Source organism: Coregonus lavaretus (genome assembly GCF_964263955.1).
Source record: "Coregonus lavaretus genome assembly, chromosome: 19".
NCBI classification, from domain to species: domain Eukaryota; kingdom Metazoa; phylum Chordata; class Actinopteri; order Salmoniformes; family Salmonidae; genus Coregonus; species Coregonus lavaretus.
Genome location: NC_140006.1, coordinates 6,853,138 through 6,921,258, shown reverse-complemented (window position 1 = coordinate 6,921,258; position 68,121 = coordinate 6,853,138). Strand labels below are relative to the sequence as shown.

General features: G+C 42.5%; 1 protein-coding gene across 1 annotated transcript; it reads right to left on the bottom strand.

Moving 5' to 3' along the window:
- Positions 1 to 7,472: 7,472 nt before the first annotated feature.
- Positions 7,473 to 65,034, bottom strand: LOC311146888 (unconventional myosin-IXb-like). The gene is made up of 41 exons (XM_084183505.1): positions 64,710 to 65,034; positions 55,725 to 56,617; positions 38,754 to 38,848; positions 38,232 to 38,294; positions 36,312 to 36,411; positions 35,162 to 35,262; positions 34,368 to 34,491; positions 34,136 to 34,225; positions 33,177 to 33,293; positions 32,747 to 32,881; positions 32,446 to 32,567; positions 32,093 to 32,234; positions 31,619 to 31,808; positions 31,300 to 31,378; positions 30,067 to 30,159; positions 29,825 to 29,864; positions 29,494 to 29,616; positions 28,796 to 28,876; positions 27,911 to 28,144; positions 27,621 to 27,770; positions 27,216 to 27,373; positions 26,786 to 27,103; positions 26,275 to 26,457; positions 25,774 to 25,861; positions 24,269 to 24,475; positions 22,338 to 22,450; positions 22,094 to 22,197; positions 20,464 to 20,645; positions 19,840 to 19,947; positions 19,268 to 19,438; positions 19,013 to 19,051; positions 17,225 to 17,336; positions 16,253 to 16,326; positions 15,961 to 16,153; positions 15,578 to 15,706; positions 15,182 to 15,287; positions 14,702 to 14,833; positions 14,304 to 14,427; positions 11,387 to 11,496; positions 10,558 to 10,686; positions 7,473 to 8,936 (listed from the first exon to the last, which is right to left on the bottom strand). Exons 2-40 carry the CDS (start codon positions 56,541 to 56,543, stop codon positions 10,581 to 10,583), a joined length of 5,655 nt encoding a protein of 1,884 aa, XP_084039631.1. The 5' UTR covers positions 56,544 to 56,617; positions 64,710 to 65,034; the 3' UTR covers positions 7,473 to 8,936; positions 10,558 to 10,580.
- Positions 65,035 to 68,121: the final 3,087 nt, after the last annotated feature.

Below are 68,121 nucleotides of genomic sequence, written 5' to 3'. Positions count from 1 at the left end.
TCGGAATGAAATTAACTAAACATCTGGGAAAGCGAGAGAGCGGGGCCTCCCTCACTTACGTTTCACTGAAACACTCAAATATAACTCTCCCAACTTCCACTTTAGAAATTATAATTGTTGTAAACTACAGCGGTTCAATGTTTTCTAGGAATAGACTAACTTAGTTTATTCAGCTAGCTAACTTGGTACAGTATTCTTCCGTGAAAACCGTCCAGGGCACCGAATCCTATGACGCCATAGCCAACTAGCATGCCAGCCTCCAATAACACGGTTTAGCACCAATACTCGGTTACAACAAACCACCAGTGTGTTAACACGCCAAGCAGATCATTCGTGTCCGTGTCTAACGTTGTGTAAAGTTTTGGGTTAGTTTTGACAGTTTGAGTGAGTCCGTCGTCAACTTATTCAGCCAGTTAGTTAGCTAGAATAGTTATCATACTAGCTAGCCATTGCTCTCTGCCAACGAAAAACCCCTCCTCCCACGGCACGAACACACAGAGAGAGCCAAGCTAACGTTAACTAGTCACCCATGTCCCGAATTCCCTTGAACGACTCTGGTTACCAGTATGTAAAAACAAAACAAAAATGTAGGTTATAACTTACCCTTAGTAGCTACTGTTAGCCAGTTAAGTGCAAAGCTAGCCACTGAATCGATTCAGCCAGTTCGCGTCTGTTCGCTAGGTCGTTCCAGCTATTGTTTAGTTAGCTATCCAGGTAGCAACAAGCTAGCAACATATCGATTACAGTAGCTACTAACTACCTAACGTTAATGCTTCAGATAATGAGGTTAGAAAAACAGCTGAATGGTAGGCAGCTAGCTGGCATAATTACAGGTACTCTTAAGCGTGAAATAACATTGGAAACAACTATCCACATGGTTTCCATTCAGCCACAAGCGCATTAGTGAGGTCGGGCACTGATGTTGGGCGATTAGGCCTGGCTCGCAGTCGGCGTTCCAATTCATCCCAAAGGTGTTTGATGGGTTTGAGGTCAGGGCTCTGTGCAGGCAAGTCAAGTTCTTCCACATCGATCTCGACAAACCATTTTTGTATGGACCTCACTTTGTGCACGGGGCATTGTCATGCTGAAACAGGAAAGGGCCTTCACCAAACTGTTGCCACAAAGTTGTGAGCACAGAATTGTCTAGAATGTAATTGTATGCTGTAGAGTTTGGATTTCCTTTCACTGGAAGTAAGGGGCCTAGCCCGAACCATGAAAAACAGCCCCAGACCATTATTCTTTCTCCACCAAACTTTACAGTTGGCACTATGCGATCGGGCAGGTAGCGTTCTCCTGGCATCCGCCAAACCCAGATTTGTCAGTCGGACTGCCAGATGGTGAAGCGTGATTCATCACTCCAGAGAACACGTTTCCACTGCTCCAGAGTCCAATGGCAGCGAGCTTTACACCACTCCAGCAGACGCTTGGCATTGCGCATGGTGATCTTAGGCTTGTGTGCGGCTGCTCGACCATGGAAACCCATTTCATGAAGCTCCCGACGAACAGTTTTTGTGCTGACGTTACTTCCAGAGGCAGTTTGGAACTCAGTAGCGAGTGTTGCAACCGAGGACAGACGATTTTTATGAACTACGTGCTTCAGCACTCGGCGGTCCCATTCTGTGAGCTTGTGTGGCCTACCACTTTGTGGCTGAGCCGTTGTTGCTCCTAGATGTTTCCACTTAACAATAAGAGCACTTACAGTTGACCGGGGCAGCTCTAGCAGGGCACAAATTTGACGAACTGACTTGTTGGAAAGGTGGTATCCTATGGTGGTGCCACGGTAAAAGTCACTGAGCTCTTTGGTATGGGCCATTCTACTGCCAATGTTTGTCTATGGAGATGGCTGTGTGCAACATTTTATACACCTGTCAGCAACGGGTGTGGCTGAAATAGCCGAATCCCTAATTTGAAGGGGTGTCCACATACATTCCGGACTCTGACATTCTGATTTTTCTTAAACAATATACACAAATAGGCTGAATAGTGAGGTAATTTCCCACAGTTAAAGTTCCCTAATATGAGCTATGACGCTAATATTTGTGTAAGCTCTTCAGAATTGTATTCTGTTTGTGTCACTGAGTAGGCTGATACCACATTTTATGGACCCAAGATCCATACAGTGCATTTACTGTAAGTATGCCCCTAATGCAATTCTAAAGTCTAATACATCCACAGTGCTATTAACATATTAACTTTTTTTGGTAAAATTAACTAGATTATTGTCTTTTGTGGAATTTATATAACAACATTCCGACCTTGTTTAGCATTATCTAGTCCAAATATGGCAGGATTTCACTATTTGTATCCGTTTGAATCTTTTATTTTGAAGTCAAAACAGCAAATTCCACTATTGTGGCTAATCCTTATTGTGGCTAGCTTCACACAGGTCCCATAACTGCATTTTCTTCTTCTCTATGATATTACAGAGGTCCGCAAAAACAAACGTTAAAGGTGCATGCTGCCACAGACTGTACTGGAGTGGGTGATCAATCACAGTTTACATACTTCAGAATAAAAGAAAAACAAACATTTTAAAAACCTAAAGCCTCCTACCTAATACTGTAGTAAGAACATTTAAAACAGCCCTACTCACTTCTAATAAACCCTCCCCCATCCCCCAAATCCCTTCCAACCTCAATCTTTCCCTCTCTTCCACATACTTACAACAGCACTTACTCCACTGATTCATCAACCATACCCTCTGGTCTTTGAATCCCAGTACATTTTTATCCATCTTCCTGAATTAAAAGAAACCCGCTCCTCTGGCATTAGACCTAGCCCTGATTGGCAGGCACTAGGAGGCGGAAGAGTAACCTCTAGATTTGATAGGTTCAGTAAAACGTTTGTATTATCGATCCAAAATGCATTTTGTAGCAATATGTAGGGTTTGCCAGAACAAAGAGGACCCCCCTCTTAGTATGGGCAGTGCAGTAAACACATGCTCTGAGACTATTGTTCATTAATTGGAGGAGTCATGTGATCCATCCTTTTCTACCATAGAAAAAACAAATAATTGTAGTTACCTGTTGGCTTTTCCCCTCTGTCTTCTACCTGTATTGGTGTTTTTGGCAGGGACTGTCGTGGAAAATTATCCCTATACTTAATTAAAATCAAAGTTCTTCCAGAGTTTTTGTAGAATCAAGATAGACTTTATTACACAACGCAACAAAGCCGAGCTGGTCTGCAGAGCATCTCCATTCCCAACACTCGGCCCTCAGTTTATATACAGTTCTATTCCTGCACATTTTACATACTTTTTAGCTTAATCCCTCCCTGTTTAGGTCTTCCACCATTGTCTCCAAATCTTCATCTTTTGACCGCTCCGCCCACTCTCTTAATTTATGATAGTGGCGAAATCGGACTTCTCCACTATTGGAAACAATAGTGGCAGGACCAAGCTTTCTCATGCAAAAAATAACAGAGCCATCTCTTATCAGTCTGGAGAAGCCTTGAGATTAGGAAGAGCACACTCCTGCAGCCTGTCGCAGTCCACCAGTTTCAGAGACAGGCCCCCTCTGCACACAAAGTCTCCAAAACATATCAATCAATACTTAAATATGGTTTAAACATGGCAGGTCCATAACCCATTCTCAACCATATACATTTAAGACATTCCTCATGCATGGCTTCATGCATAGCAGTTTAATCAGTTCTCAGACATATACAGTTCTCATGCATAGTGTATATTTCCCACACATAGTAAGAATGAGCAGGCCCATTCCCAGGAGCCATGTCCTGAATTTCCTTATGTACCACTCTGTACCACACTCTGTTTCACTTAGTCTTACTGCTTGTCTTTGTGATTAACTGAAGTTTAAAGAGATTTAACTATGTTCAACCTATAGTTTTAACTTATAGTCTACTGAAAAATTGGCTTCTTTCCTGTCTATCCCCATGTCTGCTTGGTCTCCTTTTCATAACCACCTCTTTATCCAAACAGCCACCCTCTCTGGACCTTGAGCCACTATGTTATCTTCTTGTAACTATGTGTATGTGGCTATGTGTATCGGATCAGGCTATGTGTATCGGGTCATAGCGCACAAACAAGTGATAACATTTGTTCCGTTGCTACTCCTATCTCCACACAGCTGCACCCTTGGAAGATAGTAAAAGACAGGATGAACTGAAAAACGGTGGTCATTCTGCAGCACTTTGTCCAGACTGTGTGACCAGGTTACTCAAAAGCAATGAGAAACAATACAGGTCTATCTGTTCCTGATGGTTATCTCCATCCCATGTCCTTGACTACACACCCAGACCAGCTGCAGGGAGCTAGAGAGAACCATCCTTTCTCAGAAGCACAGCATTTGCACTAAAGAAATGTCTCTACTATTGTTAAATTGGTTCTTAATCCATAGGCATATAGGGCATATAGGCATTTCATTCTATAACATGCATAATTCATATAATTGGTTTGTTATGTTGTCTAAGTAGTTAACTAAAATCTCCAATAAGACTTGTCCCTCAAATATGTAAAGGAAAACCTTCATCTAAATATCAGTCTGTTTACACAGGCAGCCCAATTCTGATCTTTTTGCAACCAATAGTTTTTTTGCCAATAATTGGTCAAAAGATCAGAATTGGGCTGCCTGTGTAAACGCAGCCTTAAAGGAATATCACATTGTTTGTCCAATAAAATAACTGCAAATTCTCATATTAATATGAGAAACTCACCTGTGTTTTCATAGTGAGTGAAATTGGATACAGTATGTGTTTATTATTGGTTTTACATAATCACACGTCGGCCAGTGTAGAGATCACACACACAGAAGTCTGTATGCTTGAAGGTCCACGTAGGCATAATCAACCCCAACACTGAAACCACTGTCAGTTTATTTTGTTGAAATATAAAACACTACACAAGGATTGCAAACAAATGTATATAATTCTGAATTACCCCATTCATAATACACAGTTATGCTAAGATGGATGAATGTGTGTTACTTGGTAAAGTACTGTACAAAAAGACTTGTTCTGAGCTGGCAGTCAGTCAATCAATCTATTAGGAGGCAGCGAGGCGGGACAACCACTACCTCCTTCAAAGCTGTGTTCTTCTAGCCTACTCCAACTGTGAGGATCTTGAAACATATTTTCTTTACATCACAACTTGAGTCTATTACATATGGCATAGGTAGGGCCCTGCTTTTTTTTGCAGAAATTGAGGCACTGTGCTTTTACTGGTATGTTCAGGAATATCCACTAGTGTTGCTGCAGGTAGAAAAAACGGTTAAGGTGTTGGCTTCACAGTTGCTGGACCCAGGTTCGAGTTCGCTACAATATACTTCCATGGTTGGTTTCATTGGGTAGGTTACAGGCACACATTCATTCGATTATTGTTAATAGTCAGATTAATATAATAGTTTGATTAAATAGTTTACATGCTTTGCAAGTACGATTTGCCTAATAATCCAGTTTACATGGATACATCTGAAATCAGGCTACCTGATGGGATAAATGCAGAAAATCGCCAATCAAAAATAAACGTTCTACCACAGCAATCCTATATGATTCTGAGTTTGGACATATAAAGTTTATATGATGCATACTTTCAGTTCTTCCGAACTCACTTCACTCGTGCAAAAGAGGGAGGCTTGTGTTGCTGGTGCTAGCACATGCGCAGATTAAATACACTGCTGTAATTTAAGGTGTTAACATGATTAATGCCATACTCGACCTACTGCCATAATCAGTTTAATATCAAATTATTAGTGTGCATGTACTCATTTACTCTCCCCTTTAACTGCCCTTAATTTACCAATTTTTTTGCAACAATTTCCGAGTCCACTGGAGAGTATCTGCTTGTGCGTGTAGAATAGTATTCCCTGCCAAATAATAGTTATTTGTGCGATTAAGATTCACAGATCTACACCTCCCTTGGATCAGGTGATTCCCCCCGCCAAACACACAGGCACAACCACACATTGATTGGAGACAGCTTGTGTCAATTAGACATTTCCCAAGGATTTTCTACCTGCAGCAACACTAGTGGATAATGGTGGAAATACCGGTAATGCACAGTGGCTTCATTTCCGCACCAAAAGGCAGGGCCCTAGGCATATGACACCAAGGTGCATTCACATAGACAGCCCAATTCTGATCTTTTGCCCAATTATTGGCAAAATAGCTGATCTGATTGGTCAAAAGACCAATTATTGGGGGGAAAAAAGATTGGAAATGGGCTGCCTGTGTAAACACAGGCCAAGGTGAACATATCGATCTCACTTTTACAGAATAACTGAGAAAACCCCCCACAAATATGCCCACTAATAACCCTAAATACAATCTTGCTTTCGTTTTAGGTTAATTATTAATGATCAATACATTATATTTCACAACGTACCAGATGTGTAAAAGAAAAAGCCAAACTAAGTGCCGTATTAGTAGTCCATTGCAAACAAGGCACTTGTATAATAGATTTAAATGATTTGGTCCTCGTTACAGTATTGTCCACAGGCAAGACACATCCAAAATACTTGGCTTTAAAATAATGAGATTGTATATGGCTAAAATCAAAGGCACATCTCTTTACTTGGGCCATATTTACACAGGCAGTCCAGTTATTGGCATTAGCCCAATTAGTGAGAAGAATAATCGGAATTAGGCTGCCGGTGTAAATGCAGCCTTTGTGGTTCATGATGTATTGGTACAATAGACTGCACTGTGTCTTGTGTTATTCCATTATGTTTCCTCATTAGAGAACCACAGATGTCTTCTTAAGAGGCATTCAACATCCACAGCAGCTTTGATCATTACACACACACACACATTAACGGACATAGGAAAATGTACAGAAAGTGCTTGACTCTTGTTCTTGTTGCCATAATACAGCTCCACTGATTACTCCTGTATTTGAGAGGTATTTCCAGTTCTCAAGATGACTGATGCTGCAATTGTCTGCCCCTGAGTGTTCTGCCCATAGAGATAGTGCCTTCAGAAAGTATTCATACCCCTTGACTTATTCCACATTTTGTTGTGTTACAGCCTGAATTCAAAATGGATGAAATGGATTTCTCACCCATCTACACACAATACCCCATAATGACAAAGTGTAAACATGTTTTTAGAAATGTTTGCTAATTTATTATAAATTAAATACAGAAATATCTAATGTACATAAGTATTCACACCCCTGAGTCAATACTTTGTAGAAGCACCATTAGCAGCGATTACAGCTGTGAGTCTTTCTGGGTAAGTCTCTAAGAGCTTTCCACACATTTGCCCATTATTCTTTTCAAAATTCTTCAAGCCCTGTTAAATTGGTTGTTGATCATCGCTAGATAACCATTTTAAGGTCTTGCCATAGATTTAAGTCAAAACTAACTCGGCCACTTAGGAACATTCACTGTTTTCTTGGTAAGCGACTCCAGTGTATATTTGGCCTTGTGTTTCAGGTTATTGTCCTGCTGAAAGGTGAATTTGTCTCCCAGTGTCTGTTGGAAAGCAGACTGAACCAGGTTTTCCTCTAGGATTTTGTCTGTGCTTAGCTCTATTCTGCTTCTTTTTTATCTTGAAAACCCCCCCAGTCCTTAACGATTACAAGCATACCCATAACATGATGCAGCCACCACTATGCTTGACAATATGGAAAGTGGTACTCAGTAATGTGTTGTATTGGATTTTCCATAAACATAACTTTTTATCCTGAATACAAAGGGTTAATTGCTTTGCTACATTTTTTGCAGTATTACTTTAGTCCCTTATTGCAAACAGCATGCATGTTTTGGAATATTTGTATTCTGTACAGGCTTCCTTCTTTTCACTCTGTCAATTAGGTGAGTATTGTGGAGTAACTACAATGTTGTTGATCCATCCTCAGTTTTCGTCTATCACAGCCATTAAACTCTGTAACTGTTATAAAGTCACCATTGTCCTCATGGTGAAATCCCTGAGCGGTTTCTTCCCTCTCCGGTGACTGAGTTAGGAAGGACGGCTGTATCATTGTAGTGACTGGGTGTATTGATACACCATCCAAAGTGTAATTAATAACTTCACCATGCTCAACGGCATATTCAATGTCAGCTTCTTTTTATTTTTTTACACATCTACCAATAGGTGCCCTTCTTTGCGAGGCATTGGAAAACCTCCCTGATCTTTGTGGTTGAATCTGTGTTTGAAATTCACTGCTCGACTGAGGGACCTTACAGATAATTGAATATGTGGGGTACAGAGATGATGTAGTCATTCAAAAATCATGTTTAACACTGGTGGGCCCATGAAACGTATTATGTGACTTGTTAAGCACATTTTTACTCCTGAACTTATTTAGGCTTGCCAAAACAAAGGGGTTGAAATCTTATTGACTCAAGACATTTCAGATTTTCATTTTTAATTAATTTGTACAAATTTCAAAAAATATAACTTCACTTTATGGGGTATTGTGTGTAGGCCAGTGACAAAAAAAATCTACATTTAATCAATTTTAAATTCAGGCTGTAACAGAACAAAATGTGGAAAAAGTAAAGGTGTGTAAATACTTTCTGCAGGCACTGTACGTATAGACTGTATAATACTATTTCTATTGCTTCTGTGTTGTGCCTTGGCTCAATGTCTTACATCCGCTCTATCAGTCGAAGGACTAGGGTTGTGTAGTAGTGATGCCACCTGTCGGAGGACAATGTGGCCCCATAATAGATGTCCTCTAGCCTGGTCCCAGATCTGTTTGTGCTCTTTCCAACTCCACTGCTGTCATTGCCAAGCCATGTTTGGAATGACAATTCAATATGGAGCAAAAACAGACTGGCACCCAGGCTAGTCCTCCTCATCTATGAAGGGGCCGTCCAGGTCTGAGAAGTACCTGCTCCTTGCCTTGGTATTGGGCTGGGGGTTCTGTCCATCTGGTTGGTCTCTGGGGCCTGTAGCTGTAGTTCTTTGGGCCAGGTCAGCAGGCTTAGGAGGGCACTCCTGCCTCTGGCTCCTCCACAACAGGTTCACTCTGCCTGGTGGAGACAAGAGTCTGGATTAGTCTAATAGTAGACAGCCTGGTAGAGACACTCTGGATTAGTCAAATAGTAGCTGGTCCCAGATCTATTTGTGCTGGGCATGACAATTATAGTCAGAGGAGTTAATATAATATTATACATATAGGCGGTCCCGGGAATCGAAAACCCACTATCCTGGAGTTGCAAGCACAATGCTCTACCAACTGAGCTACAGAAGACTAGTTGGCTAAAGCGCATACAGATCTAGGACCAGATTAGTGTTATGATATGGGGGGTAATTTAGTGTTAGCACACAGTTAGGCAACACACTACCATGACACACTTCCACACTCCATCCCCAGGTGGCAGCACCAACCGGGTAGGGGCTGTGCTCTGCCAGGAAGCCTTGATAAATCCACATGTGCGAGCAATCAGTGGATTGGCTATCTGTGACCAGAGGCCTCTCGGCCTGCCAGTGTTTGGTGTTGTTTTGTGGTAGTTAACCTCTTTAGTTTAGGCATGCCTCCTTGTAGTTTTCTTTTTGTATATAGTTCATTTTTCGGTCACCCTTTCGAACAACAAACAATAATTTGCTTGGACTGGCCAACCAAAAGGTCATGACGGAGCTGGCCCATGATCCTGTTAAGTTTGTTGTCTCCTGGGCACATGTACATACAACACAGTCCTCATATGCTGATTTCTCATCGTCCTCCGGTGATTTTTGAACTTCAACTCCTGTTGAAAAGCGATATCCCAAGTATAAATATGTTTTGAGCAAAATTGTGTTTTATTATACAACTGCAAACTTCAAAGAGTTGGTCTGATGGTGCCCGCTGATGTCATCGGCCTCCCCCTTGCTTGAGGAACAATAGAGGAGCAATAGAGAACAAAAGACGAAAAGGCCCACCTCCCCACTTGTGCCATGTCATGAGGCACCTGGACCACCTATTGACCTTTTGTTAAGCAAATCAGGGGTTAAATGAGGTGAAAAGGAGATTGGAGTAGGACTTTAAATCAGGTTACAGACCAGTTAACTAGGCCTAAGACCCCTAAACTTAGCGAAAGGAACAATATTAGCAGGCTAGTTAATCGGTTTCGTAACACTTGTACAACAGGGACTGGCTGATAATCGGGCTGCTCGTGATACTAATACAAAAAGTCAGTCAGAAATGAACAAAGCAGAAAATACAGTAGATTGAGCAAGCACACACCCTGAAATACCACTGTAACCGGTAAATCACGTACCTGGTTACACAAAACTGGTGCTAAATGTATGCAGACCGACTTTACAACTAGCTACTGTAGAAGGTGGCATCTTAACAGGGAATCCACCACTTGTTTCTTCAAATCTCTCCCCTAATATAGCCAGGAGTCGCTAGCAGGAGTTGGGTAAAACACAAACGGATATGTCAACCATGCTACTTCCAGTGCACCAGTGGTAGAAAACAAGACTTTGTGTTACAGCCTGGCATAAGAATCTCATAGAAGTGCAATCACAACGCAATTATTCGGTTTTTCTTGTTTTCTTAAGTCATTTCTAAGTAACTACCTGGGCTGTAAAATAATGTGTTACCGAAAACAAACAGTTGAAAAGAATTGAAGTGAGGATGGTGAAGGCCTACTGTACCTCTCTACTGACCTTATGTGTCTAGGCTCCTCACTCTATCCTACACACAGGCTCTCTGAGCTGACAGACAACGACAATCTGGACTCTGAGTCGTCAAAGTTCTCCTGCTCCAACTCTGGCAACCTGCACGCCAGCTCCTCCCTGCAAACACACACAGGAACCCATTAACACAGGTAACAAACAGTATATGGTGCTGAGGCAAAAGCCAAGAGCATCTATTGTACCACTAAGACAGTGTCTCTGAATACATTTCTGGGACTGCTCCTTTTTGTTCTAGTCCAGCACTATAACACATCTGATTCAACTAACCAAGGGCTCAGTGATTATTTGAATCAAGTGAGTTAGTGCTGGGCTTTAACAAAATGGTGCACCCCTCAAAAGGTCCAGGAATGTATTGTGAAACACTGAGCTGAGCTGTATGGTATATGGTGCATGCACCGCTTACCCCTTGAAAGTAGGAGGATACATATGCAAATAAAAGATGACTGGTCATTCGTCAGAGTAATTAGATCAGATTGTGATGTCATGATCTGGGCAAAAAAATCCATCCCACCTGAACAGGCTGAAATTCCAGGCATAAAAATAAATAAACAGCTCTTACACAAAAAGGGCATTATCATCATTTTCCCTTTCAGATTGTTATTTCGACCTCATGTGAAAATATATATATATTTTTTTACTACACTGCCTCTAACACACTGACAGCTTCTACTGAGTTAGCGTTCCTCTTTAACACATGTGATTCATTGGTGATTAGTTCAGTCAGTTCTGTTAGTGCCGGGCTAGAACAATATTTTGCACCACATAACAGTGAACTAGAGGAGTCTGTCTCTATACTCACTTCTCCTGTTTGATGGATTTGATCCTCTCGATGAGGGTCCTCTCTGACTCCGACGGGTTAAGATTGTCCATTTGAGGTACGTCCAGCTCTGATGAAGGTTTCTCTAAGATCTGCAGATACAGTGGGGAAAAAAAGTATTTAGTCAGCCACCAATTGTGCAAGTTCTCCCACTTAAAAAGATGAGAGAGGCCTGTAATTTTCATCATATGTACACGTCAACTATGACAGACAAAATGAGAAAAAAAAATCCAGAAACTCACATTGTAGGATTTTTTATGAATTTATTTGCAAATTATGGTGGAAAATAAGTATTTGGTCAACTTCAAACAAGCAAGATTTCTGGCTCTCACAGACCTGTAACTTCTTCTTTAAGAGGCTCCTCTGTCCTCCACTCGTTACCTGTATTAATGGCACCTGTTTGAACTTGTTATCAGTATAAAAGACACCTGTCCACAACCTCAAACAGTCACACTCCAAACTCCACTATGGCCAAGACCAAAGAGCTGTCAAAGGACACCAGAAACTAAATTGTAGACCTGCACCAGGCTGGGAAGACTGAATCTGCAATAGGTAAGCAGCTTGGTTTGAAAAAATCTACTGTGGGAGCAATTATTAAGAAATGGAAGACATACAAGACCACTGATAATCTCCCTCGGTCTGGGGCTCCACGCAAGATCTCACCCAGTGGGGTCAAAATGATCACAAGAACGGTGAGCAAAAATCCCAGAACCACACGGGGGGACCTAGTGAATGACCTGCAGAGAGCTGGGACCAAAGTAACAAGCCTACCATCAGTAACACACTGCGCCGCCAGGGACTCAAATCCTGCAGTGTCAGACGTGTCCCCCTGCTTAAGCCAGTACATGTCCAGGCCCGTCTGAAGTTTGCTAGAGTGCATTTGGATGATCCAGAAGAGGATTGGGAGAATGTCATATGGTCAGATGACACCAAAATATAACTTTTTGGTAAAAACTCAACTCGTTGTGTTTGGAGGACAAAGAATGCTGAGTTGCATCCAAAGAACACCATACCTACTGTGAAGCATGGGGGTGGAAACATCATGCTTTGGGGCTGTTTTTCTGCAAAGGGACCAGGACGACTGATCCGTGTAAAGGAAAGAATGAATGGGGCCATGTATCGTGAGATTTTGAGTGAAAACCTCCTTCCATCAGCAAGGGCATTGAAGATGACACGTGGCTGGGTCTTTCAGCATGACAATAATCCCAAACACACCGCCCGGGCAACGAAGGAGTGGCTTCGTAAGAAGCATTTCAAGGTCCTGGAGTGGCCTAGCCAGTCTCCATATCTCAATCCCATAGAAAATCTTTGGAGGGAGTTGAAAGTCTGTGTTGCCCAGTGACAGCCCCAAAACATCACTGCTCTAGAGGAGATCTGCATGGAGGAATGGGCCAAAATACCAGCAACAGTGTGTGAAAACCTTGTGAAGACTTACAGAAAACGTTTGACCTGTGTCATTGCCAACAAAGGGTATATAACAAAGTATTGAGAAACTTTTGTTATTGACCAAATACTTATTTTCCACCATCATTTGCAAATAAATTCATTAAAAATCCTACAATTTGATTTTCTGGAAAAAAATTTCTCATATTGTCTGTCATAGTTGACGTGTACCTATGATGAAAATTACAGGCCTCTCTCATCTTTTTAAGTGGGAGAACTTGCACAATTGGCGGCTGACTAAAACCTTTTTTCCCCACTGTATATAGTATATGTGTCAATATAACAGGCACCAGACAAGAAGACAAACTCTTTTTGGGGAACGTGGGAACCGTATTCCCAAAGTGAAATTCCCAGTGGGAATGGAAATTGGATCCCACAGTGATCCATATTCTCAGATGTATTACACACAGAGTATACCAAACATTAGGAACACCTCCCTAATATTGAGTTGCACCCCTCCCCCTTTTGCCCTCAGAACAGCCTAAATTCTTCGGGGAATGGACTCTACAAGGTGTCGAAAGTGTTCCACAGGGATGCTGGCCCATGTTGACTCCAATGCTTCCCACAGATGTGTCAAGTTGGCTGGACTGTCCTTTGGGTGGTGGACCATTCTTGATACACACGGAAAACTGTTGAGCATGAAAAACCCAGCAGCGTTGCAGTTCCTGACACAAACCGGTGCGCCTGGCACCTACTACCATACCCCGTTCAAAGGCACTTATATATTTTGTCTTGCCCATTCACCCTCTGAATGGCACACTTACACAATCCATGTCTCAATTGTCTCAAGGCTTAAAAATCCTTCTTTAACCTGTCTCCTCCACTTCAACTACACCGATTGAAGTGGATTTAACAGGTGACATCAATAAGGGATCATAGCTTTCACTTGGATTCAACTGGTCAGTCTGTCATGGAAAGAGCGGGTGTCCTTAATGTTTTGTATACTCAGTGTATATCAAGCTTATAAAGTATGTTGTAAACATGTCATTGATCTAGGGTTGCAAAATTCCAGCTTTCCCCAAGCTCCCTTGTTTTTCCCGGACGATTTCTCAGAAACCTGGAAACGTTTTCAGAATTTTGCAACCCAATTGATCACCATACAATGTGATATCAAAGCAATGTTATGCTGGAACAACAGCGTTCTTCCAGTGTTATGTCTACAGTGTGACATGGTAGTGACAGTAATGTTCTTACAGTTTATGGCTACAGTGTGACATGGTAGTGACAGTAATGTTCTTACATTGTTATTTCTACAGTGTGAAACGGTAGTGACAGTCATTTGTTATTTTATTATTAGGATCCCTTTTAGCTGTTGCTAATGCAGCAGCTACTTTTACTGGGGACCACACAAAACATGACATAATACAGAAGATTAATAGACAAGAACAGAACTACATACATTTAAAATACGAATAATATAAATAAAAAAGGTCCTGTACTATTGTAATGTACTTACAGTGTTCTGTCTCTTGAGCTTCAGCTGGTTGACGGCCAGGGCCTCAGCGAACTCCAGCTCTGTGATCTCCTGCATCTTCTCAGTGTACCGTCTAAACTGTTCTGAGATCAGGATCTCCACACACCTGGGGGGAGAGGAAAGGACAGGGGTTAGGTCTTCTTACAACAAGAATGCTTACTAAGGACTACATCTTAACTTGAGATATGCACCTGTAACTACAACTTAAGTGCAAACATCACATCAGTGCATTGGCTGTACATTAAAGTGAGTTACAGGTGTTTCTCACATTAGGATGCCACTAACAATAAAATGTGTTAAAAAAACACCCTAAAATAACTACATCAGCCCTCTCTGATTACAATACTACATTAGTAGTAGTAGTAGTAATGTTGTCTCACGTGGTTGTCTTGGAGATGTCCTTCATGCCGAGGAAAGGGTCTGTGGTGTCAGGGGTTCGCAGGATGCAGGGGGCAAACACTATGGCCAGGGAGTTAGCGGACATCCGGTTGTGCTCTTCCTCCTTTGCCACTCTAGAGGAAGGAAATATCCATCAGTCTGACACAACAGGTCTATTATCATCCAAATACATACTGTAACATGGTTAACCTGTCATGTGGCATAATCAGGGCACAGAGTTTTTCCTGGTCAAGTGTGATTAGGAAACACTCAGGGACCTAAGGAAAAACTCAAGGCCCAAAGCATAGCATGAAAGCCTTTGTATGGAAGATGGAGGATTGCTACTATCAGTCAACATAAATCAGCCAACATGAATGGCGACGTATTGTACAGGTTATTGAGTGATGTGAAAACGAGTGATAAGTAGAAAGACCATTATACCCATAGAGATAAAACGGATCCATCTCTCTGCTGCTACCTACCTGACCAGGTGAAAGACCAGCCTCTCCAGAGTGTTGAAGTTAGCAGGGGGGAGCTCGTCCAGTTTCTGGTAGACCGCACGTAGCTGTTCAGATTGCTCTGGCAACTCTGCACATGAAATGACAGTGTCAAATACTTTGACATACTACTAAAGTACTTCAGGTGCCTAATTTAGCTTGATTGGCGTGCAGGGTGGACGAAGGACTATTCTATTGAATCCAGTGTATTTGGCAAGCTAAATCCAGTGTACTTCAAGTATTTGAAATTGATTTCTCCGGCATCTCTCTTAATGAAAAACACAAATGGAAAGATACTTCTTGAACTTCACATAACAACTCTTTTTTTTTTTTTTTTGCTACGTTGTGCCCTACTGAACACAGCCCACCAGACAGACTCACCCACAGCAAGCAGGAAGTCGTTGTAGAGGCTGAAGGTAAGGAGGGGCTCAGGCAGCTCTCTGAGCCAGCGTTTCATCAGACCTGTCACCGTGTGGATGGAGTAGTTCTCAAGAGCTACCCTCTCTGGGTCTGACAACAAATACATTTGTCTTGTGTTAGTTTTTTTTTGTGATAAACATTTTACTAATAAATTGATGAATGTAGAATTGAAAAACAAACATTACTTTGTGGTAAATGCTGCAATTACCAGTATACTACTATAGTGTGTGAATGTAGTGCCTTTATTGATTGACCAACAATTAGTACAGTTGAATACAATAAAAAAAGGTTTTGTTGATTGTACTAAACCAAAAGGACATTCAGGGTTAAGGTAGAGGTCTTACTGGTCCCCAGTAGCTGGTGCAGTTCCCTGGCGTGGCAGGCAGAGCCAGACTTGCGGTAGATGCCCTCTGTGTACAGACCGTTCAGCTCCACATGCTCCAGCATCATCTGTACCACCATTGGGATTGGGTAGGTCTTACTGGTCAGAACACACACCTGTACCCCAAAGTGCAGATGGCCAGGTACCCCATCGTTCTAACACACAGACATAGACGTACACTGGATCAAACAATAGTCCAGACAAACTTTACTTGGTAAACTTTAAAAACACTTGACCACTGTAGTGCTGCTTACCAGCCTGGCGCATCGTGTTGAGCAAGCGTTGATGATTTTGGAGAGGCATTTCTTGTGACATATCAATTTGCAAGCTAAACGACCAAACAGGGGAGACAAGAACAAAATAGTAAGAAGAAATGTGGAGTCTGTTCTGATGTTCTAATTCGGGGTGATGACAGCGAAGCTGCAAGCTAATCTATTGTTTTGACTGGAAATCTTATTTTTTCTTATATTTTTCTTCCACCTTTGTCACAATATCTCAATGCCCAATTGGTTAAAACAAAGTATACTTTGGCAATACACATGCAAGTGACACTTTCCTACGGCATAATTCCATGTTCATGTCCCTGGTCTTTTGAATGGGCTTGACGATTATATCATAAAATTCATGAAAATGCGGTCATATTGTAATGTATACGCCGGGAGTCAGGAAACAGGTGCAGAAGTTGATTTTAATATAGAACCGGGGTGATTATTGAAATACAGTTTGAAGAGGTAGGGTTTCAGATGTTTTCGGAAGATGGGCAGGGACTCTGTTGTCCTAGTTTCAGGAGGAAGCTGCTTCTACCATTGGGGTGCCAGGACAGAGAGCACGCGATCACCAACACTTGACAACTGAGGAGTGGAAAAACATTGCCTGGTCTGACGAATGCTGTTGCGTCATGCTTATAACAGAGTCAGGATTTGGCGTAAGCAGCATGAGTCCATGGACCCATTCTGCCTGGTGTCAATGGTACAGGCTGGTGGCGGTGGAGTACTGGTGTGGGGAATGTTTTCCTGGCACATGTTAGGTCCCTTGATACCAATTGAGCAACAAACGTTTCCGAAACCTTGTAATCCATGCCCCGAAGAATCCAGGCTGTTCTGGAGGCAAAGAGCGGGGTCTGACCCGGTACTAGATGGGTGTACCTAATAAACTGGTTCTTCTATGTTCTAATTTTATGTTCTAAGATGGTGAACAACAGAGAGTGTTATCTGTAGGCTACTCACCGCTGCACATGTAGGCCTTCTCCATGCCCCAGATGTAGGAACCACACAGGTCACAGGACTGCATGATGTTCACCTGGTACGTGCTGAACATGTGATCTAGAGGGCTGTTGGGCTTGAAACAGTATAACACACATCAGATAGGGAGAATAACAAGTGTGCGTATCTCCACGCAAATCTCAGACCTTGCGTACGAACAACTTCAAATGGTTGATCAACTGTATTGGAAGCAAATATTGTTCTTTGGGGGAAATTGTGGTTTTTGATGTACAGGAGTTATAATAACAGTAGGCTAATAAAAACATTAAAATGTAGCGCTAATGATAAAACAGATGAATTTGCCGTTGGTAAGATAATCGCATAGCAGCATGTCGCCTAATATATTTATTTTACTTTTATTATATAGGCCTAAATCATAATCATATTGCAATGCATGTCTCTCCTTTTCTGACATGACTGGTTTATTCCCACTCCACAATAAATATTAGGCTACCATTTATCCATTGCTCATTCAATAGCCAACCATGCTCGAAGGTAAATAGACCGTTAGCAGTATGGGTAGGCTACAGTATTGCTGTGCGATAGGAGCGTGACATAATAGCCTATTTAATCTCAGAGCCTATACTAAGGCAGGAGATAGAAACACAATCATGTATTGATTAACAAAATATTGAACAACAATTCGTATTTTTCATAGAAGTGTGAGCAGCATTTACTTTTAAATTGTTCAATAGACAATCCATCTTTCAGAATGCACTTGCTATAGGCGGCATTTATTTTTTGTTTAAAAAAGTCCCTGCAAAAGGTCAAAACATTCTGGCCACACCTCTACAGAAATGTGATCAAAATTGCCATTGCGCTTTCTTTTAAACTGTCATGGCCCTGTTCCAACATCTCCAAATCATTCAGCAAATGAGGGAGTTTTTGTTACCATAAAAGGTGAATGGAGGGCGTTTTCCAGGCAGGGTTGTAACGCTTGTTCACGAGTGTATAAATCAGTGGTGGAAAAAGTACTAAATTGTCATAATTGAGTAAGTAAAGATACCTTAATAGAAAATGACTCAAGTAAAAGTGAAAGTCACCCATTAAAATACTACTTGAGTAAAAATCTAAAAGTATTTGGTTTAAAAAATACTTAAGTATCAAAAGTAAAAGTATTAATCATTTCAAATTCATTATATTAAGCAACCAGATGGCACAATTTTCTTGTTTTTATTTATGGATAGCCAGGGGCACACTCCAACAGTCAGACGCCATTTACAAATAAAGCATTTGTGTTTAGTGAGTCCGCCAGATCAGAGGCAGTAGGGATGACCAGGGATGTTCTCTTGATAAGTGTGTGAATTTGACAATTTTCCTGTCCTGCAAGCATTGAAAATGTAATAAGCACTTTTGGGTGTCAGGGAAAATGTATGGGGTAAAAAGTAAATAATTTTCTTCAGGAATGTAGTGAAGTAAAAGTAAAAGTTGGCAAAAATATAAAAAGTAAAGTACAGATACTCAAAAAAACTACTTAAGTAGTACTTTCAAGTATTTCTACACCACTGCTAGAAATATAGTATGGCTCTGATTTATCAATGAAAACGTGTGTATATATATGGAATAAAACAACTGCGTGCGACAGTTTGCTAAATTCCAATAATTTGTTGTGCATGTAAATCCTAGAATCTCCACATGCCAGAATTTAGTGAGAAATGTATGCACGATTAATAAATGAGGCCCCTGGACCATTAATCTGGGTTTACTTAGACAGTGCTATTCAGGAGGTTATCATCAGACAATTTAACTTACACATTTGCTCTTTTTCCCTCTCTTTGTCTTTTTCAGGGTCTGCAACACATTGAAAAGTAGATCAGACGTAGAACAATTGCACATCTGTGAACCTCTTAAAATTACACATACCGCTCTTTTAAACTTTCAAAAGTGTATACTGCTCAAAAACAAATGTAAAAAACCAAACTGTGTTGCGAGCGTGTGTGTGTATATGTGTGCGCATATATCTTTCTATGTGTGTTAGTGTGCGTTTGTCTGACCATTCAGAACTACCTTGACCGGCCCAGCCTCCGCTCGTTTGATCTCTCCCCGTATGAAGCCATCCAGGACGGACTGGAACAAGTTGACCACCGACTTGACCTCAGTCTGCTGCTTGGCTTCGGCAAGACTGGACACCCGGTTCTGGTAGCCCTTCAACAAGCCCTTGTAGCTGATGTGGGGCTTCTGTTGGGAGAGGACACAGGGGAGAGGACAGGGTTAATGAAGAGTGTGGGGGTGATATGATGTACAGTACAGCACATCCCAAATCTTTACACCGGTGCTGTGCCAAGAAACACTGAGAATAAAGAAATAAAAACCTGTACACAGTATTTGCTGCTCCAAAGTGCTTTATAAAGCACTTATCGTGTGTACTCCTGGCCCTAACCAAGCCCTATATACTATTGATTTGGCATCCTTCTCAGGCAGTGAATGCCAATCTATTTTAAAACCAGTTTCAAGACACCCTTTCAAACTTGGTTAATTACCCCCATGCATAGTTCCTTATCAAAATACCTAGAGCTCCATAAAACAAATCTCTGTTCAAGGTGCCCAGGTCAGTCCGGTGGATAGACTTGTATACTCACCGAGACGGAGTACATGCCCTTGATGGTCTCTCTGAACTGCATGGTGGCTGTGAGAAAGATGCTCTCTGTCGCTGACAGCTCCTTTGCCCTTGTACGCAGCTCATTTACCTGGAGTGATGGTGGGTGTGAGAAGTTACATGTATCTCTACATTATCTCTCATTATCTATCATTCGGGGCAGACTGTGTTCAGATCCTCTGACAAGAACTGGTAACAGTCGGTATGTTCTAAAGATGCAGTGCATGAACATGCGAGTAACAAAGCACGTGAAGGAAAGAGTTAGTGCACCAACTCTGTGGATGCCTATGGCGCCATGTCTCAGTGTTATTAGTACACATGTGAGTGTGTCTATGAGTGATAGAGAGAGATGGTGAATGAATGACTGGGCGATCTTAGTCAGTCAATAACTGCTCTTGAAAAACTTTGAAGACTTTAAAGTTGACTAAAACACATCCTAATAAACCAATAGGCTATACAATACTAAGATATCCCCGGTTTGTTCCTTTGTATTTACAATACTCTCAGATTTTTTATAAAACAATATGCAGTTGCAATAGGGCTAACTCCTAAGTCTGCGGTGAATGCCAGGTGAGTGAGACAGGTGAGTGCGAGACCGGTATCCCACCTGGTTCCCCAGGAACTCGTCCAGGTGTCGGAGCTCGTTGGTGTCAGTGATCTCCCGTTCCAGAGAAGCATTCCACTGCTCAGAGACTCGAGTGGCTCTGCTGATCCCGACGGTGGGGTTACGACGCCGCCCGCTGCCCTCGCTCGACAAGGAGTAGGAGTACGGGGAGGAGGCAGAGATGGCTGTAGGTGAGGGAAGGATATGTGTGTGCTTTTAGATAGAGGGGACACGTGGTTGAGATTATACCATTGACCACTAGATGGTAGTAAAGAAGAGACACACGATTTCAAAGCACTAAAATTGTTTCATCATAGCACAGTAATAGGGCTCTATTTTAACAAAACTAACGCAATGGTAAATCTAAAAGCAGGCGGTAGCGCTATATGTTCAGGGGTGTGTCAGAAATATTTTTGCTATTTTCACTATCACAATTATCGGCGCACTTGCTGGCGTTGGCGTGAAAGGGCTGGGTTTTGATGAATAAACAAGTTGTGGGTGTGTCGAGGCTTGGCCACTCACTGGCCAATCAGAACATGCTCCATGGCGAAATATGTTCTTGCTTCAGGTTGTGTATTTACAATCTTTTATGTATTGCCTTGGAATCAACTCCAATTTCAATGTAAGTCCGTTATAGTTTGTTAAATGGCTAACAGAAACTAAATGTAGACCTATCCCATCTTTGCTAAACTTGAACCCATTTTCAGTCCACATTGTTCTAAGTAATTGCATGGCTTCAATAGCATTCACTCTGATATAGGGGCTAGGCCTACTGTAAATTGCCTTATGGCTGAGCATGGACATGCCAAAAAAAAGCAAGATTAAATTCATTATTGATAAGGCCTAAAAAGGTAACGAATAATTCTAATCAAATTCTAAACAAAACAACAACTTGTTTTAAATAGGCTATGTCACACTTACAGGTACCATCATTTCTCCCTTTGGGCATATAATATTAAAACAACACAGACTATGGAGGGTTTTACGCACATCCAAAACGGGACCTGCATGACTAAAATAATGTGGGCTTGCCTACAATGAATAGATAAAAAGGTTAATGTCAGCTCACTGTTTTACTCCTCTCAAACTTGATATTTTAATAAAGCTTTGGTGATTAAGATTTATTTCCAAGCGGTCTCAGGAGTTAAAACCTTTATCAACAGTCTTGACTACTTCGCGATTGCATTCGGCAGACAAAAAAAATCAAAAAATAATTGAGAGGGGAGGCTATGCTTGGCTTTTCATCAAATAAAACGAAATGGGAAAAAACATTAGGTTTTTGGTTCTAAATATGAACATTAGTCTACTCTTGCTCCATGCGCATATGGGCAGTGTGCGTCACAGCTGGATAGGCTGAGTTTCCGCTGTCAAAATTCATGCCATAACCAACTGCGTTACCGCTAAAACCAACTTTTGGTTGGTCTTAAATATCCCTATCAGCGCTGCCTGAAATTAGCACCTTGGATCATATTTTTAAGGACACACCTCAAATATTTCCACCCCGTCCATCTGAGCGAAAGCGAGCTGATATAAGACAGGTAAAATTGCGTTTGACACTAGCGCCACCTTTATGTTTACCGAAAATAGAGCCCTAAAGATGGAAAGCACAGTGAGCAGTTTGCGGGACTACTACCTCCTTTTTCAGATTGTATATTCTCATTAGTCAGCTTCCCATACTCAGGTGGCTGAGAGTCTTTATTGGGCCATTTCTTCATAATCTTACTGAAAAAGCCAAGCCTGTGGAACACAAAGGGTTAACATTTAACCATGACAAAGAACATAGTATCATCTCCATTCAATATACAGGAAATAACTAAAAAAACTAATCAATTATGGTTTACAGCCTCCCGTGTCCCGGTTGGCTGAATGGCCTTTACTTCTCAGGTGTGGTCGGCTGGGATTGGCTGTAGTCTTTGATGATTGAGCTCTCATTTGTCTTCATGGCTGGGAGGCTGAACCGTCCCACATCCGTGGTAATATCTGAAGATTTCTGAAACAGAGATAAAACAATTACTGAACATCAAAGATTATATGACATGAGACAACAACCATGCTGGGGGCAAATCAGATGCATCATTATTAACCGGTAACATGTAGGGAATGATGGGGCCTAGAAAGTATGAAAATATTGATGAACAGAGATGTCATGCCCTTCCACAGTGTCTGTAGGTGTAGCACTAGCACTAGCACAAAACTCCCAGGCCCAGCCACACCAGTTAGTTAGTTCCAATGATATATACCCTAGATAACAGATAGGGGGTGATGTTTTGAAGCCACTGCACAGCCATATTTGTGCTCCTCCATTGTAAAAAATATTTTGGAAGCTATAGAAATGCCTTTAATGTCTACATTCGTTTTTTGAGAAGTATATTCTATTACAGACAACTTAAAGCTAGAATCCTTAGTTGCTACATACATTTTTGGACTTATAAATTAATGATATATACCTATTGATTCTTGAAGAATATACCTTATAAATGCCTCATGAGCTTAGTTCAACTGTCGTACCCCATCAGAATCCAACATAAGCTTTTTTTACTTCAATGTTTGTATACAACGTACATGTAAACAAACTGTACATCCTCAAAACACTATTTTTTTTACCACATGGATGGCCAGTCGTTGCATCCATAGCTCTGTCTATGAATTTGAGTTGTCTATGAATTCTCCAGGCCCATCCCTCCGCTTTTTTATTGTTTTAACTGCGGATTCTAGCTTTAAAGCATTCTTTAAAATTATATTATGTCAAATGAACATAAAAATAAACTATAAAACATATTCCTTTAAGTATAATTTTTTGGAAAGTACTAATGTTACTGTCCCCACTACAACAAATAAATACCTAAATACATGTATTTTGTCCTTGAAACATTTGATTGAAATACTGTAGAGTACTGCACCTTCTGAGGAGTACCAATATGGCGGCCGGTGGCTTCAAAGCCTATCATTGACCAATACATAGCATCATCAATCAAGGGTTTGTATAAATCATTGGTTAGTCCCCATTCCCCAGCAGGAGCGCCTGTCTGCTTGCAGCCACCACACCCATAGCCGAGTTCAGTCTCTCCACCTTCCTTCTCCCTGAAGAGTGTGCTCTTACAGTAGACTCCCCACATGGATGTCAAAGGAATGGACTGGGATAAAGGAATATGGTGGAAACTCCCTCTTAACCCATGTTTACACCTTCAGCAGCATCATGAGCCTAACCTCTGCCTGACCTATGACCTTTTTTGCTGTAGCCAATTGAGCGCAGCAATGAACATCACAGACTACAATATTAGTTATCGTTGTGTATCTTGATTGGCACGGACCCATGTGTTATGAGAGGCTATAGTTTGTAGAACAAAAAAACTATTCTCTCTCTACCAAGAGGGGATACACACAAGGACAACTGTGGAACTAGTCCCATTACTACTGCCATAACATTGAACTTCTATCAATGGGATGTGAACTGTACATGGTTTTGATGATGGTGTTGTCTAAACATTGTGACAAAAAAGGTCAGAAACAAGCTGCAGCAGCCAGAGAGCCATCCAGCCACTGTGTTTAGGTGGCAGAGGATGGTCCATGGTTGTGACTAGCTCTGTTTTCTGGGTCTTTCCCAGGCCTGAAGAAGAGAAGCCAGTCTATAGACCCCGCAGAACACTGTAGAACATTGCAGACCCATCCAGCTGGGGACTGTGAGACGAGGTGAGATGAGATCCTGTCTTAACATACACAAAGCCTGCAGTGCATGCACAGCAAGAGAGTAATTCAGCGTGCAGTGCCAGGGCCCGTAGTAGTTTTCCATATTCAGGCCGGTTGGTACCTGGACCTCAGGTTTGCGTGGACGGAAGTTAACCTCTGATTGGCCGGACTGGCCCATGCCACTGACCCCCGGTGGGGGGCTCATGGGGGGGAGGGGGAAGGTCCAAAATTCGCTCTCCAAGGAACTCTTAAGGTTAAACATCAGCCCGCTGCGGGCGTAGGCTAACCTCCGCTTGTGATTGGGCCGCTTGCGGGAGCGCACCCTGACCTATGGTGGCCAGGAGAGGTCAAGAAGCACTGGTGAAGTGAGGTGAGGGACTGAGAGACCCCTCACTGTTCAAGGGTTGTGTTCAGTAGGAACAAAATGGGAAAAATACATTTTGAAACAGGCAGTAGCATGTAGAATTTTCTTAGTTAGAAAGTTGGTTATCAGAAGGTGTACAATGTAAGTTTACTTTTAATCCGTCTATCGGAATATTTAAAGACATGGCATATGAGGGTGCAGTGGGTTGGACTCATCAATACATTTAGAAAAAACCTTTACCTAAATGAAAATTTATATTTTCTTTTACTTCATATGTCGATGTTGGGGTGGTGCTGGAGATTATGAATATGAAGTTGAACATTTTTGAAATGTCCCTTTAAAAATGGGAAATGATCCTCCATCATTAAGACAGTGGATGAATCAAATGCATTATTATTTAAATATTGAAAAAATGTGGGCTACAGATAAAATAGAACAATTGGCATAAAGTATAACAAGCCCAAGAAATATACAAAAATAAAATAAAACATTTAATTATGAGAACAAAAAAGATGGGTATGGATACTGTGGGAACATGTATGTTTGAGCAAGTATGATGTCATTGATGTTTGTTGAAATTGATGTATGTCTGAGTTAATAATAATAATAATAATATGCCATTTAGCAGACGCTTTTATCCAAAGCGACTTACAGTCATGCGTGCATACATATTATTTTTTTTGTGTATGGGTGGTCCCGGGGATCGAACCCACTACCTTGGCGTTACAAGCGCCGTGCTCTACCAGCTGAGCTACAGAGGACCACGAGTTGGTGATTTTTGTCTTTATTAGTCTTTTTTCTTTATGTCGAAGGTTGGGCATTAAGTCCCAGCCAACGTCATGTCTAGTTTAGTGGATCCATTTCTGTAAAATGTTAAATTGTCTATTGCTGAATTTTAGTTTTCCGGTTCTAAAATGTTTTCCCGCTTCGTGCCTACTGACCAGCTGAAGAGTGGGATCCATCCATGTGTGTCAACAGCATTAGCAGGGGGTTAGGACATACAGTAACAACACTTCACAAAGCACGTCACATAGCATCTTAGCTACCTGTGTGTGTGTGACATGTAATGAGGCAATAGTGTAATAGAATAACATTAATGACAGTCACATACAGTATAAGAGACCAGTACCTCAGTAGCAGAGTGATGTGCTGTGATACGTAATAATGTAATAGTGTAATAGGAATAATGACATTATGAGAGAAGAATACCTCAATAGTACATCGCTACGGTGTAGGAATGAACAGTAGTAGAGTAGCAGTACCTCAGTAATGGAGGAAGAGCTGTCTGAGCCTGACCCTGAGGAGCTGAACTTGGACACGTTGTCCAGCGAGATAGACTTCCATTGGTTCCTGAGTTAAGAGAGAGAAATATGTCAACTGTAAACTCTTTGTTAGAATTCAAGACATTTCTATAAGATACTGATGAAAGATAAATCAGAGAATGGGGAAAGAAAGATAACTTCATGTATATCTACCTAGTGATCCGAGATCATATTGAGGGGGCATTGAAGGGTCTTAACATGTATGGTTGAGAGAAACACTAAGACATGACATAACCAGTGATGTAGAGGTAAGAAAATAGAGGTAAGAACGGCTGATTGCCGTTCGCGGTGAGTAAAGTAACGCTCCCTATACTTTCAATGCCTTTTTCCGCAAAAGGTGGGTCAACACTTGCGCAAAATAAAAAAGGCGCGTAAATAGCGTTTACCCTCCACTACACCACTGGACATAACATTATGATAACATGACATAATATGTCATACTGCAGCAATCCCTCCATGCGTTTATCCCTGGGCCGCTGGATCTCAGGGTTGGAGTCTTCCGGATGTCCTCCCTCCCTCCTGCTCTTCCACCTCTTTGCATGCTCCTTGATGTCCTCCATGTGGGAGTAGCGCTCCAGGTTGCGTGTGTAGTGGGACAGGCTGGTTAACGCCCCTTCTCCGTCCCTGTTAAAAAACATAATATGGATTGGATTTATATAGTGCTTTTCCACCCAGCAAAACACTTTACATTGAATAATAACAGATTCATAGAATATTTTTCAGCAGGTGCTAAAAGCTCTTTTAAAATTTGCATTGGGGTGGGTGGGAGACTGGGAGCTCACTTCATCCATTACCAATATGTAGAGAGCAACCACCTGGGGGATGCCACTGCCATGGCAGCCATTCTGCACCATAAAGCTCACCACACATCAGCTATCACAGTGGATAGGTCAGAGGTGAAGGATGGGGTGAGCAGGACAGAGGTGAGGGATGGGAGAGAATCATACAGTACCTGCCAGCCTTGGGGTCCAGGGGAAGGGAGAGAGGTATGTTGAGAGGAGGCGGAGAGCCTCTACCCTCTCTCTTCTCCGACTCAGTGTTCCTCTGGGTGGCTTCCTGTCTGCTAACCTCTGGGCCTGGTTTGGGGCTCCTATTGGGGCTGTGTTCCAAACTGTGCTGCCTCGTCAGCTCCTTCCTCTCCAGGCTTCTCTGGTGCTGGGTCTGGAGCTTGGGTGGTAGCTTGGGCAGGGGCTGGGGCTTGGACTGGGGCTTGGGCTGGGGCTTGGAAGGGAGCTGGGGAGGCGAGGGCTTCTCTCCCTCAGCCTTTGAGCTAGAAGTAGGGTCAGAAATGTGTCCTGGTCAGAAGAACTCAGGGCCCTGAAGTTCAAAGTTGTATAACTTTATTATACATTTTTAGGTTAGAAAAAGACGAGTCTTAGTACCCGTTTCGACCTTGTTTGTTCCTGATCAGTGTCTGCATCTTCTTGATGCTGTTCCTCTTTCTCAGGTAGTCTGTCCTCTTCTGAGAGCCTCGCCACGCTGCCTGGATCACTGTGGCCGCACGGCATTTGTTGTCCGCCCGGAACGCCCGCCAACATCGCTATAGGAGAAGATGAGATCAACTTTATTGTCCCTGAGGGGAAATTTGTCTAGGACAGAGTAGCCGCACCACTGTAAAAATACATGAATCTTACCCTACCACACAGAGGCACAACCTTGGCAGAACTTTTTATACAGTGCTCTCTGAAAATGATTTTACAAGGGCTGGGATAGGTCCTGTACACATTGTTGTGATTTTAAGCAATAGATTCCAGTGTGATCATGGTTTCTGCCATATAGGTACAAACCTGTATTCTGATGGCGGCGTCTTTCTTGTAGAGGAAGTGGTTCCTGATGAGACAGGCCCTGAACCAGCGCTGCAGGATGATGATGTGACGCATCACTTCCTTGTTCAGGGTGTCCTGGAGATGCTGCTTCTCCCTCCCCTTCAGGAACACCTGGGAGATAAAGGAGATTTAGATGGGACTACATGTTTAAGATAAACCTAAATAAAGTCAAATTATGCTTTCAGTTGTTTGAGCAAGAACTACTAATCACTTTTCAGCTTTTCTATGGAGGCTTTAATGTAAAGTGTTACCTTGGTTTTCCCAATCTGGTATGTGCTCGGTCCTAGGCCCATCTTCTGCAGCAGATTAGCTATGTTCTCTGGTGCTGTGGTTGGTTCTTTAGGCAGCAGCACTTTGAACTGCTCTAAGAACTCCTTGAAGGTGAACTTGGCGTTGTAGCCAGACTTCTGGATGCGTACCGTCTCCAACATGCCTGTGTACCTCAGCTGCTGTTGCACCAGAGCATTGTCAAACAGCATCTCCTTCTACAAGGAACACAGAGTTGCATCAGTGAATGCATTAAACAGATAGAAATTCTGTCATCAATACTGACTTTAAGTCTCTCTGGATATAAGCGTCTGCTAAATCAGGGGTTTTCAAACCGCTCCTCGGGGACCCCTGACTTTCCATGTATTTGAACTATTCCAGAGCTAGCTCACCTGATTCAACTTGTCAACTAATCATCAAGCCCTTGACTAGGTGAATCAGGTGAGCTAGTTTAGGGATACAACAAAATTGTGATACGTCTGGGGGTCATCAAAGAAATGTGAAAACCACTGTGCTAAATGACCAAAATGTAAAAAGGGTTGGGGTCAATTCCAGTCAATTCAGGAAGTACACTGAAATTCCAATTCTCTTCAATGCATTTAAATTAGAAAAATTCGGAATTGGAATTTGGTTTACTTTTTTAACTGAAATGGTATTGACCCCAACCCCGGTAAATACTGTATCATCCTATGTCTTCCCTTACGGAAAAACCACATTAATTTCACATGTTCACATGTGAAGTGTTTCAAAAACATGTTTTCACATGTGAAATTTCACGTGAAATGATGCGATTTTCCACATGTGAAATCGTGTGGTTTTTCTGTAAGGGATAGACATAGACAATCTTTATAAATTACATGTAACCCTACCTTCTCAGCATTGGAGCGGATACAGCGGATGAAGAAAGGCTCTGCTTTTCCCACAGTCTCCAGCAGCTTATTGAGAGACGCCTGCAGAATAACATTACAATATATCACACCAGTCAGTGGCGTGTGTGTGTGTGTAGTCTTCAGGAGCTTATTGAGAGACACCTACAGAACAACATTACAACATATCACACCAGTCAGTGGCGTGTGTGTGTGTGGTCTTCAGGAGCTTATTGAGAGACGCCTGCAGAATAACATTACAATACATCACACCAGTCAGTGGCGTGTGTGTGTGTGTAGTCTTCAGGAGCTTATTGAGAGACGCCTACAGAACAACATTACAATATAGCACACCAGTAAGTTGAGGTAATGCTGTTTACAGCTCCCGTTAATGATATTTAATGGAGTTTTAATGACACACACACAATGCTCAGACAAGCTCATTGTTCTGGTCAGCTCTCAGTGGGAGGAGGCTGGTAGGGGTGTGTGTGACTGCATGTGGTCCTCTGTAGCTCAGCTGGTAGAGCACGGCGCTTGTAACGCCAAGGTAGTGGGTTCGAAATCCGGGACCACCCATACACAAATAAATTATGCACGCACGACTGTAAGTCGCTTTGGATAAAAGCGTCTGCTAAATGGCATTTTATATTATATTATGTGTGTGTGCATGCTGCCTGCGCGTCTGTGTTGGGGAAGCAGACCTGGAACTGAGCGCTGATGCTGGGTGGTTTCTTCCTCTGGTGTGGGTGGAGCAGAGAGCGGGAGGTGCTGTGATGGAGCGTCAGGCCTACGATGTGCTTCAGGGACCGAGAGTTCATCAGATTCTGTAGGATGTACCACATCAATCAATCAATCAATCATCATCACACATTGTTACACTACTACAATGACACAGTATTGTAATATGGTTATAGATGGGGCCAGGAGACTGTCCTGTCCATGTGAGCTGTAAAGACAGTACAGAAGTAATGTAAACCAATAAAAAGACCCAAGAAATCACTTCTTTGATAATGGCAGCTACTAATACATTACCTTAGGAATGACCTGCTTGTGCTTGCTCGCCTTGCTCTTCCTAAGGGAGAAAAGACAGAGAGATGGTGGTGAACTGGATTTTACAGGCAAGATAGATGAAAGTTATTATGTATTTATGGCTTGAAAATGATAGCGTTGGCTACAGCAGGCTAGCCTTCAGCATAGTTTCTTGTTGACAATGTACAGTATGTAACATCCTATCAACAACCTGCCTCCTGCTTTTTCCCCACCAGTCCACTTACTTCCTTTTCTCGTAGTTGGCAAAGACGTCCTCGAACACCTCCAGAGGATTGTCATCGGACCGATCGAATGAGAAGTCCAGTAGGGAGCTGTGGCTAAAGAAAAATGTTAGTTGAATTGAATGACGCAATCTCTATTGCACTCCACACTGCCCTTTCCCACCTGGACAAAAGGAACACCTACTTGAGAATGCTGTTCATTTGACTACAGCTCAGCGTTCAACACCATAGTGTCCTCCAACCTCATCACTAAGCTGCTAAGAACCCTGGGACTGAACACCTCCCTCTGAAAATGGATCCTGGACTTCCTGACTGGCTGCCCCCAGGTGGTGAGGGTAGGCAACAACACATCCGCCACGCTGACCCTCAACACGGGGGCCCCTCAGGGGTGCGTTCTCTGTCCCCTCCTGTACTTCCTGTTCACCCACAACTGCGTGGCCGCGCACGACTCCAACACCATCATTAAGTTTGCCGACAACACGACAGTAGTAGGCCTGATCACCGACAACGATGAGACAGCCTATAGGGAGGAGGTCAGAGACCTGGCCGTGTGCTGCCAGGACAACAACCTCTCCCTGGACCAAAAGGCTCCTGAACAGCTTCTACCCCAAAGCCATAAGACCGTTAAACCGTTAATCAAATGGCTACCCGGACTATTTACATTGACCACCTTTATTATTTATTAATCTAATTTGTTTTGCACTAATTCTCTTGCACTGGCTCTACGCACACTCACTTGACTCTGCCCACGCACTCCCACATACTACACTGACACACACTCTCACATACGCTGTTGCTGCTACTCTGTTTATTATATATCCTGATTGCCTAGTCACTTTTACCCCTACCTACATGTACATACTGTATTACCTCAATGACCTTGTACCCCTGACTCGGTACTGGTACTCCTTGTATATAGCCTTGTTATTGTTTTTATTGTGTTATCTCCTTTTTTATTTAGCAAATATTTTTCTTACTTTTTAACTCTTCATTGTTGGGAACGGGCTCATAAGTAAGCATTTGCAAGTCTACATCTGTTGTATTCGGCGCATCTGACCAACAAACTATGATTTGATGTGTTTGGCTGGAACAAAAACCTGCCCCCACATCAGCCTTCTGTGGATACGATAGCACACCCCTGGACTAAGGCCTTCTGTCTCTTCTCTTTAGATGAAGGTGAAACATGCTCAACTATAACGTTGCAACAGTAACGAGTGCCAGCCTCTCTCCTCCTACCTGGACAGTCTCTGCAGAGCTGAGCTCGGTCTCCTATTCAGTTCCCCTATAGAGTGACTGGAGGTGCGTTTCGCCAGACCTGTAGAGTACACAGTCCTCGCCATGTTAGTCATCTTATCATCGTCACCATAGTGTAGTAAGTCACATCTCAAGAGACTCATAACCTGACCAGAAAAAAAAATAATATCTTGACCAATTACAGTTATAGGCTAGTTATATGCTACTAAAAGGTTTTCTCTGGCCCGGCCAGTTCATGTAAACATGAAAACCCCTGATTGGACAGGTCTAGGAGAGACGGTATATCGAAAGAGCAGCCTACCTGTGACTGCCCGGCGGCTTCCGGCCTTGTTGAAAGCCGCTATGATGCGTATGGTGGCCCGGAGGATGCCCCATCGGAACACAGCCACTGGGTCTGACCCAATCAGCTGACGCATGAACGCCCGCTCGCTGCTACGTAGCAACGCCACGATGTCCGGACGCATGTGTTCCGTGTTCTTCTTCCGGAAATCCTGATCGTGATAAGGAGAGGAGGAGGAAGGGAAGAGGGAGAGAGAGGGAAGGAGAGGAGATGAGGAGGGAGAGGGGTTGAGGAGGGAGAGAGAGGGACACAGGGAGGTAGAGAGGAAGAGGAGAGGGATGGAGGAAGGAGGAGATGGAGAGGAGTGGGAGAGACGGACACAAGGAGAGGAGGACGACAGGATAAAGAAAGGGTCAGAAGGAGGACAGTTAGCTGTGTGATGTCCTTTCGACCGACAGTGTAGACTAATAGGTTGCTCCCCTTGCCTTTCTGTACCTTGATCTGGTATTTGACCGTCCCAGCGAAGTGTTGGATGACGAAGGCTGGTAACTTCACTGTGGTGGGGACGAAGTACGGGTTGTCTTGATGCTGCTGCTTGAACTTGTCCAGTAGAGTGTCATCCGTGGCCTGAGGGAGACTAAGGACACAAAGACTGGGTTAGGTAAAAGCAATAGAGGAAGCCTCTTTTCACCTGTCCACTTCCTCTAAATCAGTGCTGAAGTAACTACAGACTACTGAAACACAGACCTTGCAGACAGGGCCAGGAGTTTCTCCTGACCATGTGACCTGACTAGAAACACTCCTGGGCCCTAGTTTAAGGTTGAAACTCTTGGCCCTCCTAGACTTACTTGCTCTCCTCATCAAGTAGGTGGAACAGCCCAGTGGGTTTCTGGCTGATCAGATGGATACAGCCCAGGTTGTCAGTGTAGTCTATGGTGCTCCAGCTGATCCCCTCTGCCTGGTACTCCTTCTGGAATAGATGCGTGAATAGATGGATGGATGACTAAATTCATGAATGACTTTATTAATTCTCAATTAGAGATGATTTAACTTCACATGAAGGTACCCTTTTATGGGGTGAAGGGTTTATAACGCATTCAGTTGTGCAACTGATACGTATCCCCCTTTCCTTTCCCTTATAGAGCTCACCTGCTCCAGGTTGAAGATGTGCTGGTTGAAGTAATACTGTAGTTTCTCGTTGGCGTAGTTGATGCAGAACTGTTCAAAGCTATTTGTCTGGAAATCCTCAAAACCAAATATATCCAGGATACCTATGGACAAACACTAAAAGAAAATGAATAATCTTCTTATGAATTTTGATAATTGAAAAGTAAAATGCGTAATAATAAAAGTAATGATAGATACACAATGAGTAACTAAACAGCAGTGCTTACGCTATGTAACCACTTTTCCTTTACTAATCCTTCTAAAGCTGGGTTGAAATGTTGTCAAACAAATGCAGGGGCAGCACTTTTGACTGGAAGTGAAAGTTACAGATTGTGGCGTTAAAGCTGCAGTGAAAGGGTTAGGGTAGGGGTTGTCTCTGGGTTAGGGTTAGTACAGTGAATGGTAGTCTTACAGAGACGGCCTCCTCCATGTCTCGTCTGTTGAGTAGAGCGTGGTTGATGTGCAGGACGATCCAGTCAAACAGAGAGCTGTACAGAGACATGGCCATGGAGTCCCGCGCTGTCACAGCCTAGGAAGGACAATAACACGACAATGATCGTCACAGCCTAGGAAGGACAATAACAAGACAACCATAGTCACAGCCTGGGTAGGACAACACCAAGACAACAGTAGTCACAGCCTGGGTAGGACAACACCAAGACAACCATAGTCACAGCCTGGGTAGGACAACACCAAGACAACCATAGTCACAGCCTGGGTAGGACAACAACAAGACAACCATAGTCACAGCCTGGGTAGGACAACACCAAGACAACCATAGTCACAGCCTGGGTAGGACAACACCAAGACAACCATAGTCACAGCCTGGGTAGGACAACAACAAGACAACAGTAGTCACAGCCTGGGTAGGACAACACCAAGACAACCATAGTCACAGCCTGGGTAGGACAACACCAAGACAACCATAGTCACAGCCTGGGTAGGACAACAACAAGACAACCATAGTCACAGCCTGGGTAGGACAACACCAAGACAACCATAGTCACAGCCTGGGTAGGACAACACCAAGACAACCATAGTCACAGCCTGGGTAGGACAACAACAAGACAACAGTAGTCACAGCCTGGGTAGGACAACAACAAGACAACAGCAGTCACAGCCTGGGTAGGACAATGACAAGACAACGTTATGGCCTATAAGATAACAGCAAGAAACACCACAAAAAAGGCTGCAAAGCCAACAAGAGCCATATAAGTCCACAACACCAGGGCACCAATTTTTTTCTGACCACACATGACCTGACAAGGAAAATCTCCAGATCCTGGCTATAACTACTGTCTGGAGTTTTCCCTCTCATGTCATGTGAGATAGAAAAAGGAAAATAAATGTAACTGGAGTTAGAACCCCTACCTCTTTGAGAGTGTAGTGTAAAACTAGTTTGTCATTGGCTGTTTTTTGTTTCCTCTTGGTCAAAGCCTCCCCCAGCAACTCCTGTTTGACCTATGAGAACAGAGCAGACTGTCAGTTAACGCAGTGTACAGGTGTTCCTCTAAGCAGGTGAGACTAAAGATTGATTGATTCCTCTACCTTGAGTAGGTGAGATAATAAAGATATTGATTGAGTGATAGATTGATGCCTGTACCTTGAGCAGGTCAGACAGGGTTGAGAGGACGTCTGCTGGCCCCGCCTCCAGCTCCTGGCCATCTTCTGATTGGGTGTACGTCACGTTGCCCAGATACAGGATGGCAGAGAGCATGGAAAATATCCTACACAGACACGCACAATTATTATACAATACACCTTTTTTACTGATCATATCCTGCACAAGAAAACATAGGGCACAATACACCTGGATAACAGTCTCACACACCAGGACCGCCACTCACTGGCTAGTAGGAGTTATTGCATCATCCTTATTTCAAGGACACAATACACATATACACACATGATCATTTACGAGCTACCATATAATTACATAGAGAAACAACCCCAGTAGGCCACCAGGTGAGTAACAAAGATCTACTGTTCCACCTGCCACACCCTAAGACCATGATCAGATGTCTGCTGCTGAAATGTTCCCTGCATTTTTCTCCTGCTAGGACTGACAAGCTCTAACCTGCTGTGGCCATGGGGGAGAGAGAGGTGTAATTCTTGGAGAGTTGTAATGTTAAATACAGACCGTTTTAGTTCCATCAGGTTTGACTGTGACAGAAAAAGAGATATCATCAGGGATCATGAGAGATGACAAGAGTATGGTACAGGGGACGTAAACAGGAGAGGATAAGGTTTCTGAGATAAACTGGTTTATAGAGATCTGGCGCTCTCTATTTTGTCATTATCTCAGTCTCCCTCTGTCTCCTTCACGCTTTCTCGTTTCGTTGCACACGCTCTGTCTCGCTCCCCTGAAGAGTTAACCCTAAAAGTATCCATACGTACTGTTTTTTAGTGGAGGGCAGGAATCCCACCATCTCCATGGCCTGATGAAGCCTCTTGAACTCATGTCTGAGATCCTCAGCATCTTCTAAATGAAAGTTCTCCTGAGCAGAGTGACAGAGATAATTAATTGAACCAAACTTTTAAAAATGTCAATCCACTTAAAACATTAAAAAAAATAGAGAAAATAGAGAGACAATTGAGAGAAAATAAAGAGAAAATATGAAGACAAATATGCTTTTAGCATCTGTATTGCTGACCTAGAGTACAGGCTTACAGACTGTTGTAACTTTAATGGGTTACAGAGCTAATGTTTACAGTGAATTCATTGAGCTATTGAGTTATTTACATATGTAAGACTAATTGTATTAGAATTCATGTGATGGAGGTTGAGAGAACTATGTACATATTTCTGTTGTATTGGTTAGTATTGGATTACGCTATTGACTGCAAGTACCAGAATGCCTTGCGACAGGAAGTAAGAAAAACGAGAACGCGCCAGTTATGTACAAGTGATTATCCTGGCTTTCGCTAGCAACTTTATTTTATTGTTTTTAAAATCTAAAGCAGTAAAATGTAACATGAACAAGTATTATTACTAAAAAGAAGCTTTCATCTCACAACCGACGTCCCGAGTCATTACTTTGAAGATAGTTATTCTATACAGACAGGTATTACCCTGATGACAGACAGACGTGCACTAACAGATCATAATGTAACAGTCAGAGCCACATGATAGGGCAGTTTAGACTAGAGATGAACTCTGACACTAAGTCACCCTATTCCCTACATAGTGCACTACTTTTTATCAGGGCCAATGGCACCCTATTACCTATATAGTGCACTACTTTTGATCAGGGCCAATGGCACAATTCCCTACATAGTTTGCACTACTTTTGACCAGAGTCATATGGGCCCTGATCAAAAGTTGTGCCCTATATAGGGAATAGGGTGCCATTTGGGACACAACATTAATAATGAATACAGCAATACAGTTGAGCTCTCCAGACCAGGCTTTCGTATGAAAAGTTATACAAGTAATGACTTCCATACAGTTGAAATTGGAACTCAACTGAACTGGTGTTTACCCTGTGTTACTGTGTGATTGTGTGTGTCTGTGTGTGTGTGTGTGTGCGCGCATATGTGTGTGTACCTGTTGTAGGTATGTGTATTCTTCAGGCTGCAGCAGACTGAACTCCCTCTGCTCCTCCTTGGACGCTCCCACCAGCAGGTAGTAGAACACATGGTAGTTCCTGGAGGTCAAGGGTCAGAGGTCATACTGTGTGTGTTTCAGTCAGAAGCCCCCACCAGCAGGTACTAGAACATGTAGTAGTTCCTGAAAGTCAGATGTTAGAGGCTATACTGTACTGTAGAGAGGGCCAGGAGTTTTTTCTGACTGCATGACCTGACCAGGAAAAATTCCAGGCCTTAGTTATAGGCAACAACTACCGTAAGGCTCTGGGTATTTCCTGGTCAGTCAAAACATAGGTCCCCAGTCATACTGTTAATCATTAGTGTATATATAGTGCATGAATCAGTAATAAACATTGTAACTAATTGATTCAAATGGTGTGATTGTGTGATTCGTCCTGTGTTTTGTATCATATTGTACAACAGCTGATGAAACTAACACTGTAAAAGTGTTACAAATAAAAAAAAATCGGTGTTATTTCCTAATAGCTGCTTGTTGAAAATACAATCTAAACAGGACCTTCTAATCAGTAGGTTTGCATGGGTGGGAGTTTCGGCTTTCCTGGTGACATCACCAGGCGGTAAATTGGTTAATAGACCAATAACAAAGAGTTCAAACCTCTCTGCCAATAACAGCCAGTTTAAAGTTTTCCCCTCCCCACTCAGACCACTCCCAGACAGTCCTAGCAAAACTCTTGCATGAGAAATTGTTTTTCGCTAAAAAGCGATTTTTGTACAGTAAGGTACTTAACTGTTAACCAGTAATTATCTGATATTGATATAAAAAGGCTGCTTTGGGCCTTTAAAGCTGGAATCATAAATGGTGAAACCGCCACATCTGTTGGGGATATTACAACAACAAAGTTACAGCAAACAAATACAATTTTCCCCCACCCCTCAGACATCATTGTACGCGCGATAGAACAGCAGAATATGTACAGCAGCGCCGTTTCCCCTAACGTGGAGTCCATCTTTAAGTGTTTCCATCATTAGTTTCCATTTTGCAGCATGAGAGTAATGTACAGCGGTGCTATCACTTATACCTTCTCTATGCTTTTCCGCATTCCTTGAATTAAAGTCTACTTCACTTTCATATTAAGTTACACTTCAGACCAGGGTTAAACTTTAAATAAGGGGACCTAAAAGAATAACAAGGAGCTCATGCTGTGTGTGTGGCATTAACCTCACAGCCTGTGAAAGTCTCCCGAGTGGCGCAGTGGTCTAAGGCACTGCATCGCAGTGCTAGCTGTGCCACTAGAGATCCTGGTTCGAATCCAGGCTCTGTCGTAGCCGGCCGCAACCGGGAGACCAATGGGGCGGCGCACAATTGGCCCAGCGTCGTCTAGGGTAGGGGAGGGAATGGCCGGCAGGGAGGTAGCTCAGTTGTTAGAGCATGGCGTTTGCAACGCCAGGGTTGTGGGTTCGATTCCCACGGAGGGCCAGTATAAAAAAATAAAAAAATGTATGCACTAACTGTAAGTCGCTCTGGATAAGAGCGTCTGCTAAATGATGTAAATGTAAAGTAAGAAGCAGAAAATTGCTTCAGAGAATAGTTGATGTGATGCTCCTATGACAAATGAAAAGCTTCTGTACAATTCATGATCTGAGATTGAGTCAAAGCGTGAATTTCCTGAATTAGTGTTGACACTTTCACAATGAACTGAGTCTTCTTGGATGTGCTCATTTCTACATCGCAAAGCAAGGACTCATTCAGTAAGGGACAGAGTCAAAATGTAGATAAGCAGGTGCAACTCTGGCTTTCCCTTGAATCATTCATTGATGTCAATAGCGCAAAAATGTTTGTCAAGCGCCAGGTCTTCCCTGCTAGTCCATCCATACCTGTGTGTGTGTGTGTGTCAGAGCTCTGCTAGTCCAGCCATACCTTTCACTCTTAGCTCTGAACACCAGTCGACACTTTTCCAGCAAGTACTTCTCAATTACTGCCCTGCAAGGGAGACAAACAGATCAATCAATACCAACAACTGATAGAAGTGTGGTTTGTGTACTTATGTCTGATTTGTAAAATAAAGCCAAATGGCTGTGCTGTGAACAAAAAAAAAGGTTATGACAGCAGTCATGTTAGAGACACTGGCAGCAAGGAACTACATAAATAAACCAATTAATTACAATGAAATTCAATTTTAGCCAGAAACTCACTGATGAAAATGTGATTGCCATTCAGTGAGGAAATATAGCCTGGTCCCAGATCTTTGTGCTCTTGCCATAAGAAGTTGGCAAGAGAGCAGAAACATACAGGCACCCAGGCAAACCAAAATAAACCAATTCACTGATTTAAAAGTGAATGGTATTTTGTTTCTGTGATGCTGCTATCATGCAGCGACAGTTGTTGCTATGGTATGAAATGTGTCATGGAATACATGATAACACAAACACACTGCCTTACCCTCTCACCGACCCACTCTCCAGATAGTTGACCCGGATGAACTTCCCAAAGCGGCTGGAGTTGTTGTTCTGTGCAGTCTTTGCATTGCCAAACGCCTGTTTAGAAACAGAGCGAGAGGAGATATTATTTACAGTTACAAAAACTGATGAGGTACTGTAAAGGGTTGAGACTGCATCTTGGGAAGAGGTGGGATAGGGTGGGACACAGCCCTACTTTGTGCCTTATGTAAGTCGTTACTAATGACAGTACTGCACTTAAACCGTAATAACAGAACAACAGTGGTCTAAGCAAAGACAGTGCCTTCAGAAAGTATTCATACCCCTCGACTTATTCCACATTTTGTTGTGTTACAGCCTGAATTCAAAATGGATTAAATATATTTTTCTCACCCATCTACACACAATACCCCATAACGACAAAGTGAAAACCTGTTTAGAAATTTTGGCAAATTTATTGAAAATGAAATACAGAAATATCTAAATTACATACACTACAGGTCAAAAGTTTTAGAACACCTACTCATTCAAGGGTTTTTCTTTATTTTTACTATTTTCTACATTGTAGAATAATAGTGAAGAGATCAAAACTATGAAATAACACACAAGGAATCATGTAGTAACCAAAAAAGTGGTAAACAAATCAATATATATTTTATATTTGAGATTATTCAAAGTAGCCATCCTTTGACTTGATGACAATCAGTTGTGTTGTGACAAGGTAGGGGGGGGGTTTACAGAAGATAGCCCTATTTGGTAAAAGACCAATGGAAGACCCAGAGTTACCTCTCATGTTAACTTGCTGCATAGGATAAGTTCATTAAAGTTCCCAGCCTCAGAAATTGCAACCCAAATAAATGCTTCACAGAGTTCAAGTAACAGACACATCTCAACATCAACTGTTCAGAGGGGACTGTGTGAAATCAGGCCTTTGTGGTTGAATTGCTGCAAAGAAACGACTACTAAAGGACACCAATAAGAAGAAGAGACTTGCTTGGGCCAAGAAACACGAGCAATGGACATTAGACCGATGGAAATTTGTCATTTGGTCTTTGTGAGACGCGGTGTGGGTGAACGGATGATCTCTGCATGTGTATTTCCCACCACAAAGCATGGAGGAGGTGGTGTTATGGTGTGGGGGTGCTTTGCTGGTGACACCGTCTGTGATTTATTGATTCAAGGCACACTTAACCAGCATGGCTACCACAGCATTCTGCAGCGATACGCCATCCCATCTGGTTTGGGCTTAGTTTTTCAACAAGACAATGACCCAACACACCTCCAGGCTGTGTAAGGGCTATTTTACCAAGAAGGAGAGTGATGGAGTGCTGCATCAGATGACCTGGCCTCCACAGATGACTTGGCCTCCCCCAACCTCAACCAAATTGAGATGGTTTGGGATGAGTCGGACCACAGAGTGAAGGAAAAGCAGCAAACAAGTGCTCAGCATATGTGGGAACTCCTTCAAGACTGTTGGATAAGCATTCCCGGTGACACTAGTTGAGAGAATGCCAAGAGGGTGCAAAGCTGTCATGAAGGCAAAGGGTGGCTATTTGAAGAATCACTATTATTCTACAATGTAGAAAATAGTAAAAATAAAGAAAAACCCTTGAATGAGTAGGTGTTCTAAAACTTTTGAACAGTAGTGTAAGTATTAACACCCCTTAGTCAATACATGTTAGAATCACCTTTGCCAGTGATTACAGCTGAGAGTCTTTCTGGGTAAGTCTAAGAGCTTTGCACACCTGGATTTTACAATAGTTGCACATTATTCTTTTTTAAATGATTTTTTTAAATTTGTCAAGTTAGTTGTTGATAGATTTAGGCCAATTTAAGTCAAAACTGTAACTAGGCCACTCAGGAACACTTCTTCTTGATAATTCTTGATGATTTGTGTACGTGCATTCACTTTCTCCACATTGTTACGTTACAGCCTTATTCTAAAATTGATTAAATACAAATCTACACACAATATGCAATTATGACAAAGCGAAAACAGGTTTTTATATATATTTTTCTTACAAATGTATTCAAAATAAATAAAATACCTTATTTACATAAGTATTCATACCCTTTGCTATGAGACTCGAAATTGAGCTCAGGTGCATCCTGTTTCCATTGATCATCCTTGAGATGTTTCTACAACTTCATTGGAGTCCACCTGTGGTAAATTCAATTAATTGGACATGATTTGGAAAGGCACACACCTGTCTAAAAATGTCCCACAGTTGACAGTGCATGCCAAAAGGTCGAAGGAATTGTCCGTAGAGGTCTGAAACAGGATTGTTGTCGAGGTACAGATCTGGGGAAGGGTACCAAAAAATTTCTGCAGCATTGAAGGTCCCCACGAACACAGTGGCCTCCATCATTCTTAAATGGATGAAGTTTGGAACCACCAAGACTCTTCCTAGAGCTGGCCACTCAGCCAAACGGAGCAATCGGCGGAGAAGGGCCTTGGTCAGGGAGGTGACCAAGAACCCAATGGTCACTCTGACAGAGCTCCAGAATTCCTCTGAGGAGATGGGAGAACCTTCCAGAAGGACAACCATCTCTGCAGCACTCCACCAATCAGGCCTTTATGGTAGAGTGGCCAGACGGAAGCCACACCTCAGTAAAAAGGCACATGACAGCCCGCTTGGAGTTTGCCAAAAGGCACATAAAGGACTCTGACCATGAGAAACAAGATTCTCTGGTCTGATGAAACCAAGATTGAACTCTTCGGCCAGAATGCCAGTGAAACCTGGCACCATCCCTACGGCGAAGCATGGTGGCAGCATCATGCTGTGGGGATGTTTTTCAGCGGCAGGGACTGGGAGACTAGTCAGGATCGAGGGAAAGTTGAACGGAGCAAGGTACAGAGAGATCCTTGATGAAAACCTGCTCCAGAGCTCTCAGAACCTCAGACTGGGGTGAAGGATCACCTTCCAACAGAACAACGACCCTAAGCACACAGCCAAGACAACGCAGGAGTGGCTTCGGGACAAGTCTCTGAATGTCCTTGTGTGGCCCAGCCAGAACCCGGACTTGAACCCATCGAACATCTCTGGAGATACCTGAAAATAGCTGTGCAGCAACGCTCCCCTTCCAGCCTGACAGAGCTCGAGAGGATCTGCAGAGAAGAATGGGAGAAACTCCCCAAATACAGGTGTGCCAAGCTTGTAGTGTCATACCCAAGAAGACTCAAGGCTGTAATCGCTGCCAAAGGTGCTTCAACAAAGTACTGATTAAAGGGTCTGAATACTTCTGTAAATGTGATGTTTTTTAAAACATTTTATACAGTTGCAAAAATGTCTAAAAAACTGTTTTTTCTTTGGCGTTATGGGTATTGTATGTAGATTGATGAGGAAAAATATATATTTAATCCATTTAGAATAAGGCTGTAACATAACAAAATGTGGAAAAAGTCAAGGGGTCTGAATACTTTCTGAATGCACTGTACACATATATTTGGCCTTGTGTTTTAGGTTATTGTCCTGCTAAAAGGTGAATTTGTCTCCCAGCGTCTGTTGGAAAGCAGACTGAACCAGGTTTTCCTCTAGTATTTTGCCTATGCTTAGCTCTATTCTGTTTCTTTTTATCAAAAAAAAAACTGTTCGACCGAGGGACCTTCCAGATAATTCTGTGTGTGGGGTACATAGGTGAGGTAGTCATTCAAAAATCATGTGAAACCCTATTGTTGCACACAGAGTGAGTCCATGCAACGTATTATGCGAGTTGTTAAGCAAATGTTTACTTCAACGAGACATATTCCCGAATGGATCGAACGGCGGCTTCCGGTAAGAGTCGAGGGGGAGGGGTATGTTTCCTTATAAACAATTCCTGGTGTACCGAAGTTGAAAACAACATTTCCACTTTGACATTATGGGGTATTGTGTGTAGGCCAGTGACACAAAATATACATTTGATCAATTTTAAATTCAAGCTGTAACAACAAAAATGTGGAAAAAGTAAAAGGGATATGAATAATTTCTGAAGGCACTGTATGTGTTGTTGTGAGACATTAACTAAATCTGTTTGGCGGGTGGATACTGTATGTTTAAAAGGTCCAATGCAGCAGTTAAAAAAAAATCTCAATATCAAATCATTTCTGGGTGACAATTAAGTACCATACTATGATTGATTTCCATTAAAATAGTCAAAAAGAAACCAAAATAGCTTCTTAGCAAAGAGCAATTTCTCAAGTAAGAATTTTGCTATGACTACCTGGGAACAGTTTGAGTGTGGAGGGGAAAACGAAAATTAGGTGTTATTGGCAGAGGTTTGGAACTCTTTCTATTAACCATTTACAGCATGGTTAGATCACCATGGAAGGCAAAACACTGACACCGTGATGGTTTTCAGAGGGATGTTGTGATTATGACACCATGTCAATCTGAGATGGACTGATTTCATAATTACCACATTACAGTCAGAGAGAGTCATAAGCACACTCACAATCAGAGTCCTGAGTGATAAGATGATTTTGTAGGCGAGTTGTAGGAAATACGCACCAGTTACTGAGAATAAAACTGAATTTTCAGGACTTTTTGGGGAGTAAAAATGTATTTCCATTCAAAATCCTATTTTCACTAACCCTTCACCCCAAAGCCTAAAATAGAATTTTAACAAATTCAGGACATGGATAAAAAAAAAAAATCCGGACTTTTCACATTCTTTCTTGTTTTCTTACCTTGTCAGGATATTCTGGTCCTGATAATGTAGGAAAACATGCACGCGCACACACCCCCCTCCAAAAGTATTGGGACAGTGAACATATATTGTTGTTTTGGCTCTGTACTCCAGCACATTGAATTTGAAATGATACAACGACTATGAGGTTAAAGAGCAGACTGTCAGCTTTAATTTGAGAGTATTTTCATCCATATCGGGTGAACCATTTAGAAATTACAGCACTTATTTTACATAGTCCAGTCCCGTCCCGTCCAGTCCACCCCACCCCACCCCCCCATACACACACAGCTGTTTAGCTCTGGTTAATAGATGCATTCAGATAACACAATGGTTGACTAATCACATGTTACAGTTGTGTGAAGACACCAGGGTCGTATTAGGTAGGCTAACTCCGTAGCAAAAAATGTAGAAACAGCAACATGAAAATGACTATATTTCTTCTCAGACATTTTTAAAAATATTTTCAACACATTACATAAAATGACCGTCTAACTGGACATGTTTAGGTAGTTACCTCTGTTTACATTTTCCCCCCACCATTTTGGGCCCACTGAACATGACCCAGACTCCACCCCTACAGAAGAACAGTATTTGGGTTGAGGTGGTTGTGTTTTGGAGGATTCCAATGAGGGCCACAGTACAGTAGGGGATCCTGTCTTGACAGGACAGGGCTGTGCCTTCACAGGCCTCTATACAGCCTCCGTACACACTTTATTACTTTGAACACCCTGATCCTATCCCTCCTCTCCACAGTGCAGTAAACACTATGAGTTATCATCCTCTTTCAGATCTTTCAAACACAACTTTTACTTTCCACCAAGAAATATGTGGAAATATGTCTGGGCTTGTTCTGGTTTCTCCACTCCTCTTTCCCTCTCTCTCGATAGGGCCCGAACAGAGCAGCAGCCAACACCTCCCTCACACAATAACCAGCCAATCAGCTACTCTCTCAAGCCATTCTTCTCCACTGCGAGGTGCCATCGCCCATCTATTGTTTAGCTCTTTTCCTGGTTTTCAATTCACTACAACTAACTGACAAAGAAATCAAGTGTAAATGTCAAACCTAGATATTAAATCAGAAAAAAATAGCCTTTTCTGTTCTGCACAAATAGGAACTATGACGCATGTGAGGGACAGAGGAACTCTGAAACAAACGAAACAAACCCAGAAAATGACGAACTAGACCCTAAACATAGGGACCTGGCTGCTAGAAATATAGTCAACAGCTCCTGGTCTTGTGTGTTTCTTAAAAATAGTGCTCCTAACCATACATCTCTGTTTGCCTCTGCTGTGTTCAAGGAAGTGACATGGGGCTAAACCGAAGAACAATTCACAGAGAATAAATGTCCAGCTCTAAATGATCACTGCCTGAGGGTTTGCTGTAGGCCAACTCTGGAATGACAAGTTTATTGTAGGCCTACGTCTCCTAACCATGTGAAGTGACTGTAGTTTTTGGTATGCTCTCAGATAGAGGGAAGTGGGGCCTAGCTCCCTGCAATCATAGCATTAACTCTCATAATGGGGAGTCCATCAGGACACCAGAGGTTTGTCCAAAACACTGTAGATAATCTGGGTTTGTATTAATAAAAATGTCTCAGAGTAGAAGTGCTAGCCTGACGACTCACACTAAATTCTTCTGCTGCTCTGTTGTTTCGCTACATACTTTAGTCTGAGACTGCCATCACTGAAGTTGTTTGTGGTGATGAGGGGCAATAGGGGCCTTTGACAAAACAAAGTCATCATCGATGGGATCATTTCTAACCAATCACAGTATCAAAGCCAATGACGAACTTTCAAACTGCCTCTATACCCACGCGTGTTCCGGCTCTGGCCAAATCCAAAGGTTTCTGGACCAATCAGACGGCACCGAATGTGTTCGCATTCGGTGAAGGGTCGGGGAGGTACTCAGATCCAGACTCAATGCGGATAAGAAACTAACGTCCGTGAGCATGCCGTAACGTTTGGCCGGCGCAAGGAGTCTGGATAAGAGGCAATAGGAATGCTGCTCTAGGATCAGTTTAGCCTTTTAGATCATAATGAATAAGATTGGAGGGGGACACGGAGTAATCACATTACTTCCTAAATATGATTAGACAATAGTTTACTACATTGTCTAGAAATAAAAATGTATCACTCATATGTCTCCATTTGAACATCGTCCCACTCCTAAAAGGTAGGCTATAAAAAGAGCTCAAGATAAAGTGCAAGTCTCTCCAACTCTGCTCTCTTCAAACTAAGTCTAGTCTATTGGCTGATATAGCCCAGTAATACTGATAGCTTAATAGAATGGGCCACGTGAGAATCTCTGGTCAATTAACCTAGGCTATTTCTTAGGTTATTTTTGATATTGCCTATAGGGCACAACATTGCTGGGACCATGGCTGGCAAGGGAGCTGCGTCACATATGCCTAAAATAACATTGCGGGACTGCGGTTGGGTTTGGGACCAGTCCTTGAGGTAACGGGTGGGAGTCGGACAGAAAGCCAGAGGGTGCAGTATGAAAAGCTGCGGGTGCGGACGGGATGAAGAAATCGGTTGTTTATTAGTGCAGACTGCAGAGCAAGAGAAAATGGTCATCCTCATTAATGACTGGACATCATGCATACAATGTAATTACACAGTTATACCATTTTCCAGTGTAATGAGATCATGGATAATCATTAACTGAATACCGGCTAATGAAGACTTAGAGCGCAGAAGCACTGTAAACAAACAAAGCTGTAGTTAGTAACTACCCTGTATGGCTCCTCTGACTTCCTGACAAACTATTTTCCCTGAAGGGGGAAAGGAAGTAATACACATTATATAAACTAGGCTACTGTTTATTCTTGACCAGAAAACCATCAAGCTATGATGGACATTTGGTCAAAGTGAGTACGTGAGTGAGGTGGAAACCGAGCTGCACTTCCTAACCAAATGTATTACCATATTAGAGATACATATTTCCCTCAGATTACACAGACCCACAAAGAATTTGAAAACAAGTCCAATTTTGATCAACTCCAATATCTATTAGGTGAAATATCAGTGTGCCATCACAGCAGCAAGATTTGTGACCCGTTGCCACAAGAAAAGGGCAACCAGTGAAGCACAAACACCATTGTAAATACAAACTATAATCATCAGTCTATTTATTTTCCCTTTCATACTTCCAACTATTTGCATTGTTAAAGCACCATACATTTCCAGTAACATAACATTTGAAATGTCTCTATTCTTTCTAAACTTTTGTGAGTATAATGTTTATTGTTCATTTCTGATTGTAATTGCTGTTAACATGATTAGCACTATTATTACTATTGCTTAATTACAAACAGTCTAGAATATTCCTGTCTTTGACCATCGATATGTTTCCTTTGACAATCTAAGTGTTTTACTTTCCATGTCAATAAAGTATAGTGAACAAGAGCGCGAGACACACACTAGGAGAGGAAAAACTGAGATAACCGTCTGTCGGGAAATAAGTGAGAAAACAGAGACAAGAAACCTGTTGGACCTGTTTACAGAGATAAGAATAAGAATCTAGCTATAACTACCTGATGCGGCCTGCACTGCACCTTGGGTAGGGATGGGAACAGACTGCATCTTGGGAAGAGGTGGGATAGGGTGGGACACAGCCCTACTTTGTGCCTTATGTAAGTCGTTAATAATGTAAACATTATTCTACTTTGACATTATGGGGTATTGTGTGTAGGCCATTGACACAAAATCTCAATAAAAAAAGTTAGCGCAAGGGAATTTTGTATTTTTTTTCACCCAACTTTGATCCTAAATCCAATGACATGGTTTAACTTTTTGTTGATTTCAAGTTGAATTCACGTTAGATGACAACTCAACCAAATGTAAATCAAAACTAGACGTTGAACTAACGTCTGTGCCCAGTGGGACATTTTCACATAGATATACACTACCGGTCAAAAGTTTTAGAACACCTACTCATTCAAGGGTTTTTCTTTATTTTTACTATTTTCTACATTGTAGAATAATAGTGAAGACATCAAAACAATGAAATAACACATATGGAATCAAAGAAGTGTTAAACAAATCCAAATAAATGGTCCTCTGTAGCTCAGCTGGTAGAGCACGGCGCTTGTAACGCCAAGGTAGTGGGTTCGATCCCCGGGACCACCCATACACAAAAAAAATTTATGCACGCATGACTGTAAGTCGCTTTGGATAAAAGCGTCTGCTAAATGGCATTTTATTTTATTTATTTATATTCACCCTTTGCCTTGATGACAGCCTTGCACACACTTGCCATTCTCTCAAACAGCTTCATGAGGTAGTCACCTGGAATGCATTTCAATTAACAGGTGTGTGCCTTATTAAAAGTTAATTTGTGGAATTTCTTTCTTTCTTTATGCATTAGAGACAATCAGTTGTGTTGTGACAAGGTAGGCTCAAATAAGCAAAGAGAAACTTTAAAGACATGAAGGTCAGTCAATACGGAACATTTCAAGAACTCTGCATCGAAGTGCTAGCTGTGTCACTAGAGATCCTGGTTCGAATCCAGGCTCTGTCGTAGCCGGGAGACCCATAGGGCGGCGCACAAGTCGTCCAGGGTAGGGGAGGGAATGGCCGGCAGGGATGTATCACAGTTGGTAGAGCAAGGGTTGTGGGTTCGATTCCCACGGGGGGCCAGTATGAAAAATAAAATAAAAATAATGTATACACTCACTAACTGTAAGTCGCTCTGGATAAGAGCGTCTGCTAAATTACTAAAATGTAAGTGCACTCGCAAAAACCATCAAGCGCTATGATGAAACTGGCTCTCATGAGAACCGCCACAGGAATGGAAGACCCAGAGTTCCCTCTGTTGCAGAGGATAAGTTAATTCGAGTTACCAGCCTCAGAAATTGCAGCCCAAATAAATGCTTCATAGAGTTCAAGTAACAGACACATCTCAACATCAACTGTTTTTTATTTCACCTTTATTTAACCAGGTAAGCCAGTTGAGAACGTTCTCATTTACAACTGCGACCTGACCAAGATAAAGCAAAGCAGTGCGATAAAAACAACAACACAGAGTTACATATGGGGTAAACAAAACATAAAGTCAAAAATACAACAGAAAATATATATATACAGTGTGTGCGAATGTAGTAAATTATGGAGAAAAGGCAATAAATAGGCCATGGTGCAAAATAGTTACAATTTCGTATTAACACTGGAATGATAGATGTGCAAAAGATTATGTGCAAATAGAGATACTGGGGTGCAAATTATCAAAATAAATAACAATATGGGGATGAGGTAGTTGGATGGGCTAATTACAGATGGGCTGTGTACAGGTGCAGTGATCGGTAAGCTGCTCTGACAACTGACGCCTAAAGTTAGTGAGGGAGATAAGAGTCTTCAGCTTTAGAGATTTTTGGAACTGGAAGGAATGGCGGCCAAAGGAGGTGTTAGTTTTGGAGATGACAAGTGAGATATACCTGCTGGAGCGCAGACTACGGGTGGGTGTTGTTATGGCGACCAGTGAGCTAAGATAAGACAGGGATTTGCCTAGCAGTGATATATAGATGACCTGGAGCCAGTGGGTTTGGCGACAAATATGTAGTGAGGGCCAGCCAACAAGAGCGTACAGGTCACAGTGGTGGGTAGTATCTGGGGCTTAGGTGTCAAAACGGATGGCACTGTGATATACTACATCCAATTTGCTGAGTAGTGTTGGAGGCAATTTTGTAAATGACATCCCCGAAGTCAAGGATCGGTAGGATAGTCAGTTTTACGAGGGCATGTTTGGCAGCATGAGTGAAGGAGGCTTTGTTGCGAAATAGGAAGCCGATTCTAGATCTAACTTTTTGATTGGAGATGCTTAATGTGAGTCTGGAAGGAGAGTTTACAGTCTAACCAGACACCTAGGTATTTGTAGTTGTCCACATACTCTAGGTCAGACCCGCCGAGTGTAGTGATTCTAGTCGGGTGGGCGGGTACAAGCAGCGTTCGATTGAAGAGCATGCATTTAGTTTTACTAGTGTTTAAGAGCAGTTGGAGGCTACGGAAGGAATGTCGTATGGCGTTGAAGCTCGTTTGGAGGTTTGTTAACACAGTGTCCAATGAAGGGCCAGATGTATATAAAATGGTGTCCGCATAGAGGTGGATCCAAGCTTCACCAGCAGCAAGAGCAACATCATTGATATACACAGAGAATAGAGTCGGCCCGAGATTTGAACCCTGAGGCACCCCCATAGAGACTGCCAGAGGTCCAGACAACAGGCCTTTCGATTTGACACATTGAACTCTATCTGAGAAGTAGTTGGGTGAACCAGGCGAGGCAGTCATTTGAGAAACCAAGTCTGCCAATAATAATGCGATGGTTGACAGAGTCGAAAGCCTTGGCCAGGTCGATGAAGACGGCTGCGCAGTACTGTCTTTTATCGATCACGGTTATAATATCGTTTAGGACCTTGAGCGTGGCTGAGATGCACCCATGACCAGCTCGGAAACCGGATTGCATAGCGGAGAAGGTACGGTGGGATTCGAAATAGTCGGTGATCTGTTTGTTAACTTGGCTTTCAAAAACTTTTGAAAGGCAGGGCAGGATGGATATAGGTCTGTAGCAGTTTGGATCTAGAGTGTCATCCCCTTTGAAGAGGGGGATGACCGCAGCAACTTTCCAATCTCTGGGGATCTCAGACGTTACGAAAGAGGTTGAACAGGCTAGTAATAGGGGTTGCGACAATTTCGGCAGCTAATTTTAGAAAGAAAGGGTCCAGATTGTCTAGCCCAGCTGATTTGTAGGGGTCCAGATTTTTCAGAATCTTTCAGAACATCAGCTGTCTGAATTTGTGTAAAGGAGAAGCAGGGGGGGCATGGGCAAGTTGCAGCGGAGGGTGCAGAGCTGGTGGCCGGGGTAGTGGTAGCCAGGTCAAAATGCTTGTTGAAATTCTCGATTATTGTAGATGTATCGGTGGTGACAGTGTTTCCTAGCCTCAGTGCAGTGGGCAGTTGGGAGGAGGTGCTCTTATTCTCTATGGACTTTACAGTGTCCCAAAACCTTTTGGAGTTAGTGCTACAGGATCCAAATGTCTGTTTGAAAAAGCTAGCTTGTGCTTTCCTAACTGATTGTGTATATTGGTTCCTGACTTCCCTGAAAAGTTGCATATTGCGGGGGCTGTTCGATGCTAATGCAGTACTCCACAAGATATTTTTGTGCTGGTCAAGGGCAGTCAAGTCTGAGGAGAACCAGGGGCTATATCTGTTCTTAGTTCTGAATTTTTTGAACGGGGCATGCTTATTTAAGATTGAGAGGAAAGCATTCCTCTACTGACGGAATGAGATCGATATCCATCCAGGATACCCGGGCTAGGTCAATTAGAAAGGACTGCTCGCTAAAGTGTGGTCCTCTGTAGCTCAGCTGGTAGAGCACGGCGCTTGTAACGCCAAGGTAGTGGGTTTGATCCCCGGGACCACCCATACACAAAAAAAATTATGCACGCATTACTGTAAGTCGCTTTGGATAAAAGCGTCTGCTAAATGGCATATTATTATTATTATTATATTAGTGTTTTAGGGAGCGTTTGACAGTGATGAGGGGTGGTCGTTTGACCGCGGACCCATTACGGACGCAGGCAATAAGGCAGTGATCGCTGAGATCCTGGTTGAAGACAGCGGAGGTGTATTTAGTGGGTAGATTTGTCAGGATGATATCTATGAGGGTGCCCATGTTTACAGATGTAGGGTTGTACCTGGTAGGTACAACCCTACCAAGTGAAATGTCAAGTGAAATTGAGGGCATCTAGTTTAGATTTTAGGTTGGCCGGGGTGTTAAACATATCCCTGTTTAGGTCACCAAGCAGTACGAACTTTGAGGATAGATGGGGGGCAATCAGTTCACATATGGTGTCCAGGGCACAGCTTGGGGCTGAGGGGGGTCTGTAGCAAGCGGCAACAGTGAGAGACTTGTTCAGAGGAGACTGTGTGAATCAGACCTTCGTGGTTGAATTGCTGCAAAGAAACCACTACTAACCACTACTAAAGGACACCAATAAGAAGAGACTTGCTTCGGCCAAGAAACATGAGCAATGGACATTAGACCGGTGGAAATGTGTCCTTTGGTCTGGAGTCCAAATTTGAGATTTTTGATTCCACCCGCCGTGTCTTTGTGAGACGCGGTGTGGGTGAACTGATGATCTCTGCATGTGTATTTCCCACCGTAAAGCATGGAGGAGGTGGTGTTATGGTGTGGGGGTGCTTTGCTGGTGACACTGTCTGTGATTTATTTAGAATTCAAGGCACACTTAACCAGCATGGCCACCACAGCATTCTGCAGCGATACGCCATCCCATCTGGTTTGGGCTTAGTGGGACTATCATTTGTTTTTCAACAGGACAATGACCCAACACACCTCCAGGCTGTGTAAGGGCTATTTTACCAAGAAGGAGAGTGATGGAGTGCTGCATCAGATGCCCTGGCCTCCACAATCCCCCAACCTCAACCAAATTGAGATGGTTTGGGATGAGTCGGACCGCAGAGTGAAGGAAAAGCAGCCAACAAGTGCTCAGCATATGTGGGAACTCCTTCAAGACTGTTGGAAAAGCATTCCAGGTGAAGCTGGATGAGAGAATGCCAAGAGTGTGCAAAGCTGTCATCAAGGCAAAGGGTGGCTACTTTGAAGAATCTCAAATATAAAATATATTTGGATTTGTTTAACACTTTTGTGGTTACTACATGATTCAATATGTGTTATTTCATAGTTTTGATGTCTTCACTATTATTCTACAATGTAGAAAATAGTAAAAATAAAGAAAATCCCTTGAATGAGTAGGTGTTCTAAAACTTTTGACCGGTAGTGTAGCTGTTGACTTCTATGATGGGGCGGCAGGTAGCTGAGTGGTTAAGAGCGTTGTGCCAGTAACCGAAAGGTCGCTGGTTCTAATCCCCGAGCTCACTAGGTGAAAAACCTGTCGATGTGCCCTTGAGCAAGGCACTTAACCCTAATTGCTCCTGTAAGTCGCTCTGGATAAGAGCGTCTGCTAAATGACTAAAATGTAAATGTAATGATATTGCCTATAATAGCCAATATGTGGTGTTCAATGTAGGCCAACAATCCATGAGACTTTATAAAAACATTATGCTTGGCTTGACATTAACCATTTTAGGTATTATGTTTTACTTGTCACAATTGGCCAAATAGGTGACTGAAAGTTTCATTGTATTGTGCTAGATGATGCAAGAACCAGCTTTAAATTGATTGTTATAATAATAATAATAATTATTATTATTATTACCATACAGAGAATCACACAGAAATGTGTGCTACCCTCTGCCTATTGGCTTATTTGCATTTTCATGCCTGTCTCAAAATAGGACACTTTCCCTTTAAGACAAACAATAGCTCACCTGACCTGCTTTTCAAAGACAGTTAGATATGTACAAGTTTTGTGCTCTTGTAGGAAGCAATCACTCCCCCATTGCTGAGCAAAATAAGCTATAACCGGGCTAGTAACTCACAAGCTAGGATAGAATATCAACAAATGTGCACACACGGCTATGTTCTGTGATCTCAAATGGGCATATAGGCTACTCTCCGACCACTGGTGATGGAAAAACAGCTCATGCCTGTGAAATAGAATAAGGTTACTCCGATGCGCTCCTCAACCTACAACAAAATCACCAACTCAGTCTTGCAGTTAGATTTGGTTTGTTGCATTGAAAGGGACTGTTAATATGTTGATCCCAATTTCCAAAGTAGAGGACAGATAGTGTACATTTTAGTGAAGTTCAATCTCGTGCATGTCCGCGTGGGCTTGCAGTTCTTCTGCATGGGACTGCTCCAGGAGGGAGGGAACATTGGCCAGAGCATAACTGAGTTAGAGTGACTAGCTGGCTGACTGGCTGTTACAGAAGAAATCACTGTCATTGTCTGTGGTAAAGAGACGAGTGGTACGTGCTTCCCTGAAAAGCTGTTCCCCCATCAATCCTGACTGAGCACTATTCACTCAGCAGCTGGAATGCAGCTCTGGCAGAAAATGTTTTGCTCACTAGCCCTGAAAACTGAATAGGAAACAAAACTGGAGAGACAACTGTTTGTCTGGTTACTCATTGCAGTGATAAACATAGCAGTGATAAACAAACAGAGAAACAACAAGGTCTTATTCAATGAAACATTAAATATTGTTTGTGACGTTAGTGGTTGCAGTGGGTAGGTTGGAGGCCACACTTTCAGGTGCAAACAGTAAGCTCTCTCTCTCTGTGTGTGTGTGTGTGTTTGTTTTCTACTTACGTACATGGTTTTCTGTCTGCCCTAGAGTGCCTCATCTATTGCATAGTGAGCCGAGTTCTCATCTGAAGACTTTTCACCCAAAGAAAAACTCAAACTACTGCAGCTCTGACCGGGATCTCGCCTCTGGATACAAGTCTAGCTCAGTAACACTTCTCACTTTATTATGAAGTGTTCTAATGCTTTATTAACATCCAGAGTAGGGATGGGACAAATGAACAATTTTGCTTTTTGTTTAAACTGCAATTTTGTTATTGGTTTTCCGTTAAAACAATAAGAATAAAATCACAAAATTCCACCTCAACTCACAATGAAGAATAATGGTCTTATTACGTACTGTATGTATGACCGCTAGGTCCGGGGGATGAAGTTACACTATTTTTACAAAAGTATGTGGACACCAGTTCAAATGAGTGGATGCGGCAAATTCAGCCACACCCGTTGCTGACAGGTGTATAAAATTAAGCACACAACAAGGCAGTTCGTCAACTTTCTGCCCTGCTAGAGCTGCCCAGATCAACTGTAAGTGCTGTTATTGTGAAGTGGAAATGTCTAGGAGCAACAATGGCTCAGCCGTAGGCCACACAAGCTCACAGAACGAGACCGCCGAGTGCTGAAACGTGTTAAAAATCATCTGTCCTCGGTTGCAACACTCACTACAGAGTTGCAAACTGCCTCTGGAAGCAATGTCAGCACAAGAACTGCTCTTCGGGAGCTTCATGAAATGGGTTTCCATGGCCGAGCAGCCGCACACAAGCCTAAGATCACCATGCCCAATGCCAAGTGTTGGCTGGAGTGGTGTAAACTTGCTGCCATTGGACTCTGGAGCAGTGAAACCGCGTTCTCTGGAGTGATGAATCACACTTCATCTGGCAGTCCGAAGGATGAATCTGGGTTTGGCGGATGCCAGGAGAACGCTATCTGCCCGAATGCATAGTGCCAATTGTAAAGTTTGGTGGAGGAGGAATAATGGTCTGGGGCTGTTTTTCATGGTTCGGGCTATGCCTTTTAGTTCCAGTGAAGATAAATCTTAAGGCTACAGCATACAATGACATTCTAGACAATTCTGTGCTTCCAATTGTGTGGCAACAGTTTGGGGAAGACATTTCCTGTTTCAGCATTGCAATGCCCCCGTGCACAAAGCGAGGTCCATACAAAATTGGTTTGTCAAGATCGGTGTGGAAAAACTTGACTGGCCTGCACCAAGCCCTGACCTCAACCCCATCGAACACCTTTGGAATGAATTGGAACGCCGACTGCGAAACAGGCCCAACATCAGTGCCCGACCTCACTAATGCTCGTGGCTGAATGGAAGCAAGTCCCCGCAGCAATGTTCTAACATCTAGCGGAAAGCCTTCCCAGAAGAATGGAGGCTGTTATAGCAGCAAAGAGGCAACCAACTCCATATTAATGCCCATGATTTTGGAATGAGACGTTTGACGAGCAGGTGTCCACATACTTTTGTTAATGTAGTGTATATCTACCGCAGTTGGTATCCAAGGGTACACTATGGCTGATATGACGGGTTTACACAGGATTTGTTAATCTGTTTGATATTACGTGTTACATAGGATTCTGAGGATGAGGACATTCCATTTATTTATGTCACTGGTGGGTGCCAGAAAGTCTGCGTTACAGGAGGTCTAGGGAGCCCACTTGTGTTAATCTTAGAATGAGTACGTGATGGAATGTCCTGACTGGGGTGCAAGCTGACTGGGTTGCAAGATGATACTATTGTAGTTGGGAGAGACACCCAATAATGGTTGGCAACTGTGGGCTAGAATTGGATTGCAAAGCAGTATATAAACTGAGACATTTTCTATGTATATCATTCAAAAGAGCAAGAGGCCACTCACGTGCCGCTTGTTATGTTGAATTCGGTACCATATCTATTAAATACTTTGTATCAACTCTCCATATAATTGTTTAAGTATATTATTGCATCTTGAATTACTTGATACCAGAGAAACTCATAACAACAGCTTTTTAAATGCCGAAATGAAACCTTCTCTGGAGATAAAGGAATGGCGCTTCTGTAGCAGGACTAACCCCCCCCAACACACACCCTCTCACTCTTACCTCCAGCACAGGCCCAGCTCCCAGTATGGTCCCCTCCACCCCGCTGCTGTAGCCCTTCTGACTCAACGCCGTCAGACAGTGAATCAGGAAATTGGTACTCTGGGTCTTCCCTGATCCGCTCTCCCCTGATATCACCACACACTGGTTCATCTGCTGCTTCAGCATGGTGTGGTACGCCACGTCCGCCATTGCAAAGATATGAGGGCTTAATTTCCCAAGTGGCTGGTTGTTGTACATCGTGATGTACTTAGGGTTGTAGATGGGCAGGAACTTGAAGGGGTTAATTGCCACCAGGATGCCCCTAGCGTACGTGTAGATGTTGTGTTTGTAGAAGCGCAGGCGCAAGGCGGCCAGGATAGTGTCCTCAGTCAGGGTGGAGAGGCAGCACAGGTCATCATAGTCCTCTAGTGAAGGTACCCCACCACCGCCCCTCCCTGACCCCAGAGCCCCTTCTCCTCCCTGGGCTTGGAGGATGAAGTAATACCCCTTCTCCTGGGGATGCCGTTCTCTGGCCCTTGGGGGCCAAAGCAACACCCTCTCCACAGGCATCTCAGTGTCCCCTAGCCTCCTCTCCTCCCCTTCAGCCTGCCTGACTTCTAGCAGGGCGTACGGCCTGGCCATGTCCAGGCCCAGAGTGGCCCCTGCTTTCTGGATAACCGTGGCCGTCGTGGCCCCTGGGCTGACCTGGAGGGTACAACATGCTGCTGTGTCCTGGGACAGACGTGGGTAGATCTGGAGGAAGACGGCCTGCGGCTGCTGTTGTTGTTGTTGATCTACATCCAGGATGGCTGCTCCTACCACACCGTCAGACACACTCATCCTGCTGGCTGACACACAAAGGACCTCTCCAGCATACCTCACTGGCACTGCCCTCCCAAATCAGGATGTAACCACTGGGCAGGGAGAGAGAGAGAAGAATGCGGTAGAGTCAGGGAGGAGTATGGGAGATACAGTGCAGTCGGAAAGCATTCAGACCCCTTCACTTTTTCCACATTTTGTTACGTTACAGCCTTGTTCTAAAATTGATTAAATTGGGTTTTTTCCTCATTAATCAACACACAACACACACTAAAAACCTGTTTTCGCTTTGTCATTATGGGGTATTGTGTAGATTGATTACGAAAACAATTAATGTAATACATTTTAGAATCAGGCTGTAACGTAACAAAATGTTGAAAAAGTGAAGGGGTCTGAATACTTTCCGAATGCACTGTTAACATTACAAATGGCATTAGACTGGCAATCTAAGTAAAGTATTTGCATGACGGTAAATCCATATTTATCAGAATTTAAAAGTGGCATTGAATTATAATAACAATTCTCCACTTTAATTTAAGCATAAATCTGCTCAGCCATTGATAGTCGCAGAGATTTAATAGGATACTGTATCTATACAGTATAGAGCTCCACTGAAGCAGTGAGGGAAGGGAGACACTACACAACAAATTAACCCAGCTTCCAAGAGAAGTGAGTGCATACTTGTCTGTCGAGCCTATATGCATGCAGACACCAGAAAAGGTTACAAATGTTTTCTACAGTATTTGTTCCACTAAGACAATAACCTCTATTCCCTCAGTGCAACCAACTTTCCCACGACATCCCTAATCCCCATTCCCTACAATATAATATTTTGTCCAGTGACAACGAGATTCAACAGCTGAGTCATTCTTACTCTCCGGTGCCTTTTGGACCTCATAACTTTTGGGAGAGAAAAAAATAAAATACTTTTTTTTGAGTATTCTATCCGAAAAAGGTCATGTTTGACTTTCAGAAAAGCATATTGGTCAAGCTCAGGCATTTATATCCTAATTATTATAGGCAGATTGTTCACAAAATAATATTTCAACCCTGTTAGAGACATGCACATAAATATCGGAAAGTGTTAACAATGCATGCATGCATGTATGTATGTATGTACAGTGCCTTGCAAAAGTATTCATTCCCCTTGGCGTTTTTCCTATTTTGTTGCATTACAACCTGTAATTTAAATGGCTTTTTATTTGGATTTAATGTAATGGACATACACAAAATAGTCCAAATTGGTGAAAAAAAATAAATAAATTTTTTTAAAACTTCTTACAAACATTTCGAAAAAATTAATAACGGAAAAGTGGTGCGTGCATATGTATTCACCCCCTTTGCTATGAAGCCCCTAAATAAGATCTGGTGCAACCAATTACCTTCAGAAATCACATAATTAGTTAAATAAAGTCCACCTGTGTGCAATCTAAGTGTCAGTATATACAGTGAGGGAAAAAAGTATTTGATCCCCTGCTGATTTTGTACGTTTGCCCACTGACAAAGAAATGATCAGGCTATAATTTTAATGGTAGGTTTATTTGAACAGTGAGAGACAGAATAACAACAACAAAATCCAGAAAAACGCATGTCTAAAATGTTATAAATTGATTAGCATTTTAATTAGGGAAATAAGTATTTGACCCCCCTCTCAATCAGAAAGATTTCTGGCTCCCAGGTGTCTTTTATACAGGTAACGAGCTGAGGTTAGGAGCACACACTTAAAGGGAGTGCTCCTAATCTCAGCTTGTTACCTGTATGAAGGACACCTGTCCACAGAAGCAATCAATCAGATTCCAAACTCTCCACCATGGCCAAGACCAAAGAGCCCTCCAAGGATGTCATGGACAAGATTGTAGACCTACACAAGGCTGGAATGGGCTACAAGACCATCGCCAAGCAGCTTGGTGAGAAGGTGACAACAGTTGGTGCGATTATTCGCAAATGGAAGAAACACAAAATAACTGTCAATCTCCCTCGGCCTGGGGCTCCATGCAAGATTTCACCTCGTGGAGTTGCAATGATCATGAGAATGGTGAGGAATCAGCCCAGAACTACACGGGAGGATCTTGTCAATGATCTCAAGGCAGCTGGGACCATAGTCACCAAGAAAACAATTGGTAACACACTACGCCTTGAAGGACTGAAATCCTGCAGCGCCCGCAAGGTCCCCCTGCTCAAGAAAGCACATGTACATGCCCGTCTGAAGTTTGCCAATTAACATCTGAATGATTCAGAGGAGAACTGGGTGAAAGTGTTGTGGTCAGATGAGACCAAAATGGAGCTCTTTGGCATCAACTCAACTCGCCGTGTTTGGAGGAGGAGGAATGCTGCCTATGACCCCAAGAACACCATCCCCACCGTCAAACATGGAGGTGGAAACATTATGCTTTGGGGGTGTTTTTCTGCTAAGGGGACAGGACAACTTCACCGCATCAAAGGGACGATGGACGGGGCCATGTACCGTCAAATCTTGGGTGAGAACCGCCTTCCCTCAGCCAGGGCATTGAAAATGGGTCGTGGATGGGTATTCCAGCATGACAATGACCCAAAACACACGGCCAAGGCAACAAAGGAGTGGCTCAAGAATTAGCACATTAAGGTCCTGGAGTGGCCTAGCCAGTCTCCAGACCTTAATCCCATAGAAAATCTGTGGAGGGAGCTGAAGGTTTGAGTTGCCAAACGTCAGCCTCGAAACCTTAATGACTTGGAGAAGATCTGCAAAGAGGAGCGGGACAAAATCCCTCCTGAGATGTGTGAAAACCTGGTGGCCAACTACAAGAAATGTCTGACCTCTGTGATTGCCAACAAGGGTTTTGTCACCAAGTACTAAGTCATGTTTTGCAGAGGGGTCAAATACTTATTTCCCTCATTAAAATGCAAAATCAATTTAACATTTTTGATATGCGTTTTTCTGGATTTTTTGTTGTTCTTCTGTCTCTCACTGTTCAAATAAACCTACCATTAAAATTATAGACAGATCATGTCTTTGTCAGTGGGCAAACATACAAAATCAGCAGGGGATCAAATACTTTCTTCCCTCACTGTATACACATGTTCTGAAAGGCATCAGAGTCTGCAACACCACTAAGCAAGGGGCACAATTAAGACCAAGGAACTCTCCAAACAGGTCAGGGACAAAGTTGTGGAGAAGTACAGATCAGGGTTGGGTTCTAAAAAAATATCCGAAACTTTGAACATCCCAAGGAGCACCATTAAATCCATTATTTAAAAATGGAAAGAATATGGCACCACAACAAACATGCCAAGAGAGGGCCGCCCACCAAAACTCACGGAGCAGGCAAGGAGGGCATTAATCAGAGAGGCAACAAAGAGACCAAAGATAACCCTGAAGGAGCTGCAAAGCTCCACAATGGAGATTGGAGTATCTGTCCATAGGACCACTTTAAGCCATACACTTCACAGAGCTGGGCTTTACGGAAGAGTGGCCAGAAACAAGCCATTGCTTAAAGAAAAAAATAAGCAAACATGTTTGGTGTTTGCCAAAAGCCATGTGGGAGACTCCCCAAACATATGGAAGAAGGTACTCTGGTCAAATGAGACTAAAATTGAGCTTTTTGGCCATCAAGGAAAACGCTATGTCTGGCGCAAACCCAACACCTCTCATCACCCCGAGAACACCATTTTTCCATCGGCAGGGACTTGGAAACTGGTCAGAATGGAAGGAATGATGGATGGCGCTAAATACAGGGAACTTCTTGAGGGAAACCTGTTTCAGTCTTCCAGAGATTTGAGACTGGGACGGAGGTTCACCTTCCAGCAGGACAATGACCCTAAGCATACTGCGAAAGCAACACTCGAGTGGTTTAAGGGGAAACATTTAAATGTCTTGGAATGGCCTAGTCAAAGCCCAGACCTCAATCCAATTGAGAATCTGAGGTATGACTTAAAGATTGCTGTACACCAGCGGAACCCATCCAACTTGAAGGAGCTGGAGCAGTTTTGCCTTGAAGAATGGGAAAAAATCCCAGTGGCTAGATGTGCCAAGCTTATAGAGACATATCCCATGAGACTTGCAGCTGTAATTGCTGCAAAAGGTGGCTCTACAAAGTATTGACTATGAATAGTTGAATAGTTATGCACGCTCAAGTGCTGTTTTTTTGTCTTATTTCTTGTTTCTTTGTTTCACAAGAAAACATATTTTGCATATTTAAAGTGGTAGGCATGTTGTGTAAATCAAGGGGGGTGAATACTTTCGCAAGCCACTGTATATACAGTGCCTTCGGAAAGTATTTCGACCCCTTGACTTTTTCCACATTATGTTACGTTACAGCCTTATTCTAAAATTGATTAAATTGTTTTTCACCCTCATCAATCTACACACAATACCCCATAATGACAAAGCAAAAACAGGTTTAGACATTTTTGCAAATTTATTTAAAAAAAATATATAATCTGAAATATAACATTAACATAAGTATTCAGACCCTTTACTTACTTTGAGTAAAGCCAGTGTGTCTATGTATGCGGATGACTCAACACTATACACATCAGCTACTACAGCGACTGAAATGACAGCAATACTTATAAAAGAGCTGCAGATAGTTTCAGAATGGGTGGCAAGGAATAAGTTAGTCCTAAATATTTCTAAAACTAAAAGCATTGTATTTGGGACAAATTATTTACTAAACCCTAAACCTCAACTAAATATTGTAATGAATAATGTGGAAATTGAGCAAGATGAGGAGACTAAATTGTTTGGAGTAACCCTGGATTGTAAACTGTCATGGTCAAAACATATTGATACAACAGTAGCTAGGATGGGGAAAAGTCTGTCTATAATAAAGCGCTGCTCTGTATTCTTAACAGCACTATCAACAAGGCAGGTCCTACAGGCCATAGTTTTGTCGCACCTGGACTACTGTTCAGTCGTGTGGTCAGGTGCCACAAAGAAGGACTTAGGAAAATTGCAATTTGCTCAGAACAGGGCAGCATGGCTGGCCCTTAGATGTACACAGAGTGCTAACATTAATAATATGCATGTCAATCTCACCTGGCTCAAAGTGGAGGAGAGATTGACTTCATCACTACTTGTATTTGTGAGCGGTATAGACATGTTGAATGAACCGAGCTGTCTGTCTGAACTACTGGCACACAGCTCGGACACCCATGCATACCCCACAAGACATGCCACCAGAGGTCTCTTCACAGTCCCCAAGTCAAGAACAGACTATGGGAGGCGCACAGTACTACATAGAGCCATAACTACATGGAACTCTATTCCACATCAAGTAACTCATGCTAGCAGTAAAATTATATAAAAAAAAACAGATAAAAATACACCTTATGGAACAGCGGGGACTTTGAAGCAACACAAACATAGACAGATGCATACACACACACAATAACATACGAACTATACACACATGTACACATGGATTTTGTGTTATAGATATGTGGTGGTAGTAGAGCAGAGGCCTTACTGAGGGCACACACTTAATATGTTGTGAAATCTGTTATGTTTTTTAAATGTATAACTGCCTTAATTTTGCTGGACCCCAGGATCCATAATAAATACAAATACTAATTAATTCAGCGCATTTCAGCAGTAGGTCTAGACTATCTCGGCACAGAGCGCACCCCGAGTAGGCTATTTTTATTTTATTTAACCTTTATTTAACTAGGCAAGTCAGTTAAGAACAAATTCTTATTTACAATGACGCCTACCCAGGCCTCCCCTAACCCAGACGACGCTGGGCCAATTGTGCGCCGCCCTATCGGACTCCCGATCACTGCCGGTTGAGATACAGCCCGGGATCAAACCAGGGTCTGCAGTGACACCTCTAGCACTGAAATGCAGTGCCTTAGACCGCTGCGCCACTCGGGAGCCCATAGCGTTATCGAATCAAATGACCAAAGTTGCTAAGCTCGCTAGATAACCTCCAACGAATGAAAGAATATCTTCTATTTGGCAAAATCAAGTTGATTATACAGACAGCAGATCAGCTCATGAATAACGGGGAGATGAAGAGAGGAAATTGGATTTCATGCGAGACAGGAGTCAGGATTTGGGGTTTCAGTGGGATTGGGACAATAGGAAAATAGCCTAGGCTCTATATAGGGCTATAGAAGGCTACTACGCGAATCAATATTAATAATACACTTGTTTAGGCTACGTTATTGCATGCGAAATGTTTCTGATTAGTGATAGATGAGCAAATGAATAAATAAGCTACCACTTCCACTTGTCCAGCCAGAGATCAATTAACCAAATATACAGACAGAGATTGAGTGAAACGAAATCACTTTGATTGATTATCAGACAAGTCACAGGCTTTGGTCGGGAGTAGGACAGGCTACTACACGAGTGAAGAGCAAAATCCACTTCTATAACATGCTAGTAAAATGTTCTGATCAGCTAATAAAATGTGCAAACTACAATAAAGAGTATCATTAGCACTCACCTCAACTTAGATAACATTTCCCCAGCCTAATTGTTACCAAATATCTAAACAGAGATTAAGTGAAAATAGAAATCTGACGTTGATTGATGTATCTAGACGAGCCCCCACACTAGTCTCAAAGCAGCCCGATGGCGCTGTCCCAATCAAAACGATGCTCAAATGATAATCTAGGTGACCACACACACAATTGCTTTAAATTCGTATATAACTGTTGGATATGACTTTGGGAGTTTCAATAATTTTTTACATGTCTATAATTGCTTTAGCCTACTTTATTCCAATATTTTCACCATTCAGTTGATCATAACTAAGGTGAGTTTTCCGTTCTCTGCGCTTTTTCTAGGCCCAATGGCTATTTCCTCATCTCCTCACTCCGCTGTCACTAGCCTCTTCCACGTTATTCTCAACACCAGTTTAAAATCAATATAGCCTACTGTTTTCTAGAAATCGGGCTTTTTTGGGGTTTGGTGGTCATTTAATTTCTGTGATGTCGGACCAGGCCTGGGCTCTGGATTCAGCTCACTGTGCTTCGGACGGACCAGAATCACATTTTCAGTTTTGATAGGAACTCTAAACTGAATTCGCGTCTTGTGTGCAGTCCGGCAGTGTCAATTAAGCGTGTGCTTTGAATTTATGGAGACTTTGTGTGAAGTAAATACGCTAGGCAAAAGGCTTCCATGCAACAACCTTTTGGATAATATGTAAAAAATACGTACGGTACTTACTAAAGAATGTAGTTTAATTTCGTTAATTAGGGTCCATTTATTTTTGAGCGAAAAAGGTGTTCCCGTCCTTATTGCAAAATATACAAATAAAAGCAACAATACTTTAGTCAGTTGGCAGTGACTGGACTCTTGAGATTTAATGTAACTTGAATAGTCATCGAAAATCTTCTTGACAAGTTTCTCGTTCTTGTGAATTGTAACTTCCTACATCTTCTGATTGGTTGGGTGCGGGTGACATGCTGCGTTCACTTGCTAGTCGCAATTTGAAAACTCGAAAAGTTTGGACTCGCTAATTGGATGTAGTTATTTAAGTGCCGCGTTCAACCAGTTAGCACAGTGGTTCCCAACCTTTTTCGGTTACTGTACCCAACAACTGCATTTTGCTTTGGTCGGAGTACCCCTTAAGTACTCCCTCATGTGCATTTTACCAGTAGACCTATGGTCTCATGAGTCTTGTCAAGTACCCCCTGTGGAGAGGCTAAGTACCCCAGGGGTCCTAGTACCCCTGGTTGGGAACCACTGAGTAAGCGAGTCGAACATTTCCGAGTTTCCTAGTTCCGACCAGGACCTGAACGCGGCATCATTCCCTTTTAATCATGAGCGCGTCTGTTTCTTCAATAAACCAGAAATGGCAACAAACTTGGTCAACTAAAGTTCTATCAACGTTAACCGACCAAAAGCTTTTACTTACATTGCCAAATAGAATAACTGACAACACGCGTTGTTTTTATTTACCAAAAGCCTATGCGTTTTAACAGCTATTACTGTCTCTGGGATTTAACGATTTTATTTGCATGTACGGGTTTAGACCACCATCTGGTGGCCATATGAAGTACAGTTTTATTTCTTATACCTGGCTCAGAGTTTACACCTGTGGAATTCACCAGGGAAGAGGTGGGACTCCATTAGTTTGACTACTGTAGTATTGTGTGAGTATTGGCTACAACCAGACATTGCATACAGTAGCCTATACATCCACAAACTCACTTAACACCTAACATTAACCACATAAATACTAATAAAATGTTATTCCTCACCTGGCATGACGGTCCATTTATTTTAATCCTGTACATATGAACATTATTGACAACAGGGAAGCTCCCTTTTCCACCAGTATTACAAAACAAGTTGATAAGAAAACTAGTTAACCTGCGCAACTGAAACGTGATCGAAAAAAGGTGTTCCCGTCCTTATTGCAAAATATACAAATAAAAGCAACAATACTTTAGTCGATTGGCAGTGACTGGACGCCTGACATTTAATGCAACTTGAATGGTCATCGAAAATCTTCTTGACAAGTTTTTTTCTCGTTCTTGCGAATTGTAACTTCCTATATCTTCTGTCCACGTGCTTTCATCAAAGGGTTAGGTGCGGGTGACATGCTGCGTTCATGTACAAGTCGCAATTTGGAAACTCGAAAATGTTCGACTTGCTAACTGGATATAGTTATTCACGTGCTGCGTTCAGCCAATTAGCAAGTCGGACATTTTCGAGTTTCCTAGTTCCGACCAGAACGTGAACGCGGCATCATACCCTTCTGATCATGAGCGAGTCTTGCTTCGTCAACAAAACAGCAATGGACCTTGAAACTCGGTCAACTAAAGATCTTTCAACGTTAACCGACCTAAAGTCTATTACTTACATTGCCAAATCGGATGATTGACAACACGCGTTCTTTTCTTTAACATAGGCCTATGCGTTTTAACACTATTACTGTCTCTTTGGGATTGAAAGATTTGATTGATTGACCCAATTTATTTTTATGTACGTGTTTAGACCACCATCAAATGTAAATGTTTAACCCTCCCGTTGTCCTAGGGTCAAAATGACCCGCCACTGTGTTGAACCAACTGTATTTAATTTTTATATTTTTTGGATCATTTGTGAGAAGGAGGCAGTGATACTTTCTTTAAAGTCTCACTGCCTCCTTCTCACAAATGATCCCCAAAATATAAAAATTAAATAAAGTTGGTTCAACACAGTGGCGGGTCATTTTGACCCTAGGACAACGGGAGGGATAAGAACACCCACAATATACAGTATGTTTTATCAGTGGGTTAGTGAGAATGACGTAACTAGCCTAGGCCTACAGCAATTAGTATCATTCATTCATAAATGTATGCAATGAAATAAAAAGTCAGATATAATGACTTAACTGCAATATCATTTTCCGTACTTCCACTGCTCCTCTAGTAATCAAATAGTGCATTTAGACACAGAATCTGAAGTATTTTTCCACAAAGATATGTTTAATTTCAATTCAACATGGTAAGTGACACAAACTCAGTATGATGTCAAAGCTTTCTTTGAACCCACCAAGTCCTTTTGTATGTAATACCAATCAGTTTAATCTTTGGTTGTTGTGTTCTGTAGATTAGGTTCCTTCCAGGTGTAACATTATCCTGTTTATTGTTTGACTCTTTGTTACGCCTTGCACTGACTGGCAACAGTTACTTAAAGGACACATATGCAGACACTTTCTTTACAACTGTATTATATTACAACTGTGTTGGCTCTGTGCTTCACAATCAAGATGAGAAGTTAATTTTTTTTTACTGTAGTCTCACTAGACAGCTGGGTTGCCTGGGACACTGGACAGAACTAGACAAGACAGGTGTTGGCATATTTATTACATAGGTCTATTGTGTTGGTATTTTTATTACATGTTTATAGCTGTTTCATGCATTGTCGAACATTGCACAACATGATGATGACAACATGATGATGAAGATAGTGATGATGATAATGATGATGAAGATGATGATGTCACATTGGGCGCCACTCCTGTTCCTGCTGAACTGAGCCAGTAGTCAACAAACACACACTGATTCCAGATCAGTAGGCACCGGAGTACACAGCCCTGAACTACACGTTCTATAACACACACACACACTGGTTCCAGGCACCGGAGTGAAGTTTCCCCTAGGTACAGATCTAGGGTAATCTTCCCATGTGTGTCGGAACATGCACGTCTTTTAAAGAACATTCCTGTTCATTTTACAGGTGGCCTGTCCTTTCCATTATTGGATCTGCACTCCTAGAGTGTGTGGCTCACCTTTTCTTTTTCAAGTGTTCTACTCTGCTAGCCAGCTGCCTAAATAGGTGTGCATTTCATTCGCCTCCAGATTGTCCTTTCCAGCCACAGGATTCTGTCCTCCATGTCCTCTTCTCGTCCCTTCTTTCCCACCTCCCAAGTGGCAGGTAAGACACCCTGGTATGCTAGAAAATGGTTTTCATTCCAGACACTGAACTTAGCCACTGTGAACAAATCATTTTAGCTCAATGCTCACCAATAAGCTAAGTTCTGTATCTTCAGAAAGTATAGCACCCGTTTGCTCCAGCCTATAGAGGAAAAGAGAGATTCCCCATCATTCACATCATACACAAGGACAATACCAGAAAGGATGCAGTGTTATAGTCAGTGCTGTAGTAGAGGATACATAGAGCATTGGACACAGTATTACAAATGGTTAACATAAAACCAATTTAATCCATTACACTAACCTTCTGTATTACACAAATGGTTTTGCATGAATACTGATTCTATAACTTCATGCGGGTATTCATAAAACTCTTAGATTATGTCATCCCAGAAAAAAAGCATTATTTTCCAAAAGTGGAGGGAGGGATTAGATGTAAATATGTATCTTCTGTCTTTTCACTGGATGGGTATTTTCCCTGTCTCCTGGGACCTGGGTGTGAGGAGGACAGAGTCTCCTAGCTGGGTGTTTGTTCTCAGATAGTGTGCCTGAGCCTCAGGACAGGAGGATCTGCTTACAGACAAAGGTAACTTCCGAAATGGTACCCTATTCTTTATATAGTGCACTACTTTTGACCAGGGCCCTATGGTCCCTGGTTAAAAGAAGTGCACTAGGTAGGGAATAGGGTCCCATTTGGGATGTAACCTAATACACTGTTAACCAGCCGAATGGAGATGTCATGACATCACCGCATTGCTTCACTGGAACAACAACTCTCACGTTGAAGTTATTTCAACTGGAGTCCTAGACACTCACTCACTCATGCTGAGCTGGTGTCAGTCAAACACACAAGCTAGCACAAATACGCATGCACGCACACACATGCAGATGCACGTATGCACACACACACATACACACACACACACATGCGCTGAGCTGGTGTCGGTCAAACACACCAGGGGAGGGGACTTTGTCAAAATAGTATACGCCGCAGGAATGTTATACTACTCCCACGGATCCACCAAGCCTATTAAGATGCCATAATACTTTGAGAGCAGGTGTCATATACCTGTAACAATCCTCTTCTTATTGATGTCTTTGTGGTCATACTGCCTATAGTGAGTGATAAGCCATGTGGGCAGACGTATAGATGACATGATTTCAGTTGGTTCTGTTGGCATTTTCCTCTATTCATCTTTGTTTCTTTATGTAAGAAATTGCAGATGTTAAATAAGTAAATTTGGTTTCA

What these genes read in the sequence shown, in the direction of transcription:
- LOC311146888 (XM_084183505.1), bottom strand. Translation starts at nt 56,543, where the DNA reads ATGAGTGTGTCTGACGGTGTGGTAGGAGCAGCCATCCTGGATGTAGAT. An exon ending in CTACTTGATGAGGAGAGCAA is followed by an intron (nt 32,235 to 32,445) that starts GTAAGTCTAGGA and finishes TTGTGTCCTTAG; the next exon opens with TCTCCCTCAGGCCACGGATG. An exon ending in AAGCCGCCGGGCAGTCACAG is followed by an intron (nt 31,379 to 31,618) that starts GTAGGCTGCTCT and finishes TGTACTCTACAG; the next exon opens with GTCTGGCGAAACGCACCTCC.